The sequence below is a fragment of the Nerophis ophidion genome, linkage group LG13 (assembly GCF_033978795.1).
Source record: "Nerophis ophidion isolate RoL-2023_Sa linkage group LG13, RoL_Noph_v1.0, whole genome shotgun sequence".
NCBI classification, from domain to species: Eukaryota; Metazoa; Chordata; class Actinopteri; order Syngnathiformes; family Syngnathidae; genus Nerophis; species Nerophis ophidion.
Genome location: NC_084623.1, coordinates 38,909,391 through 38,971,376, shown reverse-complemented (window position 1 = coordinate 38,971,376; position 61,986 = coordinate 38,909,391). Strand labels below are relative to the sequence as shown.

The 61,986-nt window shown below is 38.5% G+C and overlaps 2 protein-coding genes across 2 annotated transcripts; one reads left to right on the top strand and one right to left on the bottom strand.

Annotated features, from left to right (window-relative positions):
- The first annotated feature begins 2,008 nt into the window (after positions 1-2,008).
- mrps22 (mitochondrial ribosomal protein S22) lies at positions 2,009-21,714 on the top strand. Its single transcript, XM_061918879.1, has 8 exons — positions 2,009-2,178; positions 2,739-2,893; positions 6,884-7,048; positions 10,012-10,155; positions 12,120-12,203; positions 13,435-13,580; positions 16,314-16,422; positions 20,701-21,714. Exons 1-8 carry the CDS (start codon positions 2,046-2,048, stop codon positions 20,791-20,793), a joined length of 1,029 nt encoding a protein of 342 aa, XP_061774863.1. The 5' UTR covers positions 2,009-2,045; the 3' UTR covers positions 20,794-21,714.
- Positions 21,715-24,120: 2,406 nt separating this feature from the next.
- On the bottom strand, positions 24,121-30,592 carry rbp2a (retinol binding protein 2a, cellular). Its single transcript, XM_061919473.1, has 4 exons — positions 30,377-30,592; positions 25,530-25,708; positions 24,407-24,508; positions 24,121-24,241 (listed from the first exon to the last, which is right to left on the bottom strand). The coding sequence occupies exons 1-4, from the start codon at positions 30,447-30,449 to the stop codon at positions 24,188-24,190; spliced, it is 408 nt and encodes a 135-aa protein (XP_061775457.1). The 5' UTR covers positions 30,450-30,592; the 3' UTR covers positions 24,121-24,187.
- Between the last annotated feature and the right edge of the window lie 31,394 nt (positions 30,593-61,986).

Genomic DNA, 61,986 nt, shown 5'->3' with positions numbered 1-61,986 from the left:
GACCGCCCGCTTATATTTGGGGAAAACATACGTGGGACCTATTAGAACAAAAATTACTATTTAATAAAAGGTTTACTATGTGAATAAATATACTGTAGAATGTTGTACAATCTGTGAAAAAATGAGACAAAAGCAATTATTTGAAATCACAAAATTAAATATGTATAAAATCAAACCAGACCAATGTGTAAAATTAATAGAGTTGTATATTATTACTGTAATTTTCGGCCCTAAGGCTCTAAAATGAATTAACGTTATCAAAATGTCCATTAAATCAATTTGATTATATATATTTACCCAAAAAGGAGTTAATATTCTGAGGTGTGCAAGCTGTGTTAAGTTAAATGATAGTATTTAAAACAAAACATACATAAATAAAATATGTATATATATATATATATATATATATATATATATATATATATATATAATGTGTGTGTGTGTGTGTGTATATATATGTATGTATGTGTATATATATGTATGTATGTGTATATATATATACATGTATATATATATATATATATATATATATATATATATATATATATATATATATATATATATATGTAAACATAATATGTGAAAACAAAAAATAATAATAAAAATAAAGTATATATGTATGTATATATATGTGTATATATATACATATATATGTATATATATACATATCTGTATACACATATATACATATATATATATATATATATATATATATATATATATATATATATATATATATATATATATATATATATATATATATATATATATATATATAGCCCTGTGAGGTTTCTCACAGTCAGCATTGTCACTGGCGTCCCACTGGATGTGAATTCTCCCTGCCCACTGGGTGTGAGTTTTCCTTGCCCTTTTGTGGGTTCTTCCGAGGATGTTGTAGTCGTAATGATTTGTGCAGTCCCTTGAGACATTTGTGATTTGGGGCTATATAAATAAACATTGATTGATTGATTGATTGATGAGGTGCTGACTTGTTCAGGGAATAAGCGGTAGAAAATGGATGGATTGATGATCAATATTTATGTATATAAAGATATAAATAAATACATATATATATATATATATATATATATATGTATGTATATATATACATATATATATATATATATATATATATATATATATATATATGTATATATATATATATATATATATATATATGCATGTGTGTGTTTGTGTGTTTATGTGAGGATCAGTGTGTGTGTTTATGTGAAAATCTGTTAATAAAAAAGCTACTAACAATAAAAATCGCTGTTAAAACCATTTTTTACCAAGGAAAAAAATATATGTATATACCATAAAATAAACATTTAATTGAGCATAATTGTAGGTCAGTGTAAAGAGGGTGTGTAATTAGTAATAATGGTAGAAGGTATAGTATAGAATGATCATGTACGTTCACTACCAAAAAAAAATCAGCGTTTTTGTTGCTTTTACACATTCTAATACTGGTTGTTTGGAGGCATTGACTCCTTCTACAGGGGACTACTGGAGTTCTGATTCATCATGGGAACTCATTTAGTAGTGTTTGGTTTATTTAAGACAATCCTGACATATTTGCATTGAGAAGTTTTGTTATGTTGTTTTTGAAAATTGCATTCAATTCGACCATGTTACCACATTGCCACCTAACGGTCTGAGTAGACAAATACAACAAATTTATTTGTTAAAATCCAGAATTATTGTTTTAGCAGAATGACCATAACTATATCTCTGCAAATACTATAAAAATGTAGTAATTCATAAAATGCTATATATTTATGAAATTAATCAAACATTTTTTGATTTATGAAAATTATTAAATAATTTAAATAATTTTATTAACACTGATTCCTAACATTTTAACTAAAACACCAAATATTAACTTTTTTAAGCAGTTTTAATGGACTAAATGTATTAATTTGGAATAATAAAATACAAATTAAAATAACAAACATTAACTGAGGGTGGCAGTATAGAGCCAAACTGGTCAGGATGTCAAGCGGCGTAGAAGAAGACAAAGAAGCGCTGGCAGCCGAAGAAGAAAAATGAACATGGCAGCGAATGATACAGCGCGGTGTTTATTTCGAGGCTATTTTTGGGTAAAAAATGTCCAGAGGAGCAACAGCTTGTTGTTAAAATGTAGCACCAGAAGATTTTGCAGCGATAGTCAAGAAAACGGTAAGCATTTTACGGTATTAATAACAACACGTTTAAAACAAACAACTGACCTTGTGATGTGTCGTGAGTGCAAATCTCCAACTTCTATATTGTTCTAAAAATATTTTCCATCGATCCGTTTCTACCGCTTATTCCCTTTTGGGGTCGCGGGGGGCGCTGGCGCCTATCTCAGCTACAATCGGGCGGAAGGCGGCCTACACCCTGGACAAGTCGCTACCTTATCGCAGGGCAAACACAGATAGACAGACAACATTCACACTCACATTCACAAACTAGGGCCAATTTAGTGTTGCCAATCAACCTATCTCCAGGTGCATTGCTTTTTCATCATTTGTTTTTTTAATTAGTTTTATTAGTGAGAGTTAATACGTTGGCATAGGCTTGGATGGCCGATTATTTTATTACAAGGTCCACATTGATCACATATCATTGTAATGGAGGCATGAAGTTTATTTGCAAAGTTCACCCCATGTCATTACTAGATTGTTAAAAATAACTAGTGCATTTCTCTCTCTCTCTCTCTCTCTCTCTCTCTCTCTCTCTCTCACTCTCTCTCTTAGTCCAAGACAATGCAAAGCCTCAATTCACACATCCAGTTGTGCAGGACATCCTCAGCAGGATAACAGGTCTGGACTTGCATAAAGTGTTCCAGCCCCTCAAACAGGAGCTGAAGCCACCTATCTATAAACTCATGACGGAAGAGCAACTACAGCAGGTACCTTCATTTTTTTTTGTCCCACATGCAACTAGGGATGTGTATCATTAGGATTTTATCGATATTCCTTATAGATACGGGTCAGAATCAGGATTAGAATCAGAAATACTTTATTAATCCCCGAGGGGAAATTAAAATGTTCAGCTATGGCTGGGCGATATGGCCTTTTTTTTAATATCTCGGTATTTGCAGGCTATATAGCGATACACGATATATATCTCGATATTTTGCTTTAGCCTTGAATGAACACTTGATACATATAATCACAGCAGTATAATGATTCTCTGTGTCTACATTAAAACATTTTTCTCATACTGCATTAATATTTGTTCATTTTAAACTTTTAAGCAGAGTGGGAAATCACAACTCAGTCAATTTACCAAAACTGTATTTATTAAACAGTTATTAAGCAGTGGCACACGCATTCATGTCATTTCAAAACAGAAAGTGCAAGATTGTCAGAGACATTTTAAAACAAGCTATGACTGCACTTTTGTGCAAGATGTCAATAAGATGACACATCAAAACAACACTAAATTAAAGTGCATTTTTTGTACAGAACGTCACTACAATAGTTTACAACTAATAAAGTGCACTTTTGTGCAAGAGTTTGTGGGCGTGGGGCACCGAATGGAGATGTTGACATCCAGAGTAAACACTTTTCATCCTCTAGCAGGTGACTTTTCAAATGATAATACATATTAGCAGTAATGCTACTTTTGGTAGCAACGCTTTAGCACTACACTTGACAAACTACGGTTGTCTGTTCGACATATTCCCACTTGAAGCCAAACCACCGCCAGACGATGGACCCCCTGCTCTTTTTCTTGGGAATTAATTCTTCCTTCATTGGTACCAGATTCGCACCTTCTTTCTCTCGTATTACCGCTAGCATCACAGCTAACGTAACCCATGCCGCTACTTCTCTGCTCCGTGAGGGCGTATTCTAGAGATGCGCGGATAGGCAATTAAATCATCCGCAACCGCCTGTTGTGTAATGCCAGCAGCTAAAAGCAACTGTGTGAGAACTTATACTTGAATATCACGATATTATCATTTTCTATATCGCACAGGACAAACCTGCGATATATCGAGTATGTCGATATATCGCCCAGCCCTATGTTCAGCACAATCCCATTCAAGATCAGACATACATTACAGGGAGACAAACCAGGATCAATGTATGTAATGGTGTATTCATCGGTGCTCTCATCAGTAATATATGCAATTAGTATAAATGAAGATGTGGAAAAAAATGCAGTTTTTACAATTTTCATTATATGTATTATTTTTTTTTTTTTACATTATTGCTTCGTTATTTGGGATTTATCCAACCCGACTCTGGCCAGATCCTTGTAGTTCGCTGAGCTCCACACAAGAATTTTGGAGTTCTCAATAGGAGATGTATTTCAGAAGGCGGGGCCTTGTAAAAAAAATTGTTGTATGTGATTGTATAAACCACTTGTCCGTTATCTTGAATGACGTGCTACTTCAAACACTCACATCGAAATCAACCCGTGACGCTGATGAGACCGACGCTGGGAAATCTAAAACAGAACAGCCGACATATTGGATAACGACAGAGCGAAAAGTTAATAAATGCCTTCAAAACCGTTCTCTGTTCATCTTTTAAGGAATGAATATCCGATACATCCGACAAAACAGTTGCAATAGCAGAATCAATGTCAGCACACAAGTTCTCGCTGCGTGCTGCGAATGTTGTTTGAATCAAACAGTCGCTTCGGCGCTACATCACATCTATGATATCCCGCCCGGCGATCCTGATTGGTTCATTATTTTTTGCTATCTTGAAGGAGTTTGCATTGCCCACGATCCCGGATTCTTGTGTGGAGCTCAGCGAACTACAAAAATCTGGCGAGAGTCAGGTTACCGATTATCAGACTCTAAGGCTGGGTGATATGGCAAAAACAAAATAATCTCAGAATTAATACATTTTACTAACATGATTAGTAGGTGGAAAAACTAAACTAAATAATAAAAAGCAGAATAACATAACTATGTACCAATATTTTGAAATCCACATGCTTTCAAGTAAAAGAAAACACATTTAAAGATGCGTCAGTAATTAATGGTCGACCTATAGCAGGGATAGGGAACCTGTGGCTCTCGAGCCAGATGTGGCTCTTTTGATGACTGCATCTGGCTCTCAGATAAATCCTAGCTGATATTGCTTAACACGATAAGTAATGAATAATTCCGCTGGTAATCCATCCATCCATCCATTTACCACTGCTTGTCCCGTTCGGATCCCGGTGGGTGCTGGAGCCTATCTCAGCTGCATTCACAGTGTTAAAAATAACGTTCAAAATATAAAACATTCTCATGCATTTTAATCCATCCATCCGTTTTCTAGAAGTCCCATTCATGGTAAGAAGTATTCATGGTATGAAGTTTTTTATTTGTTATTGGTTAGCTTCAGAATAACAGTGTTATCAAAATGAACAATAGACTTATTATACTTTAAAAATGTTGGTCGTACTTAAAAATGTATTCAGTGTTAAAAAATATTATATGGCTCTCACGGAAATACATTTTAAAATATTTGGCTTTCATGGCTCTCTCAGCCAAAAAGGTTCCCGACCCCTGACCTATAGTGTTAGAAGCTGTCAAGTTGCCTTTACCTTACCAATTAATTTTTCACACAGGTTTTGGATGACAAGTGGTCATTAAATTTGCAAAAGAAACATATCACCTGAGACGTAGAAGTCATTTAGGAACGGTTTGGCTCTGCAATTTGGAGTTAGTTTGGTAGTGCTGTGTGTCAAAGAGAGGCAGAGTTTAAAACCATTATTATTAGATTTATTATTTATTTTATATGATTGCTTCCTTATCTGGGATTATTCTAAGCTGATAATCAGACTCTAAGGCTGGGCAATATAGCAAACAAAAAAATAATCCGATTTTGATTAATATCACACATTTTTTAAATTGTTTTTCACCTGCCAGCATCTGTACAAAAAAAAATAAAACAAATAAACTCAGGATTAGTACAACATTTTATTAACATGATTAGCAAGTAAAAAACTACACTGAATAACAAAAAGCTAAATAACATAACTATACGCCAATAATTTAGAATTCATATGCTTTCAAGTAAGAGAAAGCACTTGCAAAGATGCATCAGTAATCAAGGGTCCAACTATAGTATTAGGAGTTGTCATTACCATCCATCCATTTTCTACCGCTTGTCCCTTTTGGGGTCGCGGGAGTTTCGCTGAAGCCTATATCAGCTGCATTCGGGCGGAAGGCAGGGTACACCCTGGACAAGTCGCCACGCCACCTCATCGCAGGAGTTGTCGTTACCTTACCAATTAATTTTTCACACAGCTTTCGGACGTCAAGAAGTCATCAAATTAGTAAAGGAAGCACATCACCTGACACGTAGAAGTAATTCAGGAATTGTTTGGCTCTGCATTTTGGAGTTAGTTTGGTTGTGCCGCATGTCAAAGAGAGGCAAGCACATATGGGCCCGAGAAGGGAGCGGGGTTTCCGACTAGAGTGCTGGCCTGGCTGGCCAGGCTTCATGTAGGGAAGTGTTTGTCAAATATAGGGTCCACGTAAAAATGAATTCACCTTTTCCTCTCAGTGACACCATCTCAGTCACATTAAGCCGATTACCACAAATTTACACATTTCGGTCCTGTTTGACACGATTCCAATCACTCGTAAATCTATGATTCGGCTTACTTCTGCGTACCTTGTACCCGGAAGGGGGCAGTAAAAATTTGACTCTGATTGGCTTTTCTGCCGTGTCTTTTTATGCTTTGCAGTGGCACCTAAAAAAATTTGACAGCGTGCGTGTCATAATTCCGACATTCAGCTGGATAAAAAAAAGTAGATATAGCCTTATTGTTAGCCCAGAATGTTAACGGTCCTCTTGGACTGACTCATAAGGAAATGGTACCAACAAATATACATCTTTAAATACTACATGCAACTTAAAAGTCTTTCACATAAATATGTTTCCAGGCAATGGAGTCAGCTGAAGAGAAGGCTAAGAAGATGCTGCAAATGCCTCCTGTTCTACCAGAGAGGAAGCCCATCAATGATGTTTTGTCTGTGGACACAGTCCTGGATGGCATGGATACAGCCAAATATGTCTTCACAGACATAACCTATAATATTCCACACAGGGTATGTACTTCATTTAGTACAGTACACTTGTACTCTCGCAAGGAGTTAATTTTTTTTACAATTGTCTTCTAACATACAATACAATGCATGCAGCAATGCTTCTTATTTTGAATCACAGCCTGCAGTTGTTTAGAAATGCAATTAAAAGGGTAAATTATTCTAACATGATGATTAACCACATTTTGTTCCAGCTGTTTGAAAATGTCTTCGTAACACCATGGTTTCCCATACTTGTAAATGACCATGGCGCACTGCCACTGCAAGATAAATGCCGCCACACATTCAAATACATGTTTTTTTTTTACATGAAACTAATTTTAGTAATATATTGTATACATATATATAATTCATAGTCTATTATTTACATACTATTGACCATAATAAGTTTGAAAAACTTCTCAAATATCATACAAAAAAAACATGCATCTAAATCGTCTGTCAGGAACGGAGTTTAGACCCAGAAAACTTAAAGGCCTGCTGAAATGAGATTTTCTTATTCAAACGGGGATAGCAGGTCCATTCTATGTGTCATACTTGATCATTTCACGATATTGCCATATTTTTGCTGAAAGGATTTAGTAGAGAATATCCACGATAAAGTTTGCAACTAAGAGAAAAGCCCTGCCTCTACCGGAAGTCGCAGGTGATGACTTCACACTTGTGGGGGCTCCTCACATATTCCTATTGATTTTAATGGGAGCCTCGAACAAAAAGTGCTATTCGGTCCGAGAAAACGACAATTTCCCCATTAATTTGAGCGAGGATGAAAGATTTGTGTTTGAGGATATTGATAGCGACGAACTAGAAAAAAAAAAAACGTGATTGCATTGGGACGGATTCCGATGTTTTTAGACACATTTACTGGGTTAATTCTGGGAAATCCCTTATCTTTCTATTGTGTTGCAAGTGTTTTAGTGAGTTAAATAGTACCTGATAGTCGTAAGGGTGTCTCCACGGGTGTCTTGACGCACAGTGTCTCAGGGGAGTCGACGGCAGCTATGGACGGCACAAGCTCAGCTTTTCTCCGGTAAGAACTGACTTTTTAACCACATTTTTCTCACCGAAACCTGCTGGTTGACATTCGGTAGGGATCCATGTTGGCTTGACCACGCTCTGATCCATAGGAAAGTTTCACCTCCGGGAATTTTAATCAAGGAATCACCGTGTGTTTGTGTGGCGAAAGGCTAAAGCTTCCCAACTCCATCTTTCTACTGTGACTTCTCCAATATTAATTGAACATATTGCAAAAGATTCAGCAACACAGATTTCCAAAATACTGTATGATTATGCCGTTAAAGCAGACGACTTTTAGCTGTGTGTGTGCAGCGCTCATATTCCTAACAGCCCGTGACGTCTTGCGTACACGTCATCATTACACAACGTTTTCAACAAGAAACTCCCGGGAAATTTAAAATTACAATTTAGCAAACTAAAAAGGCCTTATCGGCATGTATTGCAATGTTAATATGTCATCATTGGTATATAAACTATCAGACTGTGTGGTGGGTAGTAGTGGGTTTTAGTAGGCCTTTAAGGAGATAAAGTTAAAGAGAAAGGTATTTCAAGTTATTTTAAGCATTTTTTGTTCAAGTCTGTGTAAGCCAAACACATTTTTTTGACATTGCTACCAACAATAACGTCTAACTTTACATTGTGCGTCTACAAACCTCTGATAGGACGTCCCAGTGTAGTGAATGTATGGTGTTCCGAACGTGTGTGGGTTTTCTCCGGGTACTCCAGCTTCCTTCTTCATTCCAAAAATAAGTATGTTAGTTTTATTGGAGACTATGAATTGTCCATAGGTATGAATGTAAGTGTGAATAATTGTTTCTCTGTACAGTATGTGCCCTGCGATCGTGCATGCTAATTTTGGTTAGCCTGTCACAGAGATTGTCCATTATACATTAGCGTTAAGCGCATCAGAGTTCAACCTTCATACTGCATAATTGTATTGTTTTTTTCAGTTTATTCCAAACAAAATTATTAATTTATCGGTTTACTACATGTATGTGCACCTAATGTGTATATATAATGTACTTTCCTTAATGTGGTTAGTTTTACAGTGACTACCGGTACATTGTAGAGAATATCAACAAAACACTGTTATTTTTTTCATCTCTAATTCAAAGGACTGTTTATATATTTGGCAAAGTAAATTGCAACATTCATGAAGTACATAATATAGTGTTGCCTGTTTTACCTTTTGTAAAAAGCCACAACAATTGAAATTGCATTGAACAAAGAGAGCACGGCAGTCTACCAAGTCAAATGTGTTAAATATTTTTTGCCAATAAAGCTAAGTCTGATAACATAAGAAAAAATATGTTATTTTATATTTTATATTTTATAACACATTTGTTTTTTAAACATACATAACATATTTGTTTAGCCTTTTTAAAGAAAATAAATGCATTATTGCAAATATAAACTATGTTATATTGACCACGCCCCCACCGCTACATGTAGTGTCACTCTTGGGGAAACCCTGAACACAAAATATTTATTTGATAGTGCCAAGAAAAGTGAAAAAAAAAACTTAAATACAAATATTACAGTTGGAAATCTAATTATTTGATCCTCCACTTAACTAATAATTATTTTTGTTGTAATTTTATTTTACCAGAAACAAAATATAAACAAGAAATTTAGAATAGGAACATTAAATAAAGATTATGCATTTGATTGATTAAATAAAGTGCTTTGATTCTCAAGAAAAATGTGACAATATTTGGGAAACCCTTGTATGTCAGTATGGTCAGTTTTTCTGCTCACTTTTGAATGTATTATATAGATGGAAATGCAGATGTAACTGTCAAGCGGACATCATTGCTATGGTAAAAATAGTACAGTACTGAATTACTCTTAAGTGTGTAAATGTCATGTGTACTGAAATTAAATGTGATTGTGCTCCCTTATGTTTCCTAGTTCGGTTATGTGAAATAAATGTTTGTTTGTTTTTTTAGGAAAGGTTCATTCTGGTGAGGGAGACCAACGGGAAGCTAAGGAAAGCCACTTGGGAGGAAAGAGACCGGCTTATTCAAGTGTACTTTCCAAAAGATGGACGCAGAATTACCACACCTCCCTTCTTTAAGGAGGAGAATGTAAAGGTAAGACAAGGCAGAGTGAAATAGTCTAACATTACGATTATTTCTACTCCTGTCAATGTGTTTTTTATGGTAGTACAGCAATTAGCTTATTAAACTTAAAGGGGAACTGCAGTTTTTGGGGGGAATTTTACCAATTATTCACAATTCTTATGTAAGACAAGAAATTATGGTTTTCTTTTCAGTTTTTTTTATTGCATTGTAAGTTGGGAAATGCGGCAAGTACAAGGTGGCTAACAGTGCAGCTCATGGGAGGTCCTCTATTCCACTCATAAAGCCTTTTAGAAAAAATATCTCAAAACTGCCATTGTTATTATAAGTGCTAACACAGACAAACTATTTTTAGTGGTGCATTGATCAAAGAAAGCTAACTAGCTTATGCTATTATATTGATTTATTGAGCCGGCACACTGGTGAAAGTTAATTCCAAATTATAAATCATTCATCTCACCTGGATAGTAAATGGGTGTGGCCATTAACTGAGAAGTTGGTCAACTTTGACATCCAATCGCAAGGACACGAAAAAAACACTCGTTTGCAGCACTTTTTATATTTATTTTTTCAAAGCCTTCATGAGGACTATGATTAATCCTTCATCAAAACGAGAATATAAGAACATCTCATCTGTCGGCATCACAGTAGGAGCAAACATTGTACAGTATGTTTTATTATGTTCATAGATTGTATATGTTGTTCAGCACTTAAGAATATTGCTGTATTGTGCTTAATGTTTCACTAAAACAGCATCTGTTTAGCAATTCAAATCTTGTAGATCATACTCCGTATATTCAGGATCAAAAATATAAGGTTATTGCTCAAAATTTGATCCACAATAGTCATATTTATCTCTCATGAAGTCTGCCATGATTAGTAGTATTTGTTAGTGTTGAAGGGAAAAGCAAACGTTGTGAAGTTTCTGTGAAATTAATATACTGCTAACGTTGTCCCGATACCAATGTATTGGTACTGGTACCAAAATATATATTGATACTTTTTGATACTTTTCCAAATAAAAGGAACCACAAAACATTTCATTATTAGCTTCTTTTTAACAGAAAATATTACGATACAATAAAGATAAGTTTTCCCATCGCAGTAGACTTTTTATTATTGCACTCAAGGAACTATTTATAACATATAGTCTGCCCTAATCTCAGATTACCGCAGGTTATAATACAATAGATATATTTTCTGACATTGTATTAAATGCTCCATGATATATGGTTGCCGCTCCTGATCTGTATGTACCCTGTGCTATAAAACAAATACAACCATCCATCCTTTTTATCTTGGGACAGGCGGTAGACTAGTAAATACTAAAAAAAAAAATACTGGGGCTAAAAGTCTACATGTAGTGGGTAAAACAAACATTGTGAAACATAAAACACAAATTCAGTCATTTCACTTGCATTAGTTTACGATACGTGGGCGGTGCCGATTTGGACTGCGCTAATAATAAATGGCAACAAGCCAAGCGGCTCTGTGCGCATCTCCGTAACTATGAGCACAACAGGGGAGCTAGTTAACTACAATATTACTTGTCATTCTTTAAACTCCTTGTGCAGATCTGAATGCTTGTTATTTAAATGTTTACCTAACTTTGACGTGAACGTGGTAACAGTAATTGCCAACTTTTGCGAGGCATGTTTTAAAGCCGCGCTTCCAGCGCAGCGCTTCCGTGTTTAAAGCCTCACTTTTATTGATAGTTTTGAAGGCCAAACATTATACGCAATTTTTTTTTTTTTTTTTTTGAAATCACTAAAGTCTTAAAATCCAAACGGCTTGTTTGTAGCAAGTTTGTTAAAAAGCAAGATTATGTTATAAATATTTCTGCGTCCATGATTTAATTTGACATTTACGGGATTTATCGGGATCCCAAATACACCTAAACCGGTAAAAATGGGTATAAAAAAGTTGGTTGTACGGCCTCAGAACCATTATTAAGACTTTTTCCTTTTTTCCCCAAGATGTTATTCTCCCAGGACCGACACAAGGATGTGTTGGACTTATGCCTGGTTCAATTTGAACCTGACTCATCAGAGTACATCAAGGTGAGCTAATCTTGACTTCGCTCTTATCTAAACTACAGAGTTGTGTAGATGTGCTGATAGCTAATGTCATTGTTCGTGCTGATATTTTAATTTTATTGTCTTATACAATGTGAAATGAAATGAGAGGAAAATCCCCAAAGGTTAGTCAGTCTAAGACTGTCCAACTAATCACATTTTAATCACAACAATTTTAGTTTCCATGATTAAATGGAATTAATGGTGATCTTCAGCAATATTAATGTTTTAAAAGCAGACTCCACTGCATAGCAAATCAAGCACTTTCACATCCCTGGCGGCAGGAAATACAAATTATGAAATGTTGATACTAATATTGAACAAAAACATACAGATTTGTCTTAAAATATATGTATTTTGTTTATATAGCCTTTTTATTAGACTGTGTCATTACACATGACATGATGACCTCCAGGACCTCACCCAGGGCTTGGTGATTTGGACCAAAACTGATATCCTCTCAATATACAATATTTATCTGTATTTTAAACAAAATGTGCAAATTGTTTAAACGCAACACCACATTACTGTTACTACCAGTGTTCTGAAAATTGCTTTTATATTTACCTGTTACCTAACCAAACAAGTAATTTAATTACTAATGAAATTACTCTTTAATAAATGTAAATATTTTGTAGGCAAAATAATTAGTCTTTTAAACATTTTTTTTTTAAAACACAAGTCAAATTCTGTTGAGAGGAATTTATGAGAGCAGTGTGTATGTTTGTGTGCATGTGTGCATGTGTGTGTGTGTGTGTCTGTGTCTGTATGTGTGTGTGCCTTTTAAAAGACGGTGTCTGTTTATATATTACTTAAAAGAAAACTGTTTTGTTCAATAAAATGCTACCCAAACATTTAATAAAGTCAAATTGTGGGACGGCGTGGCGCAGTGGGAGAGTGGCCGTGCGCAACCCGAGGGTCCCTGGTTCAAATCCCACCTAGTACCAACCTCGTCACGTCCGTTGTGTCCTGATGGGTGCTGGTTGGCGCCTTGCATGGCAGCTCCCTCCATCAGTGTGTGAATGGGTGAATGTGGATGTACTGTCAAAGCGCTTTGAGTACCTTGAAGGTAGAAAAGCGCTATACAAGTACAACCCATTTATTTATTTATTAAATACAAAAAAGGAAGCAAGAGAAGTATGCCACACTTCTTTTTTCTGTACAGCAGATATGGGCATCTACATAAAGAATAGCATTTGCCAAATGTGTGTTTCAGGTGCACGCTGCCACCTATGAGGATTTGGACAAACATGGGAAATATGATCTCCTTCGCTCCACCAGGCACTTTGGTGGCATGGCCTGGTACCTGGTCAATGCACACAGGATTGATGGCCTCATTGTGGACATGCTGAAAAAGGAATTGTGAGTTTGAAACAGTTTACATGTCACATTCAAGGCTTAATTCAACTTATTCGCTATTATTTCTTGGGCTGCATTTTGCTTTTCTACATACTTGGTCAGTATTGACTCAGCAGGCATCTGTTTACTGTTGTGCCACATGGCAGCATTTAAAATTAGGGGTGTCTCGTTCCAACTTTTTCACTTCCAATACAACACCCAAATTGGAGCTTTGAGTAATGACCAATACGGATACTGACAATATCTATATCAGCACAAATCATTCTTCCAGTGCTTATTATTTCCTAGTGTTGGTGTACCCCGCCTTCCACCCGAATGCAGCTGAGATGGGCTCCAGCACCCCTGCGATCCCGAAAGGGACAAGGGGTAGAAAATGGATGGATGGATTATCTATGGCTGGTCTCATACATCCAGGTTATCGTATTCTCAGGGCATTCAATCGATCACAACTGGACTGTTTGGTTTGTAAGTTGGTTTGTTGGTTTGTTTGTAGTGTTCATTGTTAAAAAAGGCTTGATCACATAAAATTACTCAGAGAACAATGGTAGTTATAAAAACACAAACCTATTTATTAACTGTCTGGAATGGTCTTATGCTGTCTTAAAGTTGAAGTAGAGTAGAATTTTTATTTTTTTTTGGCAACAGTAGTCCCAACAATTCAATAAACTAAGCTCAGGATGTCGTAAGGTAAATGATGTCGACACTTTCGGTACTGGATACTTTTCAATACAATTGTATATGTAAGTAATATGCAAATAGAATTATTCGATACTTATGTTGACAAATGTGTTTTAGACTGCAATTTTGTTGAATTGAGGATACTTATTACTTATTGTTTTCTTAGCTGTTGCATAGCTGCTAGCTCCTAGTAGACTATAGCCTACCAAGTTACCTTTTATTAATGACGTCACTGAAATGCTAGACAAGACCAACGTTGTGTGTTTATTGGATGACATTTAGATGTTAACTGACTGCAGCTTTGCACAAGGACAGCTTGTTGTGTAAGATATTAGATTGTAATCTAATACTTGCTATTTGCTGAGGATATTGAACTGATGTCAGATATCAGTAACACATTGGACGCTCACCATTAAAATGCATTTTGACACGATTGTGATAAGGACAATTGAGCCAACCAAAACCCTTTAAGCAGTATAAAAACTGTTCCTGTTTTTTTCTTTGATTTAGATGAATACTGTACATTCGCTGACAATTTTAATGAAAAGCTTTTGGAAATACTTACCTAACGAACTATTCTGATAATTTATATTATAATAATGAATACAAATAATAGCTAAATTAAGTATTTATTTTTTCTCAATAAAGTCCTCTTCCAAGAAGAGATTATTTTCCATAAATTACACGTTATTTTACTTACAAGCCAAACGTATCATTAATAAGTAACTTCATGAGGTCTTTCTAGTTGTGTAAATGTGAGCATGAGGTGTGAGAAAGGTCTTAAATTTAAAGGCCTACTGAAACCCACTACTATCAACCACGCAGTCTGATAGTTTATTTATCAATGATGAAATCTTAACATTGCAACACATGCCAATACGGCCGGTTTAGTTTATTAAATTGCAATTTTAAATTTACTTTGAGGTATCCTGTTGAAATCGTCGCGGAATGATAAAGCTAATGTTGACGCGTGCTTGTGACGTTATTGGTTGGAGCGGACATGTTCTCCCAGCACCACTCACGGCTAAAAGTAGTCTGTTTTTATCGCATAATTACACAGTACTTTGGACATCTGTGTTGCTGAATCCTTTGCAATTTGTTCAATTAATAATAGAGACTATAACGAAGAATGCTGTTTGTGGAAAGCGGTGGATTGCAGCTGCCTTTAGCAACCGAAACACAGCCGGTGTTTCTTTGTTGTGAAGCTTTAGCGAACATGTTTCTCTACCACATGTCAACCTGCAAGTTTTTGGATGAGAAAATTGTAATATTAAGTCGGCTCTTACCGGAGACTTGAGAAGAGTTAGCGTCCTGCTGCAGCAGCTGTCAAAAAGGCAGCTGTGATCTTGGCTCCTCCATTGGCTTCTCTCAGAGACACTGGCGGTCACCGCAGCCCTCCGACTTTCAGGTATGACTTTATAATCTCACTAAAACATTATTAACACAATAAGCAGATAAGGGATTTTCCAGAATTATCCTAGTAAATGTGTCTAATAACATCTGAATCGCTCCCACTGCCGTCGCCTTTTTTTTTTTTCTAGTGCTTTACTCTAACTTTCCTCATCCACAAATCTTTCATCCTCTCTCAAATTAATGGGGGAATCATCGCTTTCTCAGTCCGAATCGCTCTTGCTGCTGGTGGCTATGATTATAAACAATGTGAGGATGTGAGGAGCCCTACAACCCGTGACGTCACACGCACATCGTCTGCTACTTCCAGTACAGGCAAGGCTTTTTTATTAGCGACCAAAAGTTGCAAACTTTATCGTTGATGTTCTCTACTAAATCCTTTCAGTAAAAAATATGGTAATATCGCGAAATGATCGAGTATGACACATAGAATGGATCTGCTATCCCCGTTTAAATAAGAAAATCTCATTTCAGCTGGCCTTTAATTGATTGATAAAATTCAATGTCAAGCTATTACAGCTTCAAAACCAACATACGATTGAGTCAATGTTTTTACTAATTGTCCATTAATATCCAATTTTTGTCCAGTAGAATACAAGCCAATGTAAAGTCCTACAAGGTAAAAACAAACATGTTTTTGTGTTTCAGGTTTCAGGATGCGGTGAGCCTCGTATCTCTCTTCCACCTCATACACCCTCACAGCAAGTCGGCCCAGGAGGCTTCCAGTCAGCAGGCCACAGGCACTGACCTTCTCACGGTGAGAACATTGCAACCATGGCTTATGAGTGTTAACCTTGTGAATGTCAGAACTGTCCTGGGTTGATAAAAGGCATCCCCAAGTTGATGCTTGCAGCCTTGCTGTTAAGAGCAGAAGTCAAGGTTGCGTTGGCATTGCTGGGAACTGCAGGGTCCAGGTTTCTGTCACATCATGTCTTAGTAGTACTCACAACTCTTTGGCCTTGATGCATTGGAAAGTGACAACATTTATTTTAAAAAAAACGGAGGTGCAGTAGACATGGTTATCATTGTACTGCCATCATTAATCCCTAGAGATGGTATAAAATCTCACAAAATAATGTAATGCATCACATCAGCATAAAGCCATTTTTTCAGTTATTTATGGTGGTTTGACACAAATACTTTTGAACCAGGACTATTGCAATTATTTATGCCCTTGCTCATAAAATACATTGCATATACACTGAATAAAAAATATATATGCAACACTAGGGCTGGGCGATATGGTCTTTTTTTAATATTTCGATTTTTGTAGGCTATATCGCGATACACGATATATATCTCTGCATTAGTATATGGTCATTATAAACTTTCATGCAGTTAGGGAAATCACAACTAAGTCAATTGACCAAAACTGTATTTATTAAACAGTTATTGAGCAGTAGCACAAACATTCTTGTCATTTCAAAACAGAAAGTGCAAGACTGTCAGAGACATTTTAAAACAAGCTATGAGTGCACTTTTGCGCAAGATGTCACTAAGATGACATATCAAAACAACAACACTAAATTAAAGTGCACTTTTTGTACAGAACGCCACTACAATAGTTTAACACTGATAAAGTGCACTTTTGTGCATGAGTTTGTGGGCGTGTGGCACCGAATGGAGATGTTGACATTCGGAGTAAACACTTTTCATTCTCTAGCAGATGACTGTTTAAATGATGCTACATATTAGCAGTAATGCTACTTTTGGTAGCAACGCTTTAGCACCACACTTGACAAATTACGGTTGTCTGTTCGACATATTCCCACTTGAAGCCAAACCACCGCCAGACAATGGACCCCCTGCTGTTTTTCTTGGGAATTGATTCTTCCTTCATTCGTTACCAGATTCGCACCTTCTTTCTCTCGTATTACCACTAGCATCACAGCTAACGTAACCCATGCCGCTACCTCTCTGCTCCGTCCGCAAGGGCGTACATGTATGTGACGTATGACGTGACAGTATGTGACGTGTGTTAAAAGGTGCGCTTGTCTGTTTGTGAGAAGGAGAGAAAAGAGTGTGAAGAGCCTGTAGTGTAATGCCAGCAGCTAAAAGTAACTGCGTGAGAACATTTACACGAATATCACAATATAATCATTTTCTATATCGCACAGAGACAAACCCGCAATATATCGAGTACTGGTATATCGATATATCGCCCAGCCCTATGCAACACCTTTGTTTTTGCTCCCATTGTTCATAAGTTTAACTCAAAGATGTAAAACTTTGACTATATACACAAAAAACCTATTCCTCTCAAATAGTTTTCACAAATCTGTCTAAATCTGTGTTAGTGAGCATTTAGTCTTTGCCGTGATAATCCATCCCACCTCACAGGTGTGACATATCAAGATGCTAATTAAACAGCATGATTATTGCGCAGGTGTGCTTTCGGCTGCCCACAATAAATAGCCACTCTGAAATGTGCACTTTTATCACACAGCACAATGCCACAGATGTTGCAAGTTTTGAGGGTGTGTGCAGTTACCATGCTGACTGCAGGAATGTCCACTAGAGCTGTTGCTTGTGAATTTAATGTTAATTTCTCTACTATTAAGCCATCTCCAAAGGTTTCGGAGAATTTGACAGTACATCCAACCGGCTTTAAGTGGCCAAATGCTTACATTCCATGGTGTCTGGCACGTTAGAGAGGTGTTCTCTTCCCGGTGAATCCCAGTTTTCACTTTTCAGGGCAGATGGCAGACAGCTTGTGTGGCGTCATGTGGGAGAGCGGTTTGCTGAGGTCAATGTTGTGAATCGAGTGGCCCTTGTTGGGGGTGGGGTTATGGTTTAGGCAGGAGTATGTTTTGGACAATGAACAGAAGTGCATTTTATTGATGGCGTTTTGAATGCACAGAAATACCGTGACAAGATCCTGAGGCCCGCTGTTGTGTGATTCATCCGAGACCATCACTTCATGTTGCAGCATGACAATGCACGACCCCATGTTGCAGTGATCTGCACACAATTCCTGGAAGCTGAAACCATGCCAGTTCTTGCATGGCCTTCATACTCATCGGACATGTCACCTCCAATCAAACAGAGTGGACTTTAATTGTGGGCAGCCTAAGGCACACCTGTGCAATATTCATGCTGTTTAATTAGCATCTTGATATGCCGCACCCGTGAGGTGGGGTGGATTATCCGGGCAAAGAAGAAAGGCTAACTGACACACAATTTGACACATTTGTGAACAATATTTGAAAGGAATAAGTCTTTTGTGTATTTAGTAAAAGTTTTATTAGATCTTTGAGTTCAACTCATGGAAAATGGGAGAAAAAACAAAAGTGTTGCGTATATATTTTTGTTCAATGGGATATGTTTAATGGGACGATCCGAATACAGCTTTGTCCAGTAGAGATTACTTTGTAATGCTGCTTTTTAACACACTTCATAATCACCTGGTCTGCTGCAGAATGAAGTTGTGGGATCAGTCGCTATACTTAGAGAGTATTCAGACGCCTCTAGATTGTCTTTTCAAACCTAGCAAAATGTTCTAATCCTATTGTAATTCTTGTTCAAGCTTTTCATTTAATCAACCAACTGGAGTAATTGGAAAAATATGGAAACAAATAATTAATTATGGAACTACTAAATTATTAGTTTGTAAACCTCTAATAGGGAATTCTAGTTGGCAAAAAGGAACAAAATAAATAGAAAAACATAATTTGTATTTAATAAAGAAATCTCTGAAGTAGGGCTGGGTAATATATCGATATACTCGATATATCGATATCTTCGATATATCGCGGCTTTGTCTCTGTACGATATAGAAAATGACTATATCGTGATATTCGAGTAAACGTTCTCACACAGTTGCTTTTAGCTGCTGGCATTACACTACAGACTCTTCCCAGTCTTTGTTGTCTCTCCTTCTCACAGACAGCAAGTGCACCTTCTTACATACGTCACATACGTATACGGCCTCGCGGAGCAGAGAGGTAGCAGCATAGGTAACGTTAGCTGTGGTGAGAGTGGTAATATGAGAGAAAGTATGAAGGAAGAATTAATTCCCAAGAAAAACAGCAGGAGGTCCATCGTCCGGCGGTGGTTTGGCTTCAAGTGAGAATATGTTGAACAGACAACCGTAATTTGTCAAGTGTGGGGCAAAAGCCTTGCTACAAAAAGTATCATTACTGCTAATATGTAGCATCATTTGAAAAGTCATCTGTTAGAGAATGTAGAGTGCTTACTCCGCATGTCAACATCTCCATTCGGTGCCACACCAACAAAATGCCGAGGCAACCATTTCCGGATCAACACCGTATGAAAAAAATAGTCAACAACATAAGGAAATAACGTCCGCAGTAACCCACCACATAGTGATTTGATTTCCTATTATGCAGTTCATTTTTATTTGCATTTATTGAAATATCTTGTGTAACATCATGCACAAAAGTGCACTTTGTTTGTTTTATTTGTAGTTGCGTTCTATACAAAAAGTGCACTTTAATTTAGTGTTGTTTTGATATGTCATCTTGGTTACATATCACGCACAAAATTGCACTCAGCTTGTTTTAAAATGTCTCTGACAATCTTGCACTTTCTGTTTTGAAATGGCATGAATGTTTGTGCCACTGCTTAATTGTTTAATACATACAGTTTTCGTCAATTGACTTAGTTGTGATTTCCCTCTCTGCATGAAAGTTTAAAATGAGCATATATTAACACAGTATGAACAAAAATGTTTTAATGTAGACTACATAGAATCATCATACTGGTGTAATTATATGCATCGAGTTTTAATTCAAAACTAAGGCAAAATATTTAGATAAATATTTTGTATCGTGATATGGTCTAAAAATATTGAGATATTAAAAAAAGGCCATATCGGCCAGCCCTACTATGAAGGCTGCCCCATATAACACACAAGGAAAATCGGAGGACTTTTTTACTGCCCGTTGTCGTGGGATTCAATATTCAAATTAATCTACAAAACTACTATCGATGTGCAAAACAGGATGTGCTCCATCCTAAGGCAATAGATGGGACATGTATTTCACCTTGGTGTGCTTGACTTATGTCTCTGCAGATCTACGCCCAGAACGAATCCCAGAGGTCAGGCTACATTGAGCTGGCCCTGCAGGCGTATCAACAGAATGTGGGTAAGAGCGCTTCTGCTTGACCCGCTTCCTCCCACTGCGTGTTCTACAAACCCACAATGAAAGATGAACAAAACCTGAAGGACAAGCAACATAGCTTCTTCTTTGACGAATCCTGGTCTGTTGTTTTTTTAAAGAGTTTGCATCATAACCACATATTGTAAAGAAATTAATAAACATGTCTTTGTAAATGTGATAGAATAACTGTGTTTCCCCTATCTTTATATCAGGAAATATGTCATGGCGTGTTATTCGAATTTGCAGGTCAAGACAAACATCCGCACAAGGCTGCAAGGTGATCTTCGAGCTTACATAAGGATCTCTATAACTAAATCTGATGATTCTGACTTCACCAAGCAGAAATGTTTTGGGAATGTTCTGGCGTAAACACTGCAGTGACAAAAGATGTCCACAAATCTGTGTACATAGTATGCTTTCGTATGTATGATTACATACCACAATTTCCGGGCTATAGAGCGCACCTAAATATAAGCCACACCCACCAAATTTTGGGCCCATTTTATTTTGTACATATCTTGCCCGCACAAGTCTGGAAACCGGATGTGTACACTTATAAAATGAAATATTTACACAGGCGCTTGTGTTCATTCAGAAATGTAACAAAACACGGGGCCTGTAACACTGCATACAGTAGCCTAATTGAGAAGTCATTGAACGTTGTCTTTGTCCTTATCCACCTGTGTACTGAAACCGTAGAGGTTGTCTTCCACACTCGCTAATGGTGGGGGATTTCTGTTCCGTGCGCAAGCTGTTTAATTTTTCGATAGCATTCGGCTTTGGGGCTGTGTTTTGTCCATTTTTTTGTTTCGTCTCCATGATGAGGGGGAGTCCATACCACGCTATATGGCTGATTGAATGATTGTGTGAGTGCATTTGATTTCAAGAGGTCATCTTATGCGAAATAAACTTTTCTTTCGTATTTACACTTGCTTTTGTGTATTTGGGATCCACAAAACTCTAAAAAATAATAATTAAAACCCTGGGGTCATGGCAGAGATATTAATGAAAGACTTCTGCCTCTTTCCAAATAAGTCGTTTTAAATTTGAGAGGATTGTTGCATATTTGATGTTGTTGGATATCTCCATACATGGTAAATGAAGGGGTTTGGTAATTTGTAATTAATACTTTCTATGCAATTGTAGTCTGAACAAAAATATGTCAACAGTGCAACCCGATGACCGAAAATGCTCTTTTATTGGTTGTATTCACCAGCACAGGTCACTACACAAACTTTTGCCTCATCTGAAGAATTAAGAAATCCCGGGTTAACATGTGTGCTTTGTGACAATGTACTTTTTTGGCGCATCTGACGCAGAGCCAGAGAGAATGTGGGCATTGCAGCCAGACATGAAGCACAGAGCCAGCTGACTAAGACTAAGATCCTCAGGATGTACCAAAAACTACATTTAGTTGCTCGGACCGTTCCTACAAATTATTGCAATGATAGATACAAAATAACCAGTAGATTAATTAAATGTAACAATACGTTAGCGATGTAACATTTTTAAGGGAGGTGCAGTTCAATGCGGCTTGGCATGGAGGAAGGTTTTGGCACGTGAATAGGACCACCCAAAAATGGTGCTTTCCAAAGAGACCGTCAGAAAGCAGATTAAAAATGGTCTGTAAAACAAAATCTATACCTAATTTTTACCAAAGAACAATCATTACATGTTATGTAGACCACAAGGAAGTGTACTAAATGTAGGAAAAAAAACATAATATGACCACTTTAATGTGAACGATTCCATTGGTCTAATGCAGGGGTCACCAACGCGGTGCCCGCGGGCACCAGGTAGCCCGTAAGGACCAGATGAGTAGCCCGCTGGCCTGTTCTAAAAATAGCTCAAATAGCAGCACTTACCAGTGAGCTGCCACTATTTTTCAAATTTGATTTATTTGCTAGCAAGCTGGTCTCTCTTTGCTCGACATTTTTAATTCTAAGAGAGATAACACTCAAATAGAATTTGAAAATCTAAGAAAATATTTAAATACTTGGTCTTCACTTGTTTAAATAAATTCATTTATTTTTTTACTTTGCTTCTTATAACTTTCAGAAAGAAAATTTTAGAGAACAAATTCAACCTTAAAAATGGTTTTAGGATTTTTAAACACATATACCTTTTTACCTTTTAAATTCATTTCTTTTCTTTCCTGACAATTTAAATCAATTTTCAAGTATTTTTTTTATTTTTTTATTGTAAAGAATAATGAATACATTTTAATTTAATTCTTCATTTTAAGCTTCTGTTTTTTCGACAAAGAATATTTGTGAAATATTTCTTCAAACTTATGATTAAAATTCCAAAAATTAATACTGGCAAATCTAGAAAATCTGTAGAATCAAATCTAAGTCTTTTGAATTTATTTTAAAATGTTAGTTTTGGAAAATCTAGAAGAAATAATGATTTGTCTTTGTTAGAAATGTAGCTTGGTCCAATTTGTTATACATTATAACAAAGTGCAGATTGGATGATAACCTATTTAAAACATGTCATCAAAATTCTAAAATTAATCTTAATCAGGAAAAAATTGCTAATGATGTTCCATAAATGATTTTTTAAATTTTTTTCAAAAAGATTCAAATTAGCTAGTTTTTCTTTTAATTTTTTTCGGTTGAATTTTGAATTTTAAATAGTCGAAATTGAAGATAAACTATGTTTAAAAAATTGTATTTAAATTTTTTTCGTGTTTTCTCCTCTTTTAAACCGTTCGATTAAGTGTTTTTTTCATCATTTATTCTCTACAAAAATCTTCTGTAAAAGGAAAAAAAATGTACAACGGAATGACAGACAGAAATACCCATTTTTTTATATTTATAGATTTATTTATTAAAGGTAAATTGCAATTTATGTAAGTGTGTATCAAACTGGTAGCCCTTCGCATTAATCAGTACCCAAGAAGTAGCTCTTGGTTTCAAAAGGTTGGTGACCCCTGGTCTAATGTGACGAGGCTAAATTTATTGGCGACATGTGGAACTTGTGAACCCCGAAACATACATAAATTAGCCGGAAAATTGTATAAAACGCAGGGTTAGTCTGGAAATTACAGGACATACAACCTGCCACCGTCAACACAAGCAGCGTCATTAATATATCATATTTCTTCATGCATCCGACAAAGAATAGTTTGCACTCAAATAAAATGAACATCTGGAAATTTCACTTCTGTATATATTTATGGGTAATCATTTGTGGCTTATTCTGTTCAGGGTCATAGGTGATCTCCGTCTTATCCCACTTTGTCGTCCTAATATTTAACTTGTGTTTATTGAAAACGGTTTGCTTTTGCAGGACTTCCAAACAAACACGCAATAAAGTGACACTTAGAAGTATGTTATCAGTTTATTGGTTTACTTTAGAAATAAGCTTTATCTTGGCATTCTGTGCTCACAAATCTTACTGAGCCTTCTTAAATACTTGGTGGCAGACTTTGTCCAGGACATGGAGTTCCTGGAAAAAAAAAAAGAGACCTTTAGACTGACAACATACCACTTTTATCTTACATAATTAGCCTGATTTTTTTATCTGCTGTCTCGTAATATTGCCTTTGAGTCAACTCAAAAATGTCACATTTACATTATTTTCCTGATTTGATCATTATTGTTCCGTTCATACCAGATGTAGCAGATCTCCTTCAATCCAATGTTTCCAGCCGCGGTTTTCCTTTTCCCCCTTTTGAACACACACCAGTTTGTCCCCGTCCCAGTTGACCAGTGTCTGTCATGATGAAGTGAAAAAAATAACAAACTACTCAGTAACTTTAAATTCAATTGCTATAAGTACCGTATTTTGCACACTATACAGCACACCGGTAGATAAGTTTTAGAAGAAAAAACATATATTAGCCGCACCAGACTCAAGCTGCAAATATATACCTTGTGAAATGAGTTATTTAAACAGAAAGATTTTGTAAATGTTTATTTACATAACTTAATAGTTTTAAAACGGTACCTGTCACACTGCAGTAAAACGGCTGATCAAACTAAAACAGAAGTCATTGTCATGGAGCGACTAGCTGCGTAGGTGAGCTCTCCAATCATCACAGTGTCGTTTTGGGGAATATACTGACACATTTGTCAAACTGAAACACTACAAAAAGAATGCCATTGTTAGTTAATACTAACACAGAAACTTGTTAGCATATTAGCTAATACTAATGTTTAATTTCCCCCAGGGATCAATAAAGTACATTCTATTCTATTGTATTCTATTCTATTGTATTCTATTCTATTTTATTCGATTCTATTCTATACTAACAACGCTGACTTGATCACATTACAATAGTGAACTATAGGAGTGTTTTCATGCATGAAAACATTCCTATCAAACGTGACGGTTTAGTGAGTATGAATTATTCATTGTATTGTAAAACTTAAAAACGTCTCTTGGAGTGATGAATGAAGGAACCATTCAAATAGAAACGTTTTAGTCGACTAGTAGACGGAATGGCACTTGTACTTCCAGTTCAAGGCGCTAAACAAAAGGAAATACTGAAGACGTTTAAACCGCTGCACCTGCGACAAGTGAAATTGTCCTAAAATGGCACAACATTACAGACAATAACACACTTTTTCAATGTCTGTCTGTATTTTATGAAAATCATTCTTTGAATACAAAACATTATGACTGTTAGCGAATAAAAATCTATAAATTAGCCGCACTGTTTTATAAGGCGGGAGGTTCAAAGCGTAAAAAAAAAGGCCGGAAACTACAGTACTGTATATAAGAAGTATCCCACCATGACTTTTCGGTTGTCCAAGGCCTTCAGGTGCTCCTCAAACTCCACCCCCACAGTGAAGTTGACTTCATAGTTTCTGAAGGTGCTCAGGGTCTTCGTCTCAAACTTGTCACCGTTTTGGACAATGATTTTTGTCTGGTGCAGATGGGAGGCGATTTTTCTGGTGGCAAAGTCGATGTCTGCACACAAGGATGGACGAACATTGAACGTTTCAATACTTTTTGGGAGGGTGCGGGTTTAATGCTGCACTGCTAAGGTGTAAAATCTACACACATGGTCTGATTGCCTTTTACTGGCTCTTCCACAGTTTCATTGAAATGTTGCTTTTTTTAATATATTACGTTATTTTTCTTTACATCTCATGTGCTTACATATGCACTTGAAAAGAATTGCAATATATACGTGAAGTACAGGCCAAACGTTTGGACACACCTTCTCATTCAATGCGTTTTCTTTATTTTCATGACTATTTACTATTTTGCAGATTGTTACTGAAGGCATCACAACTATGAATGAACACATGTGGAGTTATGTACTTAAAAAAAAAAAAGTTGAGATAACAGAAACCGTGTGTGACAATCATTGGTACTTTTTATATTTTAGTTTCTTCAAAATATCCAGCCTTTGCTCTGATCACTGCTTTGCACACTCTTAGCATTCTCTCGATGAGCTTCGAGAGGTTGTCACCTGAAATGGTTTTCACTTCACAGGCGTTTTAGTTTTGATGCTACAATGTAAATAGTCATTAAAATAAAATGAAAAAATCACATTGAAATGAGAAGCTGCGTCCAAACTTTTGGCCTGTACTGTACTGTATGTGTGTGTGTATATATTTATATGTATTTATATATATATATACAGTATATATATATATACACATATATATATATATATATATATATATATATATATATATACATACATACATACATACATATATATATATATGAATGTATGTATATATATGTATGTATATATACATATATACATACATATGTGTGTATATATATATATATGTATGTATATATATATATATATATATATATATATATATACATTGTGTGTATGTATATATGTATATATTTATATGTATATATATATACGTGTATATATATGCATGTATATATATATGTATTATGTATATATATATGTATATATATATATATATATATATGTTAGAGATGCGCAGTTTGCGGTCTCATCCGCGGAGTCCACGGGTCCGGCGGTTGACATGACGAAAAAATTGATTTTAATTAGATTTGGGCGGGTGGCGGTTGAACCATCCGGAGACATTTGATATACAGGTGCTGTTCATATTATTAGAATATCATGAAAAAGTTGATTTATTTCAGTAATTATATTCAGAACGGGAAACTTACATATTATATCAATTCATTACACACATAGTGATAATTTGAAATGTTTATTCCTTTAAATTTTGATGATTACTAAAAATCCCAAATTCAGTATCTCAGAAAATTACGACTAGTACCAAAAAATATTTTTTAGAAATGTGGGCCAACTGAAAAGTATGAACATGGAAAGTTTCAGCATGTACGGCAATCAATACTTAGTTGCAGCTCCTTTTGCCTGAATTGCTGCAGTAATACGGTGTGGCTTGGAGTCGACCAGTCTGTTGCACTCCTCAGGTGTTATGAGAGCCCAGGTTGCTTTAATAGTGGCCTTCAGCTCTTCAGAATTGTTGGGTCTGGCATCTCGCATCTTCCGCTTCACAATACCCCATAGGTTTTCTATGGGGTTAAGGTCAGGTGAGTTTGCAGGCCAATCCAGAACAGGGATACCATGGTCCTTAAACCAGGTACTGGTAGATTTGGCACTGTGTGCAGGTGCCAAGTCATGTTGGAAAATGAAATCTTCACCTCCATGAAATTGGTCTGCGGCAGGCAGCATAAAGTGTTGTAAAACTTCCTGGTAGACTGCTGCATTGACCCTAGACCTCAGGAAACACAGTGGACCAACACCAGCAGATGGCATGGCACCCCAGACCATTAACGATTGTGGAGATTTGACACTGGACTTCAGGCAACGTGGATTATTTGCCTCTCCTGTCTTCCTCCAGACTCTGGGACCTTGATTTCCAAAGGAGATACAAAATTTACTTTCATCTGAAAAGATAACTTTGGACCACTCAGCAGCAGTCCAGTCCTTTTTGTCTTGAGCCCAGGCGAGACGCTTTTGACGTTGTCTCTTATTCAAGAGTGGCTTTACACAAAAAAATTGACAGCTGGAGCCCATATCTTGCATACGTCGGTGCGTGGTGGTTCTTGAAGCACTGACTCCAGCTGCAGTCCACTCTTTGTGGATCTCCCCCAAATTTTTGAATCGGTTTTGTTTGACAATCCTCTCCAGCGCGCGGTTATCCCTCTTGCTTGTACACTTTTTTCTACCACATCTTTGTCTTCCCTTCACCTCTCTATTAATGTGCTTGGACACAGAGCTCTGGGAACATCCAACCTCTTTGACAATGATCTTTGGTGTCTTGCTCTCCTTCTTTAAAGTATCAATGGTCATCTTTTGGACAGTTGTCAAGTCAGCAGTCTTCCCCATGATTTTGTGTCATACAGAATCAAAACGAGAGACCATTTAAAGGCTTTTCCAGGTGTTTTGAGTTAGTTAGCTAATTAGAGTGTGGCACCAGGTGTCTTCAATATCTGACCTTTTCACCATATTCTAATTTTCTGAGATGTTGAATTTAGGGTTTTCATTGGTTGTTAGCTATAATCATCTCCTTTTTGGCAAAAAACACTTGAAATGTATCAGTCTGTTTGGAATGAATGTGTACATTCTACAAGTTTGACTTTCTAAATGGAATTAATGAAATAAATCAACTTTTTCATGATATTCTAATAATATGACCAGCACCTGTACATGGTTCTGTGATCGGTATCCTTTGCCATTCAAAGAGCCATCTAAGACCCATGTCATAAAGCGAAGAAATTAATAGGAGACGCTATAATTCTCTTGAATGACTGCCGGCAGTCACACAAATATTAAATATTAGTGCCTGTTATTAAACCATTGGCTTTGTCGCTTTCTACATCATAAAAAAACATCTGCTTGTCAGTCCAGCATTATGTTGTGTGTGGCATCCGTGGCAACACGCACACGACTGCACGGCATACTGGGTGACACAGAGTACACTAATGGTTATGATATAAACAATTTTAACACTCTTAGTAATATGCGTCACGCTTTGAAGCCACACCAATTAAGAACGACAAACACATTTCGGGAGAACATCCTCACAGTAACACAACATTAACGCAACACAACAAATACCCATAATCCTTTGTATTCGTGACACTTCCGGAATATATTTTACACCCCTCGTGCGTGGGTAAGGTGGGCGGGGTTGGGGGCACGGGGGGTGTAAAATATATTCAGGAAGTGTCATGAATACAAAGGATTATGGGTATTTTTTATGTTGTGTTACTGTGAGGATGTTCTCCCAAAATGTGTTTGGCAATCTTGTATTGTGTGGCTTCATAGCGTGGCGCATATTAGTAAGTGGTAAAGTTGTTTATATCACAACCATCAGTGTACTCTGTATCACCCAGTATGCCTTTCAATCTTGTACATGCAATTGTGGAACCTGCACACAACATGTTGCCGGACCAACAATCGGTTTGTACATGTTGTTGATGGTGTCTAAGGCAATGGCTTCACAGCACGCCCATATTCTTGTCATGATGAACGCTATTGGATTGTTGCGAGAACGTTAGCGGCTCCAACTGACTACATTACTCTGTGAAACAGTTTTAAATAGCTCTGTGAGTGGTAAAGGTGGCCAACCTCTGATGTAATTCAGCGGGCGGTTGGCGGACAGGTACGGTCCCGATAAAAAGTTGGTTCGGGTGGATGACGATTTTGGTGATGCGGATGCGGAAGATATAATTACCTATCCGCGCATCTCTAATATATATATATATATATATATATATATATATATATAATATATATATATATATATATATGAGCAATTTATGACCAACTAAGAAATTACGATTGTGACACATAAGCTTCAAGAGGTAGTCACCTGAAATGGTTTTCACTTCACAGGAAGTGAAAAGCTCGTCGAGTAATCAGAGCAAAGGGGGGCTATTTTGAAGGAACCAGAATATAAAAGAAATATTTTCAGTTATTTCACCTTTTGTTGTTAAGTACATAACTCCACATGTGTTCATTCATAGTTTTGATGCCTTCAGTGGCAATCTACAATAGTCATGAAAATAAAGAAAACGCATTGAATGAGAAGGTGTGTCCAAACTTTTGGCCTGTACTGTACATGAATGTTACAAAATACAAATTTTATAAACAAATAATATTTTGCAAAAGACGACTTTATTCATATGTATGAGTGCAGCTGGGATAGTCTCCAGCACCCCTTGTGACCCCAAGAGGGACATGTGGTAGAAAATGGATACTCGGAATTCACACATAGTCCCACATTTTGGAAACCTTCCAACCCAAATCTTAATCAGTAGAAATGAGTTGCTGTGGAGAGCTAAATTCAGATAATGTAATGAAAAGTGCGTGGCCTGATCCATAATGCACCTAAACAAACTGGCCCCTGAGTGGGAATTTTCTCCTCCTTCCTTAGAAATAGGAAGCGGTCGATCAATAGTAGTTTGGCGCGGTAATAAGAGGCATCAGCAGTTCAGCCAGGAGATTCACTTGACTTGAAAGCAGGATGTAACGTTTCAATCGCTCCAAATCTTTCACCGCGCATTTCCGTTAATCTAATTGCTGTTTTTATTACGAACTACCATAGCCTTTTTATTTATTTTATTTTTTTTACAGAAAAGAAGAGTTTTTACCCATCTTACCCAGAGCTTTCATGACGTCTTCAAAGTTGTCATTGCTCACCATCTCCCAGCGTCCGTTGTAGTCTGCAGGCATGTTGGCGAGTGTCGAGGTTAGTCCCTTGCCGTCACGCTGAGGAAAACAAAATCTACGACCGTAGACTTTTTATAGACGCTGATTGAATGTGTGGACTGAAGGACAGGGTCCGCCTGATAATTGCCTGGAGTCATCGTAGATACAATGAGATATAAAGGTCAGGTGCTTTGTGAACACACTCCCTCACTACAGACTGGGAGTGTTCTCCGCCTCATCCTCCATGCAAGTAAAGTAGCAAGTGTGAGGAAACATTCCTTCTCCCTCCCATTCAGGGAGCTGTTACTGGCACCAGAACGTACATTCTAAGGGGCCTGATGTAAGAGAATGGGATTTTACCCTCAGAGAATAGGCATGGACAATATGGTCTAGAACGGTGGTTCTGAAACTTTTTTCACCAAGTACCGCCTCAGGAAACACTTTGCTTATCAAGTACCACCATAATGACTAACATTAAAATGCAGTAGCATAGTAGGCCTGAATAAGAATTAAAAACAAGCCAGAAGTTTTATTTAACGTAGATGCACATGTCGGCTGTACCAATTTACTTTACAAAAGAGAAGTGTGGGACACTTCTCTTGTTGCCTTATTTGTATTTGAATTTGTTAAATGGATTTAAATCATTATTTGGTGCAGCCGGGCCGGAGCAGGAGGGGATAGAAAGAGAAAAAAAAGGGAAGATAGAGGAGGAAATTGCGGGGATAAGACAACAACAACAACAGAACAACATCAGCAAATAGGATACGTACAAATATGGTGGTAAAAGTGATAGCAAAGAAGCAGTTAGTGAAATAAATATTAATAACACAGAAATGACAATGAACATTATTGCCAGAGGTGGGTAGAGTAGCCAGAAATTGTACTCATGTAAGAGTACTGTTACTTTAGAGATTTATTACTCAAGGAGTAGTCACCCAAATATTTACTTGAGTAAAAGTAAAAAGTCTGTTGTGAAAAAACTACTCAAGTACTGAGTAACTGTTGAGTAACCTGTTCGTTTAATAATTACGGCAACAAGTAATGCACACAAACATAAAAATAGCAATTAGCAAATTCAGAGCCAGGAATATCTCTTAAGCAACTAAAACAATAATATATATTAAATAATAATACATTAAAATAAAAAAATATTAAGGCAAATTGAGCCACAATAACAGCAACATAGGCTCAATAGGCATTGATTGATTGATTGATTGATTGATTGAAACTTGTATTAGTAGATTGCACAGTACAGTACATATTCCGTACAATTGACCACTAAATGGTAACACCCCAAAAAGTTTTTCAACGTTAATCAATTACTTGATAAATGACCAAGTCGAGGTGATCTACCTCATATATACATATACACACACACACACACACATATATATATGTATATATATACATTTATATATACAGTATATAATTTATATTTATTTATTTTGCCGTTTTTGTTGACATGTTGAAGGTGTTTTAATGAATTTACATGCATGTTTAACATATAAATTCCTATCTTTCATGAAGACAAGAATATAAGTTGGTGTATTACCTGATTCTGATGACTTGCATTGATTGAAATCAGACGTTCACGTTTTCAAATGGAGGAGAAAAAAAGTTCCTTCTTTCTGTCTAATACCACATGAAAATTGTTGGTTTTTGGCATTTTATTTGTCCAGCTTCCACATTCGTTTTCATACACTTTACAAGAAATACATTGGCAGCAAACTCCGTAGCTTGCTAGCTTGTTTGCGCTGGCTTTTGGAGACTCATATTTTGTAAGCGCCGGCGCGATGGAGCGGCACTTTTATTGTGAAGACAGGAACTGTGCGATCAGTCTTTAGGCTTTTGACGGGAAGTACGGTTGAAATAAAAAGTGTCTTTTTTCCTTTACACTTGATTGAAACTTTTATTAGCAGATTGCACAGTACAGTACATATTCCGTACAATTGACCACTAAATGGTAACACCCCAATAAGTTTTTCAACTTGTTTAAGTCGGGTTGTACGTGTGACGGTCACATGACTGCCTGGCTCTGTTTGATTGGTCCAATGTCCCCAGTGACTGCATTTGATTGGTGAAACGCAGGCATGTGATAGATCCTACTTTGAATGCGTGTCTGACAAAATCAAAACAAACAAAGCGTGCATTAACAGAGCGATAAAAAAAAGTAGCGAGTAACGAGCTGAATGTAGATAAATGGAGCGGAGTAAAAGTAGCGTTTCGTCTCTATAAATATACTCAAGTAAAAGTATGTTGCATAAAAACTACTCTTAGAAGTACAAAAGTATCCCAAAAGTTACTCAAGTAGATGTAACGGAGTAAATGTAGCGTGTTACTACCAACCTTTGATTATTGCACTACAAATGCAGCAATACAAATACCAATAGAAATAGCACCATTGATTATGATTAATAACAATAATTATCTCTATGTATCAAATGCAACAATACATAAATGTAATGATAACTTGAACTACAAAAGAAAGCAGATACATGGAGGGTAAAGAAAGAGAAGCAAACTATATTAACCTTGTAGATTGTAGGTTAAGCTTTGTCAGTGTCCTTTCTTGGCCCTGCGATGAGGTGGCGACATGTCCGGGGTGTAACCTGCCTTCTGCCCAAATGCAGCTGAGATGGGCTCCAGCACCCCCCGCCACCCCAAATGGCAGAAGCGGTAGAAAAATGGATGGATGGAGTGTGCCGTGTTTTACCCAGCTTTTTTTAACACGTTACTTTAATATCGGTTGCCACTTTAACATCACACATTTTGAATATAGGAAATTAAAACACTGCATTAATCAAACGGTTGATTGGCATACCACGAGATGGAGCCCGTATAGCACAGCTGGAGAATTACTGAACTAGAAACTATTTATCACAGTATATTATTTGGTATACATAATAATGCTACCATTTTAAACTGTGTTATAAAGGCTGCTGATGAACAGTGGGTCTGGGTTCATTTTTGCCTCATTCTTGTGAGAATCCTTTGTGTGTTTGAAGCATTAAGGAGTGGGACTATCCAGAACAACCACCTGGTAGTATCTGTGAGCAAATAATATCGTATAATTGCTTTCTATTTTGGACTTATCAGGTCGGTAATACATTCCTCATCCATTCTTCACTCACGTTTTGAAGGGGAACTGCAATTTTTGGGGGGGCAATTTTGCCTATCGTTCAGAATCCTTATGAGGGACAAGAAGACAAAAGTCATTTTTATTGCATTCTAACATGTAAAAATAGCCCCGTTGTTGGTGGCTAGCAATGCAGCTAAAATAAGCAAGCAATTCTACCTCTAAATCACTTTAAAAATACATTCAAAACCCTTTACCAATATTTCATTTACGTTCCGGAACTTGTATGATAACCAAGCTGTAGCAACATTGTTAATGTAAGAGTGATCATCAAGGAACTCTTTTTCTAGCGTGCTAACACATCGGCGTGCTATGGTATTAGCCGTAAAAGCTAATACCGTTTGCATTAAAGAGATTGGCTAGCTTCTACGTCAGCACGAAACAAAATGTGTTTGCGTTTGTAATGCACAACACTTCGATTAGACACTAATTTGTATTCACTGAAAATCATGAACAATCATTACAGAATCTATAAAGTATTAGCCTACATTTCATGTTTTTTGTGTACACAGCTAGTATGCTGTCTGTCATGATACAAGCATCATTACGAAGTATAACTCACTCGATTGACAGTTGTCTGTTTGGTCCAGCTGGCCGGGGACATTTTTTATGGATTATTTGTGGGTAGGCACTCCATTTATGTCAAAATAACTTGTCTCCAAAGTCCACATTTGTAGCTTAGTGTCACACTGACCGCACTCTCTCGACTTCCATCGGCTCCAACGTTTCACCCTCTTCTTCGTGCTGGCTTTTAGAAGCAGCAGTTCATCTTACGTTCATTCAGATTCAAAAAGATAAGGTTGTGAATCCTCATTTGTCCAAAAATAGTCGACTTCGTTGTTTGTTACCAAGTCTGCATGATTAGAACAAGCACAAGCGTTTTGTTGCCGGAAGTAGAAACACAAGATGTTTCCAGAAGTCGGACGTGCGCTGCTATGGAAACCAAAATGAATGCGCGGAAGAAGCACTTCTGGAAATGATTAAAATGACCAAAATACGGTAAATATTGAACATATTACATATTGTTTTGATCACCTCTGTTATTACATTATATGTAGACTTGCAGTGTGAATACAAAACGTTGATGGAGGGTGTGGAGGTCTTGCAACTCCAGGTTCCTTGGACCACCAATGATGGACATGACAGGCTTGACGGTTTGGAGCTTTTGTTTATTTCTTAATAAACCTCCTTCTCTGGTCGCTTTTCAGCACTCGCCTCTTCTCCCCGTCTTGCTCTTCCGGTTGCTTTTCAGCCTTCCGCGTCTCTGTCTCGCTCTGGCTTCAGCTCGTTCTCGGCCATCCACTCCGACTTCAACAACCACCTACTTCCCGGCTGCTGCCCTTTTATACAGTGACAGGTGATGAGACAACTGCGCCCAGGTGTGCCATCTACGCACCTGTCGCCCATCTCGTAGCCGGCCCCGGCGGGCCCCGCCTCGCTACAGGTCCGCAGGCCACGCCTCCTCTCAGAGGGCTTTGATGGCTACAACGATGATTCCCAATAGCCGTGTCTTTCACGTTTAAACAAAAACAAAAACCCTCGTTCCTGTCTCTCATAATGATTGTGAACGATAGGCAAAGTTCCCAAAAAAGTGCAGTTCCCCTTTAAGTGATGGATGAGGCAAAAGCTAACGTAAACCCACTGTATGCGGTAACATATTGCGTCATTTCCAGTTGTATTATTTCGTCAAAATTAATCTGCTTTCTAATTTACTTTTAATATTTGGTTTACGTTCTGTTGTAACATACTTCGATCAACACGTCTGTCAAAACGTAATAAACACTTATTATCATGTTGTTTTGATCATTTGCATTAGTTTTGGGGGATACTACAAATTTAGGTATCGATCAAAGACCAAATGCTGGTACTTCAAGTGTTCAATCTAATCGAACTTTTAATTTTTGATCACAATTATAATCAAACAGAAACACAGGTTGGCGGTGTAACAATATCACTTAAATATTTAAATTTTACTATTTGATACAATTGAAATCCTTGCCCTTAAATTCCTACTTTGTCCAGGGACTTATTTTCTGAGTTTCTAACCGATAGCAAAAACCACAAAATATTTTGTGATAACAAAAATTATTTACGCACATACTGATGCTATACGTGGTATCGTTAATGTTGATATTTGTATTGATCCGCCCACCTCTGTTTACATTTAAGAGCTCTAACTTAGCGGTTTGATGGATTGAGCCTTTTATTAGTAGATTGCACAGTACAGTACATATTCTGTACAATTGGCCACACAATGGCAACACCGAAAGAGTTTTTCAAATTCTTTAAGTCGGGGTCCACGTTAATCAATTCATGGTAATTTCACGGTGAGCATATCTTCTTACGGCGTGTTGTGTAGTATGCTCAGCTTATCCTCGTCCTGCAGTGATGATACTATTTGTAAGTAATGAAGTATGGAGGTGAGGAATGATGACTCAGAAGCAGCTTTGCACCGCTAACTTACCTGTGAGAATATGCCGATTGTCTGCAAAATCATTTATATTGTAAATATCGCGGAACCCTAGCGCAAACGGATTTATTGGTCAACAATAGATATGAAAATAAAGCTGCAGTGTAGGTTTTTTCTTTACCGGCATTAGCAGTTTGTTTATCTGCTGATGAGCTGATTACTGCATGTGGAAGGTCAAAGGTGAACTAGAAGGCGTGACTCCTTATCAAAGACGATATTGTCGGATGAATGATCTGTCATTTCTCACTATTGTGACATTGTAAAAACAATATATTTTCCCCCAGGGAAGAACCAAAATCATCTGGACTCAACTAAGTACCTTTTTTTTTAATTAACACAATTAATTCACTATTTTTATTTGAGGAAAAAACACATTTTCTTTTATAATGCATTCTAATCCGTAAATAAAAGTCTGCTTACGATGGAGTCAATGGGAGGCCCTCTAAATAAAAATCTAAAAAGCGCCAACAATACTTCTGTGGAGGGGGGTGTGGTCTGCGGGCCTGCGGCAAAGCGGGGTGTGTAAGGACCGGGCCTTGAAGCACAGCTGGCAGGTGATTGGATTACCCAGCTGGGATTACTCATCCAATCACCTGTCATACTTATTAGAAGCAGCTGGGCCGAGACACCGCGGTTGAGAGTGGGAGTTCTGAGCAAACGTGCGCTGGACATGAACATACTGAAAAGTTGTGGAGCGGAGTGCTGTCCTGGCGTATGCATGCAAAATAAAAGATTATTCAACCCACACTCCCAGCCTTCCGAGAAGTGGTATCACGGTCAGGAGAACCCACAAGAGGAAACCCTCACAACTTCATTTACATTTTCTGACCAAGGGCTAACGTTTAGGAGCTTTTTCAGCGGCACATTGTCACAGAAAGCCAACTAACTTTTGCTGCTGTATTGAAGTCATCAACTCGTGAGCTGCTACCTCGCCTCGGAGCTTGTGAGAGTCTATTCTGGATCATAAATAATGTCTCTCACCTGGATAGCATACTTGCCAACATTGAGACCTCCGAATTCGGGAGATAGGGGTGGTTTAAGGTGGGCGGGGTTTGGTGGTAGCGGGGGTGTATATTGTAGCTTCCCGGAAGAGTTAGCGCTGCAAGGGGTTCTGAGTATTTCTTCTGTTGTGTTTGTGTTGTGTTATGGTGCCAAAATGTCGGCCCAGTCACATAATTTATGTGACTGAGCCGACACGCTGTTTGTATGGAGGAAGAGCAGACGTGACAACAGGTTGTAGAGGATGCCAATGACAGTGCCTTTAAGGCACGCCCCCCATATTGTTGTCCGGGTAGAAATCGAGGGAATGGTTGCCCCGGAAGATTTTCGACAAGGGCACTGAAATTCGGGAGTCTCCCGGAAAAATTGGGAGGGTTGGCAAGTATGCTGGATTGTAGAAGGATGAGGACGTAATTTGACAAGTTGGTCAACTTTGACAGCCAGTTTAGACACAGAAATGCAGGAAAATGACCTGAAAAGATACTTTGATCCACCCCTCTTTTTTCTTTGCTAGGATTATGAGTCATCCTTCATCTAAATGGCAATATATCAACATTCTATTAGTCAGCATCCCAATGAGAGCAGGCCTTGTACAGTAAGTTATATTCTATTATGTTAGTTGGCTCTCATTAAGTCTTCATGAGTAATATAGAGTGATGTTATCCAAAGAAAAAACGATTGTCGCGATGCAGTTTTGAAATGAATCTGCCGAGTATGCCTAAAATTAGAGATGTCCGATAATGGCTTTTTTGCCGATGTTCCAAAATTTTGCAACTCTTAATTACCGATTCCGATATCAACTGACACCGATATATACAGTCGTGGAATTAACACATTTTTATGCCTAATTTTGTTGTAATGCCCCGCTGGATGCATTAAACAATGGAACAAAGTTTTCCAAAATAAATCAACTCAAGTTATGAAAAAAAAAATGCCATATTTATTATTGAAGTTACAAAGTGCATTATTTTTGTTTTAACATGCCTCAAAACAGCAGAATGGAATTTTGGACATGCTCTCCCTTAGAGAGCATGAGGAGGTTGTATATTGTAGCGTCCCGGGAAAGTTAGTGCTGCAAGGAGTTCTGGGTATTTGTTCTGTTGTGTTTGTGTTCTGTTACGGTGCGGATGTTCTCCCGAAATGTGTTTGTCATTCTTGTTTGGTGTGGGTTCACAGTGTGGCGCATATTTGTAACAGTGTTAAAGTTGTTTATACGGCCACCCTCAGGCTGACCTGTATGGCTGTTGACCAAGTATGGTTTGCATTCACTTGTGTGTGTGAAAAGCTGTCGATATTATGTGATTGGGCCGGCAGGCAAAGGCAGAACCTTTAAGGTTTATTGGCGCTCTGTACTTCTCCCTATCTGTACAGCAGCGTTTTAAAAAGTCATAAATTTTACTTTTTTAAAACCGATATTTACAATTTATGATATTACATTTTAGGGCTTCACGATGGCAGAGGGGTTAGTGCGTCTGCCTCACAATACGAAGGTCCTGCAGTCCTGGGTTCAAATCCAGGCTCGGGATCTTTCTGTGTGGAGTTTGCATGTTCTCCCCGTGAATGCGTGGGTTCCCTCCGGGTACTCCGGCTTCCTCCCACTTCCAAAGACATGCACCTGGGGATAGGTTGATTGGCAACACTAAATTGGCCGTAGTGTGTGAGTGTGAGTGTGAATGTTGTCTGTCTATCTGTGTTGGCCCTGTGATGAGGTGGCGACTTGTCCAGGGTGTACCCCGCCTTCCGCCCGATTGCAGCTGGGATAGGCGCCAGCGCCCCCCGCGACCCCAAAAGGGAATAAGCGGTAGAAAATGGATGGATGGATATTACATTTTAAAGCATTTATCTGACATCTCTATCTAAAATGATTAAAATTCTTAAAAATTCAATGTTATCATACATGTGCCTTTTACTACATTTCATATATACTTACATCATGTATATAGAACCTTGATGCAGGTGTTTGGTTCTTTTTTTAAGGGCTTTCTTAGATTATAACGACTCCAATAGGCTCCGTTGTAAGCTGACTTTTGCTCACATGTATTTACTATTTGGAATGCATTCAAAAAATAAAAAACGTGTGCTTGTCTTACATAAAGACTGTGAATGAAAGGCAGCATTACAAAAAAGTGCAGCTCCCCTTTAAACAAAAGGGCAACACATTGCTGCAGTGTGAAGTGAACTAAAGCAGGTCAAGAGTTTTTGTTTTTCTTCTTCTCTGGGTGTAGTTATGATAAGTAGAGCATATGGAGTCATGTGTACTGTAAATACCGGAGTACAAAAATTCTAAATGCCATTGCTGGAAGTTTGCTGGGTAGCAGTGAGGCCCAGGATGTCTTTTAAAAAGCTGCTGCCGGTCAATAAATCGCTTACTGATAAATACACATAAGAAACCGAGCCGAGCTCATTTAGGTCCATTCAAATCAGGCCAGCGAGTTGAGCCAAGAATGCAAACTAAAAGTGGTAAAATAAGCCTTAAGCTGGGTGGAAGTCGGATTATTTGCTGTGCTCCAAAAAAAAAAGACAGACACCATACATTTTGCACATAAAAAAAAAATTTAAATGATACTGCTGTAAAGGCTTTTAGGTAATGGTAAAGTGTATTGTGTCCAAATCTCACCGAAACAATTGTGCTATTATGGTTTTAATGTTATGACAACTTTATGTGTGACTAAAAAAAAAACAAAAACTGTGAAACATTACAGCCTTAAATGCACCACCATAAAACACACTATTAAACACATGCTATTACACACCGCTAACATCACTGTAAAACATAAGGGCAGAAATGCTGTAAAACATTAAATAAACATTAAAAAAAAGAATAGCTCTATTATCCGTCCTCCGTTCCGTCACTTTATCGCTTCCCAACTGGTGTAGACCTACGCCCCACACTGACTCTGTTTTGTATCGTATTTACAGAAATGTATCATTTAAGACCTTCTGTAAGGCTGTTATTTTTTAAATTTAATTTCACAGTTATTACTATAATTATTATTTTTTTAATAACTAAAATAAATATACACATTGTTGGGAAACCCACTATTTTGCGAGTTTTGTGTTTCTTATGCTTCACTGATAGTGTTTTAATCTTAGTATTTTGTCTGTTATTGTTTTAAATCTTAGTTTGTACAGTAGTGTTGTCAGGCTTTCCCCTGACAGTTTGTCTATGTTTTTGTTTTCCTCTGCATTTGTCTGTTTCCTCTGTGTTTAGTATCTCCTGTCTTTAGTTCCTGTCTAGTGCTCTCATTTTGTCAGCTTCCTGTCTTGTTCCCTGAGTGCTGTGTTCCTCGTCAGCTGCGGCTGTTTGGCACCTGGCCACACCCGTTGCCAATCAGCCCGCTCCTATTTGTACCCTCTTCGTCTTGTGTCAGTTGCTGAATCATTGTATTGTCATTCGGACGTGTATTGTCGTTGCCTCATGTCACTCGTGTGTCTTTGCTACCTGTCGTGTCTGGCATCATTTCAGCTATTACCTGCCGTGCTGTATCTTGTCCTGGTCGTCGTAGCGGTAAGCTGTTTTTGTTAGCCATTAGCTATTTCCAGTTTTTCTGTTTGTTATCCTCTAGCTTCCATGCTAAAGTTCCTTTTTGTTTTTCTAGCTCCCAGTGCTAGCTCTCTTAGTTTGTTATTCCGCCCACGTGCGTGCTTTTTGTTTGTTTTTGTTCTATTATTTATATTAAATAATGTCTTCATATTCTATGCCTACCTCCGTCTCTGCATCTCGGGGTTCATCAACAAATACCCCTGACAAGTGTAGCACTTTAAAATGTATTTAAAGAAAACCTGCACAGCAAATAAAATATATTGGCATTATGCATTATTTCTGGCGGGGGTTGTAGCGTCTTACTCTGTTGAGTGGTTCTTAAACCCAGCTTAAAAACATAAATGTATTAGACACATTTACTAGGATAATTCTGGAAAATCCCTCATCTGCTTATTGTGTTACTAGTGTTTTAGTGAGATTATAAAGTCATACCTGAAAGTCGGAGGGGTGTGGTGACCGCCAGTGTCTCTGAGTGAAGCCATGGAGGAGCCATGAAAGTCACAGCTGCCTTTTTGACAGCTGCTGCAGGAGGACGCAGACTCCGCTCAAGTCCCCGGTAAGAGCCGACGTAATATCACAATTTTCTCATCCAAAAACTTGCTGGTTGACATGTGGTAGAGAAACATGTTTGCTTGACCGCTCTGTTCCATATTAAAGCTTCACAACAAACAGAGAAACACCGGCTGTGTTTTGGTTGCTAGAGGCAGCTGCAATCCACCGCTTTCCACCCACAGCATTCTTCTTTATAGTCTCCATTATTAATTGAACAAATTGCAAAATATTCAACAACACAGATGTCTAAAATACTGTGTAATTATGCGATTAAAGCAGACGACTTTTAGCCGTGAGTGGTGCTGGGCTAATGTGTCCGCTCCAACCAATAACGTCACAAAAATGCATCAACATAAGCGTTTTTCAACAGGATACCTCGCGGGAAATTAAAAATTGCAATTTAGTAAACTAAATTGGCCGTATTGGCATGTGTTGCAATGTTAATATTTCATCATTGATATATAAACTATCAGACTGCGTGGTCGGTAGTAGTAGGTTTCAGTAGGCCTTTAAATAAAATACTTGTCTTTTATCAGTAAATAAATAAACAAAGGCTCCTAATTTAGCTGCTGACATATGCAGTAACATATTGTCATTTATCATTCTTTTATTTTGTCAACATTATTAAGGACAAGTGGTAGAAAATGAATTATTGAACTACGTGTTCATTTACTGTTAATGTCTGCTTACTTTCTCTTTTAACATGTTCTATTTATACATTTGTTAAAATGTAATAATCACTTATTCTTCTGTCGTTTGATACTTTACATTAGTTTTGGATGATACCACAAATTTGGGTATCAATCGGATACCAAGTCATTACAGGTTCATACATTGGTCATATTCAAAGTGTGAGTGAATTTAATTTATATAGCGCTTTTTCTCTAGTGACTCAAAGCGCTTTTACATAGTGAAACCCAATATCTAAGTTACATTCAAACCAGTGCGGGTGGCACTGGGAGCAGGTGGGTAAAGTGTCTTGCCCAAGGACACAAAGGCAGTGACTAGGATGGCGGATGCGGGAATCGAACATGCAACCCTTAAGTTGCTGGCACGGCTAAACCGCCCATGTGTCCAGTGACATATTTCCTGTGTTTACAAACGTAACATAAATGAAATAAAATAAACGAAAAAATAGTAGTATCGACTTGATACACTACTGTACTTGGTATCATTACAGCGAATGTCAAGTGTAGATCCACCAATGGCATTTGTTTACATTTTGCAACCGGTGAGCTAAGGTGTGTAGTGAGGCATGTGTACCTATTCCTCGTCCTGCAAGGATGAAACAAAACTTACTTTATTTGTCGCCATTGAGTCGAGGATTTTTGATTTAGAAGTAGCTAAAACACTGCCGACTGGGGCTGGACTTTTGCTGCCATGTCTATAAGCCCCTCTTCCAGTGGGAGTTTCAGTGTAATAACTTCCCCTTTATCTTTAGTTTTTAAGCCAAAATGCGTCCGTTCTTCCTTTTCTGTCTACACACTGTGTCTGCTTGCAAGTACTCCGTTATTGTGTGCTGCCGAACGGGTGGAGGAGTGCGATACTTTTCAGAGGCGGTATAGTACTAAATATGATTCATTCTTATCGCGGTACTACTCTAATACCATACAAGTATGTTGATATCTAAGAAGGCTGGCGAAATGCAGGTAGGTCTTTATTGTCATTGCAACAAGTACAACAAAACTTTGTTTTCAGCACAAACCTGTTCAAGATTAGACAAACAAACAGTGTACAGGGTTACAGAACAAGAACGCTGATGGGTCGCCATAAGGCGCCCCGTAAAAGATGGGGAACAGGTCAACGTTGGGGAAGGATGAGTAAAAAAATACAATCCAGACTGGGCTCCTAAGGGGGCCCAGTTCGGAGTGAGAAAAAACCTCCTTAGCAAAGCACATATACATATTACAACATACATCTCGAGATATCTGGCAACAGAGGGAAGGTAGTTCAAGGTCATGGTGGTAGGCCGCAGTTCTCAGGCGCTGACCATCCATTCATCACCCCTACGGGATAGCGTCGAGGGCGTTGGATTGGGGGACAGGAGGGTGTGTGTGTGTGTGTGTGTGTGTGTGTGTTTTTGTGTGTGTGTGTGTGTATAAACCCATAGTGTGTCTCTGTTCCGCGGCCTTGATGTATTTGCCGTCGCTAGTCAAAAGTTCACAACAACAGGTGTGTCCATGAGAAACAAAAAGCGAGTTTGTTGTGTCTTCCTGCAGTGATCTTTGGGACAGTCTCGAAGCCAGGGAAAAAATCCAAGTTAAAATTATTTGTATGCGAGTGAAAATAAAATTTGCTTTTGACTCTAAAATTGTCTATGACTGGTCCTCAAAAACTGCGGGGTGGACAGTCCGATGTAATCCACAGTTCTTCCCGCATCCTCCAATCATTTGTGGCAGCTTTGGGGTACTTTGAAGACTGCCAGCAACTTCCAATTGGTCGACAAACCAGAGCAACGCTTACTCCAATCAGCAGATGTCCTGTTGTCATAATTCCGAATAGGTGGATATCTTCACGTCCTCGACAGAAAATGGTCGCCAGGCATGCGGCCCTCCTTCTTCTCCAAGAGTCCGTCATGTGTCCAGCAACAACCGCTTCGTCACGAAAGCAGGTTCCCCCAAACCCAAGATCTTGTCAATTTTGTTGAGGCCAGTTAAATAGTTCCAATGTTTAGATTTGGAGAGCAGTGCAAAAAGAGGCAACAAGAAAGTTAAGACAAGACAAAACAAAGAAGCAAGCAAGAGAGGAAAGGGGAGCGTCCACCCTCGGTGAGTGCCTGAGTGCCAGAGATCTGGTGCCAGAGATCCTGATCTTTCACCGAGTCCACCATAGGTGGGTAGACATCCATGGAGTGGACCATAGGACCCTTACCGCCCTCTGTTGTCGCCATCTGTGGTCATCATTTCCGGTAAGAACCCTGCAACAATCACAGATGTGAAACCGCACAACAGGGTCAAAATGTGCACCCTCAGGAACTACTCAGTGTGCACACTTTGCATTTTTGAAGTGCACTGATAGTGTTTATAATCATACGCCACACATACACCCTCCTGTCCCCCAATTCAACGCCCTCGACGCAATCCCGTAGGGGTGGTGAATGGATGGTCAGCGCCTGAGAGCTGCGGCTTACCACCATGACCTTGAACTACCTTCCCTCTGTTGCTGAGGCGTAGCCTTCATCACATTATTTATCCTGATTATAATTATGATTAACAAATACAATTATCAATATATATATATATATTTTAAGTTGAATCAAAGGAGAATTCTGGCTTTTTATCAAATGAAATCCTACTTTGCAATATTGCCCATTTGTACAAGGGCCATCATTTTTTCAAGCAAATACTAAGGTCAAGCATGTTAGAAATATGAATATAAACTGTAATTATGATTTAAATATATAAAGGATAATTTAATAAAAACGATAATGCTGAATGATGCTACCATCTGAACCCAGGTCTCCTTGTTGTGTATGGAAAACACTGCCTTTTATTTTATGGCTGCGTTTTTCATATCCACCACAAGAGGGCAACATTGCTACACATAAGCAACGGTGCTGAAGGACATATGGGAGGCAGACTTGTGAGTCATATTGCTCCTGATGGGTCGTGGCAGCTGTCCGCCCTCAGTGTGTGGAATCAGAAAAAAGTGTCAAAGTGCTTTGAGTACTTTGAAAGTAGAACGGAATGTTGTGCAACATTATGCTTTTGGAATTTCAATTTAATTAAAAAAAAAAAAGTGCTATTTGAACTGCACTGAATTGTTCCTGTAATTGGAATTGCAGGATGTAGAATTACTGTAAACTCATTAGAATTCAGAGAAACTCCGTATAGGAAATATTTTGTGTTCGAGACTTAAGTTCAGTTCAGTTTCAGTTTATTTGGAACACGCATATACGATACACACAATTCCAGTTGTTTCATTACAGCACGTCCAAAAAGGAGTAGGAAGAAGCAGAGCTTCTTTAATCCTACCCTTGTTCATATTATAGCAAATATATCCCATTTCCTTGTTCTCTGTTTGTAACAGTAAATATATGTATATATATACACACATATATATATATATATATATATATATATATATATATATATATAAATATATATATATCTCCATCCATCTATCCTATCCATTTTCTACCGCTTGTCCCTGTTTTGGGATTGTGGGGGTCGCTGGCGCCTATCTCAGCAGCATTCGGGAGGAAGGCGGATTACACCCTGAACAAGTCGCCACCTCATCGCAGGGCCAACACAGATAGACAGACAACATTCACACTCACATTCACACACTAACCCCGTTTCCATATGAGTTGGGAAATTGTGTTAGATGTAAATATAAAGGGAATACAATTATTTGCAAATCATTTTCAACCCATATTCTGTTGAATATGCTACAAAGACAACATATTTGATGTTCAAATATGTTTGCAAAAAATCATTTACTTTATAATTTGATGCCAGCAACACGTGACAAAGAAGTTAGGAAAGGTGGCAATATATACTGATAAAGTTGAGGAATGCTCATCAAACTCTTATATGGAACACCCCACAGGTGTGCAGGCTAATTGGGAACCGTTGGGTGCTATGATTGGGTATAAAAGCAGCTTACATGCTGAGTAATTCACAAACAAGGATGGGGTGAGGGTCACAACTTTGTAGGCAAATTGTCGAATAATTTTAGAACAACATTTCTCAACGAGCTATTGCACGGAATTTAGGGATTTTACCATCTACGGTCCGTAAAATCATCAAAAAGTTCAGAGAAACTGGAGAAATCACTGCACGTAGGCGATGATATTATGGACTTTTGCTCCCTCAGGCGGTACTGCATCAAAAACCGATAGTGTGTAAAGGATATCACCACATGGGCTCAAGAACACTTCATAAAAACACTGTCAGTAACTACAGTTGGTCGCTACATCTGTAAGTGGAAGTTGAAACTCTACTATGCAAAGCAAAACCCATTTATCAACAATATCCTGAAACACCGCCAGCTTGGCTGGACCTGAGCTCACCGAAGATGTACTGAGGAAGTGGAAAGGTGTTCTGTGGACTGACGAGTCCACATTTCAAATTATATTTGGAAACAGAGGACGTGGGGTCCTCCAGAACAAAGAGGAAAATAACCATTCGGAGTGTTAGAGGCGCAAAGTTCAAAAGCCAGCATCTGTGATGGTATGGGGGTGTATTAGTGCCCAAGGCATGGGTAACTTATACATTTGTGAAGGCACCATTAATGCTGAAAGATCCATGCAGGTTTTGGAACAACATATGTTGTCATCCAAGCAACGTTATCATGGATGCCCCTGCTTATTTCAGCAAGACAAGTGTTACAGCAGCGTGGCTTCGTAAAAAAAGATTGCCGGTACTTTCCTGGCCCACCTGCAGTCCAGACCTGTCTCCCATCGAAAATGTGTAGCGCATAATGAAGCGTTAAATATGACAGCGGTGACCCCGGACTGTTGAACGACTGAAGCTCTACATAAAACAAGCATGGGAAAGAATTCCACTTTCAAAGCTTCAACAATTAGTTTCCTCATTTCCCAAACGTTTATTGAGTGTTGTTAAAAGAAAAGGTGATGTAACACAGTGGTGAACATGCTCTTTCCCAACTACTTTGGCACGTGTTGCAGCCATGAAATTGTAAGTTAATTATTATTTGAAAAAAAAATAATAAACTTTATAAGTTTGAACATCAAATGTTGTCTTTGTAGTGCATTCAATTGAATATGGGTTGAAAAGGATTTGCAAATCATTGTATTGCATTTATATTTACATCCAACACAATTTCCCAACACATATGGAGACGGAGTATATATATATATATATATATATATATATATATATATATATATATATATATATATATATATATATGTATATATATATATATATATATATATATATATATATATATATATATATATATATATATATATATATATATATATATATATATATATATATATGTAGGTGTGGGAAAAATCACAAGACTACTTCATCTCAACAGAACTGTTTCATGAGGGGTTCCCTCAATCATCAGGAGATTTTAATGGAAGCATTCACATACAATGGTTTATATAGGGCACAGAGTGGGTGGGTACAGGCAGGCGTAGGGTGTGGTGATTGGCTCATGTGTTACCTAGGAGGTGTTTCCGTCTGTGGCGGCATGTTGAAATGATTTCACTGCGCTTGTTGAGGGATGATAGATATGGATGATATATAATAAACAGTTTCTCTTTTAAGCATAGGTTGCATCTTTTATTACCACTGTTGTAAGGTGTGCTGGATGCAAGAATTTGCCATGTTATTGAATATTCAACATTATAGTCTTTGAGGTTCCAAATGTGTTTGCTGAGTTCTGTAGAATTCCGCAAAGTCTGGTTTCTAAAGGAGGCGTTGTGATTATTCCATCTTGTTTTGAACGCTCCTTCGGTTAATCCTACGTACGTGTCGGATGTGTTAATGTCCTTGCGTATTACCTTTGCTTGGTAAACGACTGCTGTCTGTAAGCACCCTCCGTTGAGAGGGCAATCAGGTTTCTTGCGACAGTTACATTCCTTATTGGTTTCAGGGTCGTTTAGTCTGGGGGTAGGCAGTCCTTTTGCAATTGCTTTGTTGTGGTTTGAAATGATTTGTTGTATGTTATTCAAACAGCTGTAGCTCAATTTAATGTTGTTCTTGTTGAATATTTTTCTTAGGGTGTTGCCTTTGGGAAAGTGTTTGTCGATCAGAGTGAGGAACTTGCGGCCGATGTTGGTTGAGACGTTTTTACTGAATGGCGGATTGTACCAGATGATGTTGTTTCGTTTTCTGCTCTTTTTTGTTTGGTTTCCTGGAGTGGGTTCATAGGTGAGGGTGAAGTTGTATCCGCTTTCATCAAGTGCTTTCTGGTACGGGGGGGTTGCTTGGTCGAATTCAGCTTTGCTGGATGACAGCATCGATAGTCTTTTATTAATTCCGGTAGGTATTCTTTTCGTGGTGGTGGGTGGGTGGTTGCTGTCATGGTGCACGTATTGGAGTGTTGTGTTGGGTTTCGTGAATGGTTGGTAGCTGTTATTTCTCAGGTTGAAAGTGACGTCGAAGAAGTTGACGGTTTGCTTGTTGGCTTCAATCGTGATCCGTAGGCCGTTTTCTTTGAAGATTTGGCATATGCGCTTCTTGGTGTTCTCGCTGCTCCTTATGGATTATGAGTAACTAATCATCTAAACGGGAATCTATGAACATCCTAACAGTCCGCATCTAATGACAGCAGACTTTGTACAGTAAGTGATGTTTTATTATTGTTGTTGTCTCTCATAAAGTCTGCAGTGAGTAATGATTAGTGATGTTGTTTGAAAAAAAAGTCAACATTGTGATGCGTTTTTGAAATTAATGCACCACATATGCTAAAATACATAAAAAGACTTAGACTTCCTTTGTTGTCATTCGAATTGGAACTTTGCAGTACTGATATGAACAACATTTTGTTGCATTAACTTGTAGTGCAAGATAATAGAGCAATAAGAGGCAGATATAAATAGATTTACTGTACAGATAACTATATTGCGGATGCATTGTTATATTATCTTTATAGTCCAGCGAGTTAATCCGTTTTGGGGGAATTGAGAGGATTATTATAATGCATTCATGACTCTTTGTATATTAAATGTTATTATAAAAGTTGTGTGTTGCCGAGCACCATAGGCTCCATTGTAAGTGGACGTTTGATCGCATTTATTTCCTATTTAGAATGCCTATAAGGCCATGTCCACACCAAGTCGTTTAACCCCTTAAACAAATAATTATTTAGCCTAAGCCCCGTTTCAGCCACACTAAATCAGCGTTTAAGGTCCCCCTCCTCAGACAAATTTTTAGTCGGCCAAGTGCACTTAGCTTTGTATGGACTATACCAGGGGTCGGCAACCCGCGGCTCCGGAGCCACATGCGGCTTTCTGGCCACTTTGATGCGGCTCAGCTGCACAATCGCCGACCCCCCAGATTTTTGCTGGGAGATTCCGGAGTCAACGTTCTCCCTGCGTGGTTAAGGTGGGCGGGGTATGGTGCTCGCGTGGTGTATAACATAGTCAGGAAGTCTCATGGATGCAAAGGATTCTGGGTATTTGTTGTGTAGCTTTTATGTTTTGTTACTGTGAGGATTTTCTCCCGAAATGTGTTTGTCATTCTTATTGCGTGTGGGTTCACAATGTGGCGCATATTAGTAGGAGTGTTAAAGTTGTTTATATCACAACCGTCAGTGTACTCTGTGTCACCCAGTATGCCTTCCAGTCGTGTGCGTGCCCCTGCGGAAGCCTCTCACAACATGTTGCTGGACTGGCAAGCAGTTTGTACATGTTGTAGAAGGTGTTTAAGGCAATGGCTTCATAGCATGCCCTTATTCTTGTCATCTGGGTGACCACCAGCAGATATTGGCGAGAATAGTTGCGGCTCCCATTGTCTTCCTCATTTTGTGAAACGCGTCGAAATGGCTCTTTGAGTGGTAAAGGATGCCGACCCCTGGACTATACTGTAATCGTTTACAAAGTGAGTTCGGAGAGGAAGTGACGCCAGAAAGACCGCGCCCACACAGAAAGTGACGCTAGAAAGAACGCACCACAGCCAGTTTCATAATAACCAAAGCTAAAAAGATGAAGGCGAGTCACCCAGACATGCCCGTGTTGTTCCTTCTTCTAACTATACAGACGCTTGTGGAAATCACACATGAATACTTTAAGAGAAGGAAAGGCGGGATTGCAGCTATTTCGGATACAACACGTCTCAGACAGCGGGAGAACTTGGTCCCTTCCTCCCGTGGATGTGACACAGCCAGTGTGTGACTACAAATATTGCTTTATGGATGTGACTGAGAAATCGCCAGGCAGTGTGCATGATGCCCGCATCTTCGCTATCTCCGCCATTGGGGTGCAACTGTAAGATGGAACCATCCCCTTGTGTCCCAAACAACTGCTGGAAGATGAAGATCCAGTCTGTCAGACAAAGAAGCAAGGAATTAAACAGAGACAGAATTAAATTTGGCTCAATGAGGAGAAACGCGTAGACCTGTACGCTTGTACAGTGTCCCACCACGCTCTGACGAAAGATTGTACACCTCCTCTTTTATTTGGACTTTCCCTGATTACATAGTGTGGAGGGGGCGTGATCCACGCGTCACCTGTGGTCAGGGCATGTGCAGGAGCCGACTGCGAAGCAGATGCCAGGTGAATGGATAGCTCAGCTGGAACGAGTTATCTAATCACCCGTCTCTTTGCTAGCAGCGTTGGTGACCGCAGGAAGGGGCTGAAAAAGCCAGAGGGAAGATGGAAGGCGGGACAGAAGAGAAGGAGAAAGACTTTTGGACTTTGAAAATTAAAACATTGTATACGTAACAACACGCCTGGTCACCGTTTGTCGGTCCTGAGAAGAACCATAAGACAGAGACTGTCACAAATAGCAACTGCTGTTTTTAAAGGAAGGGGCGTCGTAAACAGCCGTTGTCTTTGGTTACAAACCAGGGCAAAGAAGAGGTCCCTGGAGGGGAGTCAGGTCCTGCTTCCTCTGTGCGTTGTAGATTTCGGGTCAAGACAAAATGTCCCTGTGGATTACAATACATCAAGGAAACCGAAACCTTCATGCCGCTTCCCATCCTACACAGTGTTTTACAAACCTTTAGCTAGGTAAGATCAAAGACAGCTTTTGTCTGGTCGCCGGGAACTTATTGAAACACAAAGTTTTGTGATAACTTTGATACAATTATTCTGACACAGTTCCTGTTTTTCTTTTGGGTGACCCAGCTTATCCCCCGACGCCATATCTCATGAAAGAATACCCCAACGGCAAAGTAGGTGGGGGGGTTTGAGGTGGGTTTGGAGGTAGGTGGGGTGGTTTGAGGTGGCGGGTTTGGAGGTAGGTGGGGGTTGGGGGGTTTGGGGGTGTGGTTTGGAGGTAGGTGGGGGAGGGTTTGAGGTGGGCAGGGTTTTGGAGGTAGGAGGGGGTTGGGGGGATTGAGGTGGGCGAGTTTGGGGGGTCGGGGTTTGGTGGTAGTAGGGGGTTTTTATTGTAGCGTCCCGGAAGAGTTAGTGCTGCAAAGGGTTCTGGGAAATTGTACCGTTGTGTTTATATTGTGTTACGGTGCAGATGTTCTCCCAAAATGTGTTTGTATTTCTTGTTTGGTGTGGGTTCACAGTGTGGCGTATATTTGTAACAGCGTTAAAGTTGTTTATACGGCCACACTCATTGTGACCTGTTCGGCTGTTGACCAAGTATGCTTTGCATTCACTTACGTGTCTGTAAAAGCCGCATATATTATATGACTTGGCCGGAATGCTGTTTGTATGGCGGATAAAGCGGACGTGAAGACAGGTTGTAGAGGACGCTAAAGGCACGCCCCCAATATTGTTGTCTGGGAGAATGGTTTTCGGGAGAGGCACTGAAATTCGGGAGTCTGCCGTGAAAATCGTGAGGGTTGGCAAGTATGACCATTTTGCATGTTTGCAAGGGCGTTCAAAGTTGCGTTACACAATCCTCATTAGATTCAAACAACCTTCTTCCTGAGCTTTGACAAAACATGTAATCCGAACTTCTCTGATGTCATATTTTGTAATGCACTCCACTCCACTCCACACATCAAACGCCACGTCAGTTTCCTTCAGTCGTCCATGTCTTCCCACTTCCTCAGTTTGTCTTTCATCACAGTGACATGTTGCGTGCCGCATGTCCATGTCCTTCACTGCCAATATGCCGGCCTGATTCAATTGACTTCATTAGTGTGGCATTCAGAGCCCAGCATTACCTCACGTTAATTACCGCTCTCAAAGGAGACACAAGACGGATACGCTCTTTGCTATGAAGGCGCATTAATCAAATATGAATTTGTTCTGTATTTTCCATCTCAACCATGGCCACTGGTATAGTGCACTTTTTTGTCTTGCTGGGAACTTTGATGTTGCACTGAGGGCACAGAGTTGCTGTGTTCCCACACAATTTAATGACGTTGCCGTTTATCTTCCTTATGGAAGCGCTTTTTTTGGGGGGGATGCTGTTACAGTCAGTGTATGCATCAGCGGCAGATGAAAAGTAGACACAGCATATGTGGCGCTCAAGGAAAACAAATAACTAACCTTTTTTGAGGGAGCTTTTATATTTCAGGCAGAAAACTAAAGTTCTGTGCAGCCGCAGTTGTTCCATAACAAGTTTTCAGATGTTGGTATCATTACCAAGTAGATACAGATAGGATGCTGACATTTGTGGTCTCATTTGAAAGATTTTAGGCAAACAAATACATTTCCAAAATAATTACCATTAGTGTTGTCCTCAGACCAATATTTTGGTAGCGGTACCAAAATTATTTCAATACTTTTCGGTACTTTTCTGAACAAAGGGGACCACAAAAAATGGCATTATTGGCTTTATTTTAACAAAAAATCTTAATCCACATCTAACATATGTTTCTTATTGCAAGTTTGTCTTTAAAAAATAGTGAACATACAAGACAACTTGTCTTTTATTAAGCAAACAAAGGCTCCTAATTTAGCTGCTGACATATTGAGTAACATATTGTGTCATTTATCAGTCTATTATTTTGCCAAAGTGGTAGAAAATGAATTATTATACCTACTAATATCTGCTTACTTTCTCTTTTAACATGCTCCATCTACACTTCTGTTAAAATGTAATAATCACTTATTCTTCTGCTGTTTGATACTTTATATCAGTTTTGGATGATACCAGAAATCTGGGTATCAATCTGATACCGAGTAGTTACAGCGTCATACATTGGTCATATTCAAAGTCCTCATGTGTCCAGGGACATATTTCCTGAGTTTATAAATATAGTATACATTTAAAAAAAAACGAAAGAAGATGTGATGCCAATAAATATCGACATAATCATAGTAGTATCGACTAGATACGATACTGTACTTTGTATTTGTCGCCGTGGAGGTGTGTAGTGAAGCATGTTTAGCTATTCCTCGTCCTGCAGGGATGATACTTGTGAGAAACGTACTTTATTTGTTGCGATGGAGGCGAGGATTAGTGATTTAAAAGTAGTTAAAACCCTGCCGACCGGAAGCTGGACTTTAGCCCCTAGCTAGCTTGCCATGTCTTAAAGCACCTCTTCCTGGGAGCGTTCCAGTGTTATAACTTCACCTTTATCGTTAGTTTTTAAGCCAAAATGCGTCCGTTCTCCCTTTTCTGTTTACACACTGTGTCTGTAAGTACTCTGTGATTGTGTACTGCCGAATATGCTCCTCTTTTCACCGCAATGACACAACGTGATGACGGGGGTGCAGGAGTGGGTGGCGGACCGGTACTTTTCAGAGGCGGTTTAGTACCGAATATGATTCATTAGTATCACAGTACTACACAAATTACGTACAACCCTAATTACCATGATTGATTAGTAATGCAATCCTGTCTAAGATGACAAACAACCATGTGGAGGGGTGCTTGGCCTGAGAACCTGCAGCGAAGTGGGGTGTGCCAGGGCCGGCTGCGAAATTGGCAAATTTGTGGCGGTTTCTTCCCTCCGGGTTCCTCGGACAACCAATCACCGACATGACAGTTCAGTTTCAGGGTTACAATACTGTTTTATTTTCTCAAAAATGTCTTTCTGGTGCTTTTCAGCAATTGTCTTTCTCGGTCCGTCTCTCTCTCGCTCTCGCTCCAGCTCTCCAACTCCAACCCCTCTCTCGTCCCCGGCTGCTGCCTTTTAACAGAGCGACAGGTGATTGGATAAGCAGGTCCAGGTGGGCCATCTACGCACCTATTGCTGATCTCGCAGCCGGTCCTGGGACACCCTGCTTCGCTGCAGGTCTGCAGGCCACGCCCCCCTCCACAAACCATTTCACAGCTTTATTATGAATGCTAAATACACAAGAAAAATTCAAGATGTCATGCTGTAAAGAGGAAATGACAGGATTTCCAGTGTTACATGCTTTGCAGGGTTTTGTCTGATGAAGTTGAAAAGACTTTTCCCAAAATGGAGCCATGCTTATGTTGTTTACATATGCAGTTTGTTTGGTTTTGAGTATGGACGGGTACAAAATTCTGACTTTTCTAGTAGAGCCGGGCGATATCGCTGAAAACTGTATTACGTTATTGGTGTTTTAAATTATACTGGTCAATAACGATGATTATTGATATTTTTTAAGACCTATTAAAGTTATGGATCCGGAGTAAAATGTATGTTTATATTTAAAAATGTGTATTTAAAATATAACCTTCCTGTAATTATAATCCCCTCAGCTATCAAGGCAAAAAGGAAAGGAAATGTTTACACAACCATAGAAAATATAATTTTTAAATCACAATAAACACTTGTTGGACACAGCACCGGAGACAAGCTTGCAGTTTTTAACCAGGTTTTAATGTACATAGATTTTATCCAGAGTTTTCGCCAGCACGACGTGGCTTTTCAGTCACTTCTGTATCCTCTTCCCCTCCTGTTCCTGGCTGCTTACTGTTAAAGACAACAGATGATTAACTAACACGTACCACCTGGGAGATCTAATCACCTGTTCAGCTGTGTCTCGCCGTTAGCACTGCCACTGCCACGCCCCCGTCTGATGGCACTCTGTCCTCAGCACTATGAACAGAGGCGGTGACTTTTGCTCCTGCAAGCAGCACTGGCCACACCTCCCTCCACAAACCTCTTTCAATTAAGGTGCAAAAACAAGAAATATTTAAGAAATACTTAATAAAGTCTAACAAGATAGTGCAAAGTATAAAAATTAAAAAATTAAAAAGTGTCTGATGGCACTCTGTCCACAGAGGCAGTGACTTTTGCTCCTGCAAGCAGCGCTGGCCACACCTCCCTCCACAAACCTCTTTCAATTAATATTTAACAAATACTTAATAAAGTCTAACAAAATAGAGCAAAGTATAGAAATAAAAATAAAAACACTTTTTTTTTGCAGGATTACTGCCAGGAAGTTTCGTAGTCTGTGTAACATTGAATTTGGTCTGTTATTCTGTTATTATTTATGTAATGCAGTAATTGTTATTTAAATACTATTGGACCAACTTATTATTTAAAGTACAACTTGTTATATATATATATATTTATATATATATATATATATATATATATATATATATATATATATATATATATATATATATATTTTTTATACATTGTCCCGCACTTTATATCCTACCTCTTGTTTCCGCACTTCCGAAAACGGAACGGACAAGAGTTGAAAAGAAAATATATGAGCCGCTTGAAAAAAAAAAAAAAAAACGGTCGAGGTGACTTTTCGTAAGTTCCACAATTTCTTCGTTCTTTGCAGTCCTCATTTTTACTCTTTCTTCTCAACCGAATTTATTATAATGTAAAACTTTATGAGTATGACAATATAGCATTAGGAACAATACAACAAAAGAAACATTGTTAGAATAATTATGCATATATTATTACACAACTCTTATGCTTAAGGGACGTTGCTATAGTTATTATCAATGGTGCTGAAATTTAATTTTTCTTTGTCCGTGCAAAGCTGGCAATCCAAAAGATTGCAAGCCAGTCTCGTATCAGTGTTTGTTTCCAGAATCAGCCTGCTGACTGCCAAGGCCGAACATCGAATATCGTAACGCAGACAGAGCAGAGACAAGGCGATATCACAACTGTCAGCACATTTGCATTTTGTATAATCCTATATTGTGTCTAACTGGAGCTGTCGAGATTACCCTATTCCCTCAGCGACAGCTTCAGTGATGTAACCAGGGACCTCCCGAATAAATAAAGGAAGCACGCGGGCTGGACTTTTAGAGCAAAGTTTGGATCTGCAACTAGAGTACAGCCCAAAAAATGTCTCTCCTCAATTGAGCCACATTTAACTCTGTCTCTGCATGATTCCTTGCTTCTCGTCTGTTTAATAGATGTCATCAGTGTTTGAACCTGATGAAAAACCTGAAAAGAGAACTTAAAATATCGAATTTATCATGCTAGTATTTAATCGATGCCAGTATATTATTCACTTAATACATTGTATTTATATAGCCCTTAAAAGAGCCTCAATGGCTTCAAAAAGTCACATTTGTTTGCTGTAAATTCAAAATGTGTTTTCATGTCCAATTATATTTTCATGGAACCTGTCATTTGTGTGTTTTGGGACATTTCAGCTGTCTTTTCATATAAGTTCAGCTAACTGTAGTTTTAGTTTAAGCTCTTTTACTGATGCTGCTGCCCCAAATGTTCATCAAGGAGTAAAAAAAAGGTTGACTTGGTACAGTGGTTCGCAATTTTTATGTTTCCACAGTTATGAATAATGCCTCATCTGCACCCCAGAAGGTTCAATGTTGTATTTTTAGCTTTGTTAATTTGACTTAAACTGACACCGCTTAAGTAAGGAACTTATACCAATGTCAGCAACTACAGGTTTCACTAAGTTTTAATGACGGGTTTTATTGAACGAGTTGGAAAAGTAAGTGAAAGTAAGCTGTTGTGATCGCGTGTTGTCACTTTCTGGCCCGCTCTTCCTTTTAAGTGCGTCCGCCACTTCTGTTGTTCTTAATGTTGTTGTGTTGTGCCATTTGTAATTGTTGTGACCTTTACTAGCCAGTAGCCAAAACAACAACAAAAGCACCTCCTCATTATGTACCAAAGCGGGTTACGGAGCTAGGTTACATTCAGGAACACCCGGAATTATGAGCATCAAACATTACAACACAAATTAACCCTCTGGGAATCAGTTAAATTTGCAGCCATAAAGACAAAAAAGTCCCCCTGGAGTCTAGTGAGGTGAATTATATTTATATAGCACTTTTCTCTAGTGACTCAAAGCGCTTTTACAGAGTGAAACCCAATATCTAAGTTACATTTAAACCAGTGTGGGTGGCACTGGGAGCAGGTGGGTAAAGTGTCTTGCCCAAGGACACAACGGCAGTGACTAGGATGGCTGAAGCAATTGGTTAAAATGTAAACCAGTGGTGTCAAACTCAAATACAGAGTGAGCCAAAATTTTAAACAGAACAAAGCCGCGGGCCAAAGTTGAACAAATTAACCTTTTAATAGGGACCCAAACAAGTTTTGTATTAAATATTGAACAAGCAAGGCTTATATAACTTTAGTGACATGCAAAATACAGTTTCAAATAATAATAATAATAATAATAAAAAAATATATAAATGGCATATAAAAAAAATAAATGAATAAAATGTTATGCCTTTTTTTCTATTTGCAATCTTCTGAGGTAAATATCTTTTTTTCTCCCACAGGCTAATAATAAATTTGAAAATAAAATAACAATAATGAATGAACCAAACATTCAAGCCTTTAAGTAGCAAGAGAAAATGCATGAATAAAACATTAATTATTGGTCAGTTTGCTGGAAGTTTCACGGAAGAGTTAGTGCTGCAAGGGGTTCTGGGTATTTGTTCTGTTGTGTTACAGTGCGGAAGTTCACCCGAAATGTGTTTGTCATTCTTGTTTGGTGTGGGTTCACAGTGTGGCGCATATTTGTAACAGTACTAAAGTTGTTTATACGGCCACCCTCAGTGTGACCTTTATGGCTGTTGACCAAGTATGCCTTGCATTCACTTGTGCGTGTGTGTAAAAGCCACAAATATTATATGACACGCTTTTAGTATGGAGGAAAAGCGGACGTGACGACAGGTTGTAGAGAACGCTAAAGGCAGTGCGTTAAATGCACGCCCCCAATATAGTTGTCCAGGTGGAAATCGGTAGAAATTCGGGAGAATGGTTGCCCCGGGAGATTTTCGGGAGGGGCACTGAACTTTGGGAGTCTACCGGGAAAATTATGAGGGTTGGCAAGTATGAGGATTAGCGGTGAATGCGGTGTTACAGCGGCACCGACGCGGGCCAGCTCTAATGCTATATTGATATTGCCTCAAGGGCCAAATTAAATTACACGGCGGGCCAAATATGGCCCGCCGGCCAGAGTTTGACACCCATGATGTAAACAATATCCATATACAGCGACACTACTGCATTGACTGTCTTTTCTTCACTGCAAAGACATTTTTAATACAAATGTATTATTATTAGGCTGAATGAACCTATTTGCTACAACATTTTTTCAGTCAAGAACAAACCCAAAATCAGTGAAGTTGGCACGTTGTGTAAATCGTAACCTGAAAAAGAATACAATGATTTGCAAATCTTTATCAACTTATATTCAATTGAATAGACTGCAAAGACAAGATATTTAATGTTCGAACTGGAAAACGTTGTTGTTTTTTGCAAATATTAGCTCATTTGGAATTGGATGCCTGCAACATGTTTCAAAAAAGCTGGTTCAAGTGACAATAAAGACTGAGAATGCTCATCAAACACTTATTTGGATCATCCCACAGGTGAGCAGGCTAATTGGGAACAGGTGCGTGGCATGATTGGGTATAAAAGCAGCTTCAATGAAATGCTAAGTCATTCACAAAGAAGTATGGGGCGAGGGTCACCACTTTGTGAACAAATGTGTGAGCAAATTGTCAAACAAAGAACAACATTTCTCAACAAACTATTGCAAGGAATTTAGGGATTTCACCATCTACGGTCTGTAATATCATCAAAAGGTTCAGAGAATCTGGAGGAATCACTGCACATAAGCAATGATATTACGGACCTCGATCCCTCAGGCGGTACTGCATCAAAAAGCGACATCAGTGTGTGAAGGATATCACCAAATGGGCTCAAGAATACATCAGAAAACCACTGTCAGTAACTGCAGTTGGTCGCTACATCTGTAATGGCAAGTTACAACTCTACTATGCAAAGCGAAAGCCATTTATCGACAACACCCAGAAACGCCGCCGGCTTCACTGGGCCTGAGCTCATCTAAGATGGACTGATACAAAGTGGAAAAGTGTTCTGTGGTTTGACGAGTCTACATTTTAAATTGTTTTTGGAAACTGTGGACGTCGTGTCCTCCGGACCAAAGAGGAGAAGAACCATCCGGATTTTTATACGCGCAAAGTTGAAAAGCCAGCATCTGTGATGGTATGGGGGTGTATTAGTGCCGAGGGAATGGGCAACTTACACATCTGTGAAGGCACCATTAATGCTGAAAGGTAAAAATAGGTTATGGAGCAACATATGTTGCCATTCAAGCAACCTTATAATGGACGCCCCTGCTTATTTCAGCAAAGCAATGCAAAGCCACGTGTTACAACTTGGCTTCATCGTAAAAGAGTACAGGTACTAGACTGGCCTTCCTGTAGTCCAGACTTGTCTCCCATTGAAAATGTGTGGTGCATTATGAAGCCTAAAATACCACAACGGAGACCCCGGACTGTTGAACACTTTAAGCTGTACATCAAGCAGGAATGGGAAAGAATTACACCTGAAAAGCTTCAAAAATTTTTCTCCTCAGTTCTCAAAAGTTTACTGAGTGTTGTTAAAAGGAAAGGCCATGTAACACAATGGTAGAAGTTCCCCTTTGCCAACTTTTGTGCAATGCTGCCATTAAATTCTAAGTGAATATTTTTTTATGGGTGCGTTTTGGACATTTTGTGCGGCCGGCTGCGGGACTTGGGGCACTCGAACCTGGGTGTGATTTTTTTTAACATTTTCAGGACTTTTGCAGACTTTTGTAACTTTTCTCCCCCACTCCCCGGGTGACTTTGCTGGGTGCGTCTTGGACAGTTTGGGCATGATGACTTGCAAAAAAAAAAAATGTGGCACTCGAACCTGGGTGTGATTTTTTAACATTTTCGGGACTTTTGCCAACTTTTCTAACTTTTCTCCCCTACTTCCCGTTTGACTTTGCTGGGTGCGTTTTGGACATTTTGGGAATGATTATTTGCAAAAAAAAAACGTGGCACTCGAACCTGGGTGTGATTTTTAAACATTTTCGGGACTTTTGCCAACTTTTCTAACTTTTCTCCCTTACTTCCCGTGTGACTTTGCTGGGTGCGTTTTGGACATTTTGGGCATGATGACTTGCAAAAAAAAATGTGGCACTCGAACCTGGGTGTGATTTTTTAACATTTTCGGGACTTTTACCAATTTTTTTAACTTTTCTCCCCCACTCCCCGTGTGACTTTGCTGGGTGCGTTTTGGACATTTTGGGCATGATGACTTGTGAAAAAAAAAAAATGTGGCACTCGAACTTGGCTGTGATATTTTAACATTTTCAGGACTTTTGCCGACTTTTTTAACTCTTCCCCCCTACTTCCATGTGACTTTGCTGGGTGCGTTTTGGACTTTTTGGGCATGATGACTTGCAAAAAAAAAAAAATGTGGCACTCGAACCTGGGTGTGATTTTTTAACATTTTCGAGACTTTTGCCAACTTTTCTCCCCTACTTCCCGTTTGACTTTGCTGGGAGCGTTTTGGACATTTTGGGAATGATTATTTGTAAAAAAAAAATGTGGCACTCGAACCTGGGTGTGATTTTTAAACATTTTCGGGACTTTTGCCAACTTTTCTAACTTTTCTCCCTTACTTCCCGTGTGACTTTGCTGGGTGCGTTTTGGACATTTTGGGCATGATGACTTGCAGAAAAAAATGTGGCACTGGAACCTGGGTGTGATTTTTTAACATTTTCGGGACTTTTACCGACTTTTCTAACTTTTCTCCCCCACTCCCCGTGTGACTTTGCTGGGTGCGTTTTGGACATTTTGGGCATGATGACTTGCGGAAAAAAAAAAATGTGGCACTCGAACCTGGCTGTGATTTTTTAACATTTTCAGGACTTTTGCCGACTTTTTTAACTCTTCCCCCCTACTTCCATGTGACTTTGCTGGGTGCGTTTTGGACTTTTTGGGCATGATGACTTGCAAAAAAAAAAAAATGTGGCACTCGAACCTGGGTGTGATTTTTTAACATTTTCGAGACTTTTGCCAACTTTTCTCCCCTACTTCCCGTTTGACTTTGCTGGGAGCGTTTTGGACATTTGGGGAATGATTATTTGTAAAAAAAAAATGTGGCACTGAAACCTGGGTGTGATTTTTAAACATTTTCGGGACTTTTGCCAACTTTTCAAACTTTTCTCCCTTACTTCCCGTGTAACTATGCTGGGTGCGTTTTGGACATTTTGGGCATGATGACTTGCGAAAAAAAAAAAATGTGGCACTCGAACCTGGCTGTGATTTTTTAACATTTTCAGGACTTTTGCCGACTTTTTTAACTCTTCCCCCCTACTTCCATGTGACTTTGCTGGGTGCGTTTTGGACATTTTGGGCATGATGACTTGCAAAAAAAAATGTGGCACTCGAATTTGGGTGTGATTTTTTAACATTTTCGGGACTTTTAGCAATTTTTTTAACTTTTCTCCCCCACTCCCCGTGTGACTTTGCTGGGTGCGTTTTGGACATTTTGGGCATGATGACTTGCAAGAAAAAAATGTGGCACTCGAACCTGGGTGTGATTTTTTAACATTTTCGGGACTTTTGCCAACTTTTCTAACTTTTCTCTCCTACTTCCCGTGTGACTTTGCTCGGTGCGTTTTGGACATTTTGGGCATGATTACTTGCAAAAACAAATGTTGCACTCGAACCTGGTTGTGATTTTTTAACGTTTTTGGGACTTTTGCCAACTTTTCTAACTTTTCTATTTTACTTCCCGTGTGACTTTGCTGGGTGCGTTTTGGACGTTTTGGGCATGATGACTTGCAAAAAAAAAAAAAAATGTGGCACTCGAACCTGGGTGTGATTTTTTTACATTTTCGGGACTTTTGCCAACTTTTCTAACTTTTCTCTCCTACTTCCCGTGTGACTTTGCTCGGTGCGTTTTGGACATTTTGGGCATGATTACTTGCAAAAACAAATGTGGCACTCGAACCTGGGTGTGATTTTTTAACGTTTTTGGGACTTTTGCCAACTTTTCTAACTTTTCTATTTTACTTCCCGTGTGACTTTGCTGGGTGCGTTTTGGACGTTTTGGGCATGATGACTAGCAAAAAAAAAAAAAAAATGTGGCACTCGAA

Bases quoted from the DNA above. Each gene is read 5' to 3' on its own strand.
- mrps22 (XM_061918879.1), top strand. From the start codon at position 2,046: ATGAACATGGCAGCGAATGATACAGCGCGGTGTTTATTTCGAGGCTAT. The intron at 7,049-10,011 runs GTATGTACTTCA...TTGTTTTTTTAG, and splicing joins CCTATAATATTCCACACAGG to GAAAGGTTCATTCTGGTGAG. The intron at 13,581-16,313 runs GTGAGTTTGAAA...TTTGTGTTTCAG, and splicing joins GACATGCTGAAAAAGGAATT to GTTTCAGGATGCGGTGAGCC.
- rbp2a (XM_061919473.1), bottom strand. From the start codon at position 30,449: ATGCCTGCAGACTACAACGGACGCTGGGAGATGGTGAGCAATGACAAC. The intron at 24,509-25,529 runs GTGGGATACTTC...TCATCATGACAG, and splicing joins TGGACAACCGAAAAGTCATG to ACACTGGTCAACTGGGACGG. The intron at 24,242-24,406 runs GTATGAACGGAA...TTTTTTTTCCAG, and splicing joins AAGGAGATCTGCTACATCTG to GAACTCCATGTCCTGGACAA.